At 39.7% G+C, this 70,945-nt stretch overlaps 3 protein-coding genes and 1 long non-coding RNA gene across 11 annotated transcripts; 1 reads left to right on the forward strand and 3 right to left on the reverse strand.

Annotated features, from left to right (window-relative positions):
• Positions 1-5,275: 5,275 nt before the first annotated feature.
• Positions 5,276-9,766, reverse strand: KRT10 (keratin 10). 3 transcript variants are annotated; one of them, XM_070479435.1, is made up of 9 exons: positions 9,440-9,764; positions 9,126-9,382; positions 8,245-8,327; positions 7,728-7,884; positions 7,481-7,642; positions 7,265-7,390; positions 6,738-6,955; positions 6,056-6,387; positions 5,276-5,646 (listed from the first exon to the last, which is right to left on the reverse strand). In XM_070479435.1, the coding sequence occupies exons 1-9, from the start codon at positions 9,699-9,701 to the stop codon at positions 5,540-5,542; spliced, it is 1,704 nt and encodes a 567-aa protein (XP_070335536.1). In that variant the 5' UTR covers positions 9,702-9,764; the 3' UTR covers positions 5,276-5,539. The 3 variants fall into 3 exon arrangements, with proteins under 3 accessions (XP_070335536.1, XP_070335535.1, XP_070335537.1); XM_070479434.1 differs by having other exon boundaries at positions 9,126-9,764; XM_070479436.1 differs by having other exon boundaries at positions 5,457-5,646; positions 6,076-6,387; positions 9,126-9,766.
• Positions 6,333-45,451, forward strand: LOC110141034 (uncharacterized). Of its 6 annotated transcripts, none has more exons than XR_011492324.1 (8): positions 6,333-6,433; positions 10,434-10,606; positions 12,677-12,875; positions 19,066-19,144; positions 19,640-19,824; positions 39,706-39,841; positions 41,249-41,483; positions 42,963-45,451. It is a non-coding gene; the product is annotated as an uncharacterized lncRNA (long non-coding RNA). The 6 variants fall into 6 exon arrangements; XR_011492323.1 differs by having other exon boundaries at positions 12,750-12,875; XR_011492326.1 differs by lacking the exon at positions 19,640-19,824 and having other exon boundaries at positions 12,750-12,875.
• Positions 45,452-48,963: 3,512 nt separating this feature from the next.
• Positions 48,964-54,969, reverse strand: KRT12 (keratin 12). Its single transcript, XM_020899755.2, has 8 exons — positions 54,351-54,969; positions 53,546-53,628; positions 52,462-52,618; positions 51,466-51,627; positions 51,248-51,373; positions 50,915-51,135; positions 49,993-50,063; positions 48,964-49,514 (listed from the first exon to the last, which is right to left on the reverse strand). The coding sequence occupies exons 1-8, from the start codon at positions 54,951-54,953 to the stop codon at positions 49,417-49,419; spliced, it is 1,521 nt and encodes a 506-aa protein (XP_020755414.1). The 5' UTR covers positions 54,954-54,969; the 3' UTR covers positions 48,964-49,416.
• A 5,635-nt stretch (positions 54,970-60,604) lies between these two features.
• KRT20 (keratin 20) lies at positions 60,605-69,442 on the reverse strand. The gene is made up of 8 exons (XM_020899756.2): positions 69,053-69,442; positions 66,827-66,909; positions 65,073-65,229; positions 64,574-64,735; positions 64,271-64,396; positions 62,162-62,382; positions 61,209-61,240; positions 60,605-60,702 (listed from the first exon to the last, which is right to left on the reverse strand). Exons 1-8 carry the CDS (start codon positions 69,440-69,442, stop codon positions 60,605-60,607), a joined length of 1,269 nt encoding a protein of 422 aa, XP_020755415.2.
• Positions 69,443-70,945: the final 1,503 nt, after the last annotated feature.

Here is a 70,945-nt window from a genome sequence, read left to right on the forward strand (position 1 = left end):
ACCATCCTACTGGTTTCTGCAGCAGCTAATCTATCTTAGATTTCCATTAACAGGGCACAAGTATTCCAATTTCTCCACATTCTTGCCAACACTTGGTTTTGTTTTGTTTTTTGATAGTAGGTATCCTAATGCATGTAAACTGGTGTCTCACCATAGTTTTGGTTTGTATTTCTCTAAATGATTAGTGATGTCAACATCTTTTCATGTGTGTATTGGCCATATCCCACTTCCTTTTATCTTTACAACAAGTTATTCAATCTATCAAAATGCATTTTAGTTCCATTCTTCTACTAATCTTTTTTTTAAATTTAAAAAACATATTTTTTGGCTGTGCCACACAGCATGTGGGATCTTAGTTTGTGGGATCGAAAACTTAGGTTGTGGGATCAAAACCCACAACTCCTGCATTGAAAGCATGGAGTCTTAACCACCAAGGAAGTCCTCTGCTTTTAGTTTTCCCTTAAAATTTCTTACTTCACAAAACCTTACAGAAGCTCTATAGATCAACACAAATAAATTTATTGAAACATAGGTGGTTTACAGTTCAGTTCAGTTCAGTCACTCAGTTGTGTTCAACTGTTTGTGATCCCATGGACGCCAGGCTTCTCTGTCCATCACCAACTCCCAGAGCTTACTCAAACTCATGTCCATTGAGTCAATGATGCCATCAAACCATCTCATCCTCTGTTGTCCCCTTCTCCTCCCGCCTTCAATCATTCCCCGCATTAGGGTCTTTTCAAATGAGTCCGTTCTTCACATCAGGTGGCCAAAGCTGGTTTACAATGTTGTACAATTTCTGCTGTATAGCAAAGTGACTTAGTTATATATATACCTCTATCTATCTATATATCTTTTTCATATTCTTTCCCATTGTGGTTTATCACAGGATATTGAGTATCCTGTGCTATGTAATATGACCTTGTTGCTTATCCATCCCATGTAAGTTAGTTTGTGTCTGCTAATCCCAAACTGCTCGTTCTCCACCTCCACTGCCTCACCCCCTTGGCAACCACAAATCTGTTCTCTCTATCTGTGAGTTTGTTTTTGTTTTGTAGGTATGTTCATTTTAGATATGTGTCATATTTTAGATTCCACATGTAAGTGTTATCATATAGTATTTGTCTTTCTCTTTCTGACCCTACTTAGTTTGATAATCTGTAGGTCCATCTTTGTTTTTGCAAATGGCATTATTTTATTATTTTTAATGATTGAGTATTATTCCATTGTATGGAATAGTGCCATAGTGCCACTGTGAACATAGGAGTGCATGTATCTTTTTGAATTATAGTTCTGTCTAGGTATATGCCCAGGAGTGGGGTTGCTGGATCATATGGCAACTCTATTTTTAGCTTTTTGAGGAACCTCCATACTGTTCTCCATAGTGGCCACACCAGTTTGCATTCTAACACATAGTAATAGATCAAAACTTTTAATGAGAATTCCTCTTCTAAAGGGGTCATTAGCTTGGTCATGGTTCAACTAACCTTCGAACCCAATTCTTTATACTTTTCTAGCATTTCTTCTTAGATAGCTTATTCTGTGTAGGAAAGATTATTGAAAGCTTAAATATGTGATTTTTTTCTTTGCTAAAACCTTGGACAACACTATTTTCAGAACACTACCCAAATTGTTCTCTGAGGTAATATCCAATGTTTATGCCAATTCACAATTCCTTCTTTTCCCAACTGATGTTAGGCTGGAAAGACCTTTTACTCAATGTTAGCATGTGGATGGTGTTTCTGGGTTTAAAAAAAAATAATTAGTTTTATTTTTGGCTGCACTGGGTGTTCATTGCTGTGCTCAGGCTTTCTCTAGTTGTGATGATTGGGGGCTACTCTTTGCTGTGGGCAAAGGATTCTTACTGCAGTGTCTTCTCTTCTTTCAGCACATGAACTCTAGGCACGGGGACTTCAGTAGTTGTGGCTCATAGGCTTTGTTGCTCTATGACATAAACAGAACAGGGAATGAACCCAGTCCTCTTCACTGGCAGGAGGATTCTTAACCACTGGGCCACCAGAGAAGTCTCAGTGTTTGTGTTTTTATCTAGAGACTAAGGAGCAAGATGACAACTCAAAGAGTCCTTCTTCGGGCATGTCTTTTTCTGTGGGACAACCTGGTTCAAAAAGTATCCTTCAAAAAAAAAAAAACTTCCATACCTAGTTTCAACAGGTTTTATTTCTGTTGTGATAATTTGTTTCCCTGTGTCATCCAAGGACACAGCTTGTATAGTGTACATCATGATCAGGCTGACCATAGCTGTAGCTTTCAGGGGTGGTCAACTATCTCAGGTGTTTGGGGTAATCATCTGGTCCTTCCCACTTACTTTCACAAACTTCTTGCTATATTTTATCAGACTCCAGATTCCCAGAACTGGATTAATCATAACCCTTTGTGACACTGGAATTTAGTTTTGCAGCCCTAGGACAGCAACCTGACCTGGTTCTCTACCTCTTGGTAGACGATGTTAGTGATCACCTACTCTAACAACTTATTGTGATGCTCTTGTTCATCTTTGGAGAAACTCAGTTATTTAGCCAACAAGAATATTTCTTTGAAGATGAACATAATACTGTTTCTTCAGTACAGTGGGCATTTTTAAGGGCTTTATTAACCAGGGAAGACTTCCCTGGTGACTCAGATGGTAAAGAATCAGCCTGCAATGCAGGAGACCTAGGTTCAATCCCCAGGTTGGGAAGATCCCCTAGAGGAGGACATGGCAACTCACTCCACTATTCTTGCCTGGAGAATCCCCATAGACAGAGGAGCCTGGTGGGTTACAGTCCATGGTGTCGCAAAGAGTCGGACATGACTGAGTGACTAAGCACACATTTTTATTAACTCATATTATCCCCAAATGAGGAAACAGTAATCTCATATGAGGTAATTATTATCCCTACTGTATAGATAAGAAAACTGAGACTTAGGATAGTAACTTGTCCAAAATTTACATGACTTGTAAATGTCAGTGCTGGAATATGAAGTCCAGGAATCACTGACTTTGAAATGCATGCCTATACCTACAAATGAGTTCTTTCCCTAATTGCCACTCTCAAGATGCAATCTAGATGGGAAATGCTGGATGAATCTTATTTAATTAAACTAGCTCAAGCTGCTTCCCTGTGCTGGCCATAACAAGGTTATTCTCCATGCCCACCCAAAATATCAAGTCATCATGCACATCAATGTTAGTGTGCAAAGTCCCAAGGCTTTTAGCAGCATAAAGCAGAATCTTCAGAGATGGAAGCTTTTGCTGTTTAGTGTGATTTCACATGAGGCTCAAAATTGGCTCTGATGGTCTCAGTGGACACTTCCCTGCTTAAATAGCAGGACTCTGTAACACTTTAGAATCTGTAAGAATGTGTACAGGATTTTCGATTAATAGCTACATGATAAATCTTTGTAGGAAAAATAGAAACCTGCACAGCTAACAATAACTTTTAACTTTAAAAACGAATGTCCTTGTTAAAATAAAATTGTTAGATACATTGTCTTTATGAAACTATAGTTTCAAAGTCAAGAAAGTTTTTTTTTTTTTAATTGGGATATCAAATACAGTACTGTATAAGTTTAAGATGTCCAGCATAATGATTTGACATATTAATACATGTGTCGAGAAATAATTACCACAATCAGATTAGTCAATACCCATCAAGAAAGTAGTTTTCCATCAGAGATAAGCTAGTTACCTTATAAAGAAAATTAAATATAAATGCTTTAAAGAGATATAAGAAGATGGAAAACGTAAGAAGATAGGACCACCATGATTCAGACCTTTAGGAATGAAGGTTTGGGTCACCACCCAGCCAGATAAATAACTGACCAGCTGAGATCCTGGCTTGGAGCACATAACTATTTCATAATAATATATTTGCGTTTGTCTCAAATACATGTTATTGAATATGAAAACCCTTATCCAGAATAATGAGAATGGCCAACTCAGATTAAGAACAATAATCTAGGTCCCAGGGACTTGGTTAATTATGTTAGATAATAATAAGAGAGTTTTTTTTTTTGGATAATAGTATATACACAGTTGTTGTTCAGTAGAAAAGTCATGTCCAACTCTCGACCCCATGGAAGCACACCAGGCTTCCCTGTCCTTCACTATGTCCTGGAGTTTGCTCAAATTCATGTCCATTGAGTCAATGATGCCATACAACTGTCTCATCCTCTGTTGCCCCCTTCTCCTCTCAAAGAATCCTTACCCAGCCCTGTTTCAGGGCATTGCAAGCCAGCATTTTGGAACTTCAACAGACTGGCTCCCAAGAAGGGCGGCCAGTACATATAGAAAGTCATGTGCACTAAAACAGTGTCTGGGGTAATGTTTGGTGCCAGGTAGGTCATGGTGTTTTCACTATAACAAAGTCCATTTACAATAAAATATAGTTTCAGTGATCAGTTTGGGATACAGAGTGTGGGGTTTACCCAGCAGAAGTCTCAATCACGTGGCTGGTTTCAGGTCCTTGGGAGATCTGGAGCTCAAATCAGTAAGGATACTAAGAAAGGCTGTTTGGTGGACAAGGATAACCTAGGAACCCACCAGGGAGCACAAGGTAGTCTTAAGGTCATGGAGTAAATCCAACCCTTACCTACCCCATATACTCACAGAGTAATAATGTCAGTTGGGTTCTTATTGACTGAAGGATGTAATTGGATTGATCTTACAAGAACCAGGTCTTTAGTACTGGTCACTGTACTAATTGGTGAAGGTAGAGACTTACAGGTGTCCTTTTGGTTAAATTGGTATCACCATGTCTTGACAGTGCTTCTCCTGTTTGTCTGATAGACACCAAATAATTTTGTCAGGGTGATATTTTACTGGGCTAGTAAGTGTTGGAAGCTATCTCTTTGGCTGTGTAGCAATTGGGCAGAAGTAATATAGTAATGAGAAGAAAATATTAATAAGAAGAGCTGAATGTGAGAAGGCAAGTGATCAGAAAATTTGAAAATTCAAATTAATTTAATCTTTGGGGTGTTGAGCCTTTTCATAATTTCCAAGACTTAATTCAAAGCCAGAGAACTGGGAGCTGTCAACATACTTTGTATCTTAAAGAAAGAATAACTGGGGACTCATGGACTTTTTCCTGAGATTACTAACATTGGTCCAACAAGATTACCAACATTGGTCTGTAAGATTAAAAAACAGATTCAGAGAAATCCTAATGATAACCTGTCTTCAGAATTTCTGGATAAATCAATCTTCAAATGATACTTTACTAATCTTTAATGTTAAAAGTTGTCTAACTCAAATAAAGATAATTCTGACCAAATTGGATAGTTTGCATCAGTAAGAAAGTTTATTGAAATTCATTAGTAAATGAGAACAGAAAGTTTTTCTTTTTTTCCATTAAAGAATACTTTCCGGTAAAGTGAAAAGGAGAAATACAGAAACCACAAAATACCGTTTAGACACCTTATGATCAAGGAGTGGACCTATTTCCATAGGCCATTAAGACTGAAGTGTTTCCTTGGAGATTTTTTTTCATGCATCTATGCATAATGGCCTGTGTGAGGGGAGCCTCTTTCCTCTTGATGTAGCTTAATAGTAGTGTTTCTTGGTTTCCGATTCAACCATAGATGAAAGGACGCTACCATCAGGTGCCAACTCCTCAATAATTGTCTTGATCACTCTGGTTTTGTTAGTATCTGTAAGTTAATTACAATAAAAAACAATAGAATTTAGACTACAATTTGTGGGGTCCTTACTAATTAACGAGCAAAATAGCTAAATCAAAGATATTTACTAAAAATACCTACATCAAAATATCTAAATGCAAAGAAAAATACACCAAAGTGAAAAAAAAAGAAATCTTCTTTACAGTTACTTTTAAAAACACCAAAGCTACAGCATTTTAGACAATACCGTTTTCCCTTCAAGACTGGTGTCAACAACTATAGTCGGTTAAAAAAAGCATATAAAGATTTTATAAGATTTTAATTTTTAAAATAGTTGTAAAAATAAAAAAAACCAAAAAACTGTTACAGAACTTAAAAAACAAAACCAAAAAACAACAACACAAAAACCCATCAAAAAGTTAAAACTAATTCTGATTACCCCAGCTAGTTTCTGCTGACCTTGGTCCCTTAGATGAGGACTCTCCAACGGACCCTGAAGAAGTGGACTTGTGGCCTCCGCTGGAGCTTCCGCCGCCGTAGCCGCCGCCGGAACTACCTCCGTGACCACCGCCGCTAGAGCTTCCGCCGCCGTAGCCGCCGCCGGAACTACCTCCGTGGCCGCCGGAACTACCTCCGTGGCCGCCGCCGCTGGAACTTCCGCCGCTGTAGCCGCCGCCGCCGCCGGAACTTCCGCCATAGCCGCCGGAGCTTCCGCCATAGCCGCCGGAACTTCCGCCGCCGCGCCCGCCGCCGTAGGAGCCGCCGCCGGAACTTGGAGAGTAAACGTTACTTTCCGTTAGCTCTAACGTGGGAAGCTGTGAGTCTATTTCCACGTTATTGTTACTTTATAACCTAGGCAAAAGGTGTTGTGAGGAAAATCACCCCCGCCGGTTATGAACCCGTTCTTTTAAAACAATTATATATGCACTCAAGCCTAAGAATCTTTCTTGTGTCAAATTCGTGGGACATTGAGGCTGGTTGCATACACCTTGTGTACTTTGCCTCCTCTTTTTCCACTTTCTCCCGTGCTCTGACACATCCTTGGGTTTTGGGGAAAGCCTTGCGGCTTGGAACACTGAATAAAAGCAACTGGGATGACTTAAACATTTTCTGTAATTTACCTTCCTTCTCCTTCTAGCAGACTGCGGTAGGTTTGAATTTCATTCTCCAGTCGGATCTTAATATCCAGGAGTTGTTGGTACTCGGCATTCTGGCACTCGGTCTCAGCTCGAATCTGTTGCAGTTGTTCTTCCAGAGAGGAGATCTGGGACTGAATCTGAGAGAGCTGCACACAATAGCGACCTTCTGTCTCTGCCAAGGAGGCTTCCAGGGATTGTTTCTGAAGAGGAGAGAATATATTGTAACTTAACTACTTCATTGTTCACTTAAGTACAGTGAGGCTTGTTTAATAATTTCATGAGAAGAATAAGGAAAGCGAACAGATTTGTGTTTTAGGTTTGATAAAATTTCAATTTCAGCATTTTTCGATCAGTGCCAATAATACTTTTATCCCATTAGCAAAAAGCTTCAATTTTATTTCTATTTTTTTTACCCTCGACTCTGCATTTTCTTTTATGTTGCCTATTCTCATCTGAGGATGAAACGCATGATAAACTGATGTTATTTCTCAAGAGAATTATTTACTTACCAGGGCTAGTTGGGACTGTAGCTCAATCTCCAGGCCTTGAATAGTGCGTCTCAACTCAGTAATCTCGGATTTATGGCTCGATACTTGTTCAAGGTTACTGTTGATTTCCGTAGTAAGTTCCTTGCTCTAGAATATTAAAAACAGGGGACCTGATGAAAAAAATCTGAACGAATAACCAAACCACCGTTGACTTTGCTGCAAAGGAAGATGAACTACCTTTTCATTGAACCAGGCTTCGGCGTCTCTGCGATTTTTCTCGGCAAGTTGTTCATATTGGCTTCTCATGTTATTCAGAAGTTCAGTCAGATCAACACCTGGGGCAGCATTCATTTCCACATTCACATCACCAGTGGATACATTTTGAAGGTCTCTCATTTCCTGTTTGAGAAACAGAAATATTTAATGACTGCTTCATGACCCTGAGTCCCTTTTTGGCTGGGGGAAGTAGAACTATTTATGTTACCTCTTCATGGTTCTTCTTCAGGTAGGCCAGCTCCTCGGTCAAGCTCTCAATCTGCATCTCTAGGTCGGTCTTGGTCAAGGTCAGCTCGTCCAGCACCCTGCGCAGGCCGTTGATGTCGGCCTCCACGCTCTGTCGCAGGGTTACCTCATTTTCATACCTGAAACAAGCATGATACAAATACTGGGTATAACTTATATCAGGGAGGAATTCCTGGGTAGGGACTATTTAGAAACCAAGTAAAGAGTTGACTTCGTATCTTGGCAACATTTATCATATTCTGATTCACATAGGGATATTAGTGGTTTAATGCAAAGAAACTTATCATGTACTTTAAAGAGCATCTTATTATAATATTGCCTAAAAGGTAATACTGAGGTTGAAAGTTTCTCTTGACAGCTCCAATACAGTTTAAATTTGAATGGATTGAGGAAAATGTAAATGCTCTTGTGGGCATACATTGTTAAAAACATCTCACGTATTTATTGTGACAGTATTGTGCCACATTTGCTTAGCTTACTTCAGCCTGAAGTCATCAGCTGCCAGCCTGGCATTATCAACCTGAATCAGGATATTGGCGTTGTCTGTTGTCAGGTTGAGGATCTGGAAGGAGAGACAAAGAAATCAGACACAGACACAGCTTTTATAGTGGCGTAGGTGAACTACATTTCTATGGTGTTCTATTACTAAGTCTTGGGGAATTTTTTATTTTAAATCTGACATTGCAGTCTTACCCATATACTTAAAATTGAATCATTTGTTCTCTTGAAATTTCCATACTTTTCTATTTCTATATCCTCCCTTTCTGAAAACTAACTGGATTATATAGCTGTGTTCCTGCATTCAGGTCCCGCTCTTATGCCTGTGTAATTTCCATGTATTTCAGCTAACTTTACTGACTCGTACCTGTATTTGGTTTAACTTGTTTTAAATATATATTCTAAATGAATATAAACAGCATAAAATGCAATTCAAAAATTCCCTCAAGGCAAGCAATACTCCATTTTCATACTGGAAAATTCATGTTTCTTGCAGTGTCAGTAATGAGTATTTGTTGTTTATCAATCTGAATAATATTTTCGGATTCATTGAATAATTCTTTCAGTCCCTGTGTTTGTACATTTTCTAATGTATTTTAACTGTGGACTCTTACACTCATTAACCCATAAAAAAATTCTCAGTAATCCCCCCATCCTACAAGATATACAACACACATGTTGGATGAAGATCGCAATGACTGTACCCTCACAGCTATTTACCTTTGAAGAGACTGGATTGCTCATGGAAGCAAGAAAGTAATGTAGTCCAACACAGTGAACATTGTAGTTGATTTAAAAATTATCTATCAGAATTACATGCACAAAAAGAGGCTTAAAGTTGCATTTTAAAAATGCCCCTTACCTGATTTTTAAGATCATCGATGATTTGGTAGTATTTGCTGTAATCACGAGGCTCTCGCTGGCTTGAATTGCCATACTTTTCATACCACTCCTTGATTTTGACTTCTAGCTCGTAGTTTGATTCTTCCAGAGCCCGAACTTTGTCCAAGTAGGAAGCCAGGCGATCATTCAGATTTTGCATGGTTATTTTTTCATTTCCAGAGATAAGGCCACCATCTCCTCCAAATCCACCACCCAAACCACCTCCGAAGCTGCCCCCTCCGAAACTGCCCCCTCCAAAGCCACCTCCTCCATAGCTCCCTCCAAAGCTGCCACCTCCATAGCTCCCACCAAAGTTACTTCCATAGCCCCCACCAAAGCCACCACCTAATCCTCCTCCATAGACACTTGATGAGCCCCCAAAGCAGCCTCCAGCAGAGCTCCCACGGCTAAAAGAGCCACCACTGAACCCCCCTGAGCTGAATCCTCCACCAAGAGAGCCTTTGCTGCTCGAAATTCTGAGGGATGATCCTCCTCCTCCTCCGCATCCACTGCGGGAGGAAGAGTATTGCTTGCTTGAGCTGTATCGAATAGACATGGTGATGCTGTTTAGCTCAGGGAGTGCATGGTACCAAGGACAGTGACAAGCCTTTATATACTGAGAGGGTGTGTCCCACATGTGTTAGAGTTTTGCTTACTTGCTTGGTTTTCTTTTTGCAAAATTTGCATCTTTGGCTTATGATTGCATAAATTATCTTAAGTAATCACCAGCCCCAATATGTTTGGTTTTGAATTAGCCTTAAGAACAAACAGGAGGTTTTCTATGTTGAAATTGAAAATGGGTGTTGGTCATATGAGCATTTGTTTCTTTAAACTTTTTCACCTTTTTAGGAACCTTGAGCAACTTGAAATCTAGTTTGTTTTTTTTTCTCAGCACAATTTAGTTTGTACAGAATGTTTGCAAAGTTTAGAAAAAATTTTAAGTCACAAAATCATAGTTAATACTTTTCAAATTCATGTTTTAAACAGTTTTAATTAATTATAACAGCATAAGTTCAGATAGAATCTTGCCATAATAGGGCTGTAAACTGCAAACAACCAAAATGAAAATAAAAAACATGTTAAACGATTTGTGTTCAAAAGTTACCACATATAAATAAAGACATAAAAACACAACTTAAGAAATGCATGTATGTGTATGTTTATAGAAAATCTTTTATTTGGAGAATGAAAGTACATTGATATTTTGTCTAGGAAATTGGAAGTGTGTAATGATTTGGGAATCTTCTAATTTAATGGTGCTTTTTTTTTTTTTTTTTTTTTTTTTTAGCATTTAAAGAAATCTAACATCAGGAAGTTATCCTGGATTAAAAAAAATTTTTTTAATTCATTGTAATGAAGGCTTATATGAAGACCACATTGCAGAAATTCTTAGCACAAGATATGAACTAATCTCCAGTATTTTGTTTACTCTAAGTTTGACCAATAGAAAAGGAAGTGATTGTGAGTAAAAATTTTCTTACAAGAATATACCAGATTAGAAAATGATACTTGCTTCAAAATTATGAACTGGTCTGTGAAGATGTGTTTGAAAGCTAGATTCTGTTTCTCAAAAAAATTTTTCCCTTGGATTTACTGTGTGTAGAATTTTATATAACTGTATTTAATAAAGTATTTAATTGGGACTTTTAAAACATGATAGCTCATGTGGGCTTCCCTGATAGCTCAGTTGGTAAAGAATCCGCCTGCAATGCAGGAGACCCCGGTTCGATTCCTGGGTCGGGAAGATCCCCTGGAGAAGGGATAGGTTACCCATCCCAGTATTCTTTGGCTTCCCTTGTGGCACAGCTAGTAAAGAATCCGCCTGCAATGCAGGAGGCCTGGGTTCAGTCTCTGGGTTGGGAAGATCCCCTGGAGAAGGGAATGGCTACCTACTCCAGTATTCTGGTCTGGAGAATTTCATGGACTGTATAGTCCATGGGGTCACTAAGAGTTGGACATGACTGAGCGACTTGCACTTTCACTTTAACACATGATATAAAATTATTTTTTAATCTGTCTATAGGATATGGCATTGCTATTCAAAAATATATTCACACATATGTATTTCTGTATATATTCACACACAGTTTACAGTTATACAGTGCTGTTTGTGATGCTGTCATTTTATAACTCAAGCAAGCTGCTGAGATAGGGAAGGTATTGTCTCTATTTTATAGAAGAGGAAGTTGAAGCTGAGAGAGGTTATGATTTTGCCTAAAGAGATAAAATAGGTGGATAAACAAGGTTAGAAAATTGGTCTGAAACCTGGCTTTTGGTGCTTCCTGCGTTACCAGTGTGTGTCTGTATTCTCTGTTCTGGTGGATTTGGTCAGAGAACTGAATGCCTCTTTTTCTTAACCATAAACTTCTCCACACGGGAAGCAACAAAACAAAGCAAAAAGTACTTGGAAACATGAATATGTTGAAAGGGTAGGATGTTTGGCACACACTTTCATTACTAATTGCTTTCTCAAATTAAACTTAAAGCTGCACATTCCAGTTTATGAAAACTATAGAATTAGCTTCTGCAGGGAAAGGGAATGTGGCTGGGAGTGTGAATGAGGTGTTGACTGTGAGAGTGGAGGTTACTACCCAACAATTGCAGCTTCTCCAACTTGTTACCACATGTAAGTGGGGCAGAGTTAAAAAATGAAACTCAGCCGTGGGAATTGATTCTTGCTGAAGATAACATGTAGTAAAGGAAGGTTATGATAAGTCAGACTGGAAAAAAACATTCCAACAAGTTCAGAGAGGATGTTGAAGACCTGATATTAATGAAAGTAACTTAGAAAGAATAGTTAAAGAGATTTTGCTAAATTTTACCTGTAATTATATTTTGGGAGTTGATCTTGCTAGTTTTGCTTTAGTATTAGCCTTTTTTTTTTAACCCTGGTGGAAAAATATAAGCATCTCAATCTAGTTTCAGTTAACAGGTAGAGCTCTGTTACTATCACATTAAATCACAGGATTTGTAGAAAGCTTCCTAAAAGTATATGGGAAAAAGTACAAATACAGAAACTTTTCTAATACTGACTGCAGCGTTTAAGCCAACTGTAATTTATCGAAGACTCCTTATTGACTTGTGCACTCTAGAAATTGGTTTATTGAAACCAGCTTTTGGCATGTGTAAAAATTACAGAGGTGCCATGTGATAATCCTGCAGCTAAATTGGATGGAAAATGTACTATGGTCAGCTCTAGTGTTGGCCCTATTTACACCTGATTGCCATAATCCACCATAATTGTAATTTCATTATTCTCAATTTTTGTTGTATCTCTATGTAAGGCACACTGAGAGGTGTTTAAACGATAGGAATGTAAATGAGATTCATCTCCTACCTTTATAGATCTTACCAATTGTTACAATCTAGTCATGGAGACAAAAATATGCACTGTAAGCCCTATGTAAACGGTAAATGAAGTGGGAGGGAGGAGTTAACATTTCCTAAACATTTACTGTGTTCTAGGTAGTTTACTCTTCTTTAATCCTCCCCCAAATTCTCCAGATGGGTATTATTTATCTCATTTTATAGCTGAAGAAATGAAGCTTTAGAAAGCTTCAGGGATCTGCCAAGAGTAACACATCTGGTTTCTGCTACAACCTAGTTTTGAGTCAGGCCTGCATGGCTTCAAAGATGATACTGGCTTCATGACACTGAACTATCTGCCACCTTAAGACCGATGAGCAAGGAGTCTGGTTGAATGGGGTCACCTGACAAAGTAGAATTTAAGGTGAGTCTCTGGAAGGATGGGTGGGAGTTTTCCTTATGTGCAGCAGCAGAGAGGACTGTTCTGGGCTGGGGAGTGGGGACTGTGAAATGCCAAGCAGGTGGAGACCAGTTTGGCTGAAACAGATTTGTCCATAGTTATTAATTTCTCTTACAGATTTTATTCAGCTTCTGCAGTATTATTCCTTGGGGATAAATAGGTGACTCAGACAGTTCCTGCCCCTTGATGAGTGTACTTGGAGAGGCAAACAAACATACCCATGAATCAGAATTAGGGTAATCGGGGCTACAGTTGAGGCATGGACAGGGTGTTGAGGGAGTTCAGAGAAGGGAGTTTGACGGTTTGGCGTGTGTGTGTGTGTGTGTGTGTGTGTGTGTGTGTTATGTGTGAGGACACAGTGAAAGAATAGTGAGATCAAGTTTTGAGGAGAAGACCAATTTAGATTAAAACTCGTGAATTTGAAATAATACTGTGAAAATGTCTTTCAACACTTAGAGTCATAGGACTACAATTCAGGAGAGAGGTTGGAGGAGCAGATTTCAGGATAGTGAGGACCCCTAAGGGAAGGAATTTAGAGAAATGAACAGAGGGTCCAAGTATGAACATTTTTGGAGACAACCACTTGAGGGACTGGTGAGAAGCTAGGGAATAGTACTGAGAAGAGTGACGCTTAGGATATGGGAAAGCAGGGAGAAGGATCATGGAAGTCAAGGGGGAAAGAACCCAGGTAAAGTGGGGCGGTCTCTAAAGGAAGATCAAGGAGAAAGGGGATTGAGGAAAGATCATTGGTCATTTAGAAGCCATTGACACCCTTCCAGAGGGCAGATTTAGTAGAGTAGTGGTAGGACAGTCCACCGTGTATATTGGAATTGATGGTTTTGCTTTTGGTATTTTATTTATCAGTTTCTTCTCAATTGCTTCTGAGTTTTGTGTCATGGTTCAGATGGATATAGCTCTTATTCTCATTGGGTTAATTTGGGTTAATTTGGCTCTTGAAATTGGGTTAATTGGCTCTTGAAATGTTTTGTTGATTTAGCTTTGTTATCAGCTTGATTCATCTCATTGTTGGGGTTTGGATCTCTTTTCTATTTCTTATTTTGCCTCCAGTAAAATTCCCTTTTGAAGAATTTTTCTAACTGAAAATTCTATTTGCACATTTCTTTCTCTGATTAATTTAGATGTAATAAATCATTTAGTGGCACAAAGACAGAACTGATAATGCAAGTTATGTCTCAAGATGGCAAGGTTGATAAGCTAAATGTTTTAGAATTTTTGATTTATCATGTAAAGTTTGAGAATAAGGCATTCTTTGCTTGAGTGTTCTGTGACTGTGCAAACTGCTGAAATGTGCCTTTGTGATTATGACCTATGGAGTCAACACCAAGTGGAAAGCTGTACACATGTTTGATGGATTTGGTGCCCTCCTCCTGGACAGCTGAATAATTAGGACAGTCAAGATATTGGTAAAGCCCATGTTTTCTCATTGGAAAACTAATACTCAGGGCTCTGAAATCTGGAGAGACTGATGTTACACAGTTTTTCTAAAACTGCCAAGGCTGCACTATGATGGACACTGTCAAAATATGGAAACAGCATGAAGGCTTTTCAGTGTAGCAGAGTGGTTAGGTGGGTGGGCTCTGGAGTCAGACTGCTTGGGTAACAATCCAGGGCCATCCACTTACTTTGTGACTTTATTTCCGTTTTCTCAGCTCTAATGTGGCATCATAATTTTATCCTATAGAGGTGTAAGTGGGATTTAAATGAATTAATATAAAGCATTTAGAACAGTGCCTGGCATTTCCTTCTGGAGAAGGAAATGGCAACCCACTCCAGTATTCTTGCGTGGAGACTCCTGTGGACAATGGGGCCCGGTAGGCTAGTCCATAGGATCCCAAACAGTCAGACAAGACTGAAGCAAATTATCATGCATGCATGCTGGCCTTTATAGAATAAGAGCTTTAAAAAGATTTTTCTGTTGCTGTTATTACTATTAACTGTGATCAGAACCTAACTCACAGTTGGTCAGTAAAACATGAGTGGATGAAAAGCTAGGATTCAAAGTTGAAATGCAGCTAGTGAGGAGGAGAAAATGGCTGGGGCTGGGGGATGGTCCAGCAGGGGAAAGGTGTTCTATTTGTTCTATTTGATAACTTTGTGACAGACCATGCTGTTTTTCCGTGAATGACACATGCTCTCATTTTTAACTTCATTCTTTTCTCTCCAACATCCACCACGTTACCAATTTTGTCACTTTTTTTTTGTCCCATCTTATATATTTGTTTCTTTTTGTCTAGTCCCACCACAGTTGTCCTAATCCAGAATTTCATCACTTCTGTCATCAATTACATCACCAGCTTCCTGAAGTGGTTTTCTTGGCTCGGTGCCATGTCACCTAAGATTTGTTCTATTCATGGCTGCAAGACGACTGTTCTTGAAAAATACTGTCGTCACTTCATCCACATGCATAAGTACCTAAGGATTTCTCTTATTAGTAGATTATGTCTTTTCGGTTCAGTTCAGTTCAGTCGCTCAGCTGTGTCCGACTCTTTGCGACCCCATGAATCGCAGCACGCCAGGCCTCCCTGTCCATCACCAACTCCCGGAGTTTACTCAGACTCATGTCCATCGAGTCAGTGATGCCATCCATCCATCTCATCCTCTGTTGTCCCCTTCTCCTCCTGCCCCCAATCCCTTCCAGCATCAGGGTCTTTTCCAATGAGCCAACTCTTTGCATGATGTGGCCAAAGTATTGGAGTTTCAGCTTCAGCATCAGTCCTTCCAGTGAACACCCAGGACTAATCTCCTTTAGGATATACTAGTTGGATCTCCTTGCAGCCTTGCCCTATTCTGTCTGTCCAACCTCATTCTTCCTGCAGTGAGTGAAGGTGGTAGAGTGGAAAGATTGTTGCATTCTCCTTGTAAAGTAATTAATAAATATGTGGCCTTGGGCCAGACTCTCAGCCTTTAAAAATAAGCCTGTGTGTCATTTTACTACCCTATAAAATATGGATAATAATAATAGTAAATACTAAAATATGTATATAGTACTACTACTAACAATAACCCATGATACAGTGGAAGAAGGGTGTTAGCATTCCTTAAAAACATCCTTCAATTATAAGCAATCCTTTTTCTCTTAAATCTTGGCCAAGACACAATGGTTTATCCTATTTTAAGGCCTTTGTTGGCCTTATTCAAATCAAGTCCAAACCACTCTCCTTCATGAGACTTCTCACCTTTAGTCTAGCCATGGCTGTCTCTTTCTTTTAATTTCCTGTGTGTACAGCCTAGTAGTTTATAGTATGATATAATTATTATTGTTCCCAATGAGATAAGACATGAAAGCTCGTTTAGAGAAGAGAGGGTACCTTTTTCTCTTGCTGCACCTAGTAGATACTTAATGTTTTCTGAATGTTTTCTTGTCATCTCAGAGCCTTTTCCCATTTTCTTTTCTTTGCCTTTATTTTGGTCTCAAAACTCTTCTTGCCTAAGTTTTGGCAATATACAAGTTTAAAATTTAAATAAAGGCTAGTTGAAGACAACTAATTTGATTTTTCTTTAAAGCTAGTTGTAATAATTTTCAGATATGAGAACATTGTATAGGAACAATAAGAAATCTAAGATTCTGCATAGGAATTTTTAGATATCTTAAAATATATGATGATATATACCTTAGATTATGTATGTGCCATGCTTAGTTGCTCAGTCGTGTCTGACTCTTTGAGGACTGTGGCCCACCAGGCTCCTCTGTCCATGGGAACTTTCAGACAAGAATACTGGAGTGGGTTGCCATTTCCTCCTCTGGGGCTTTGTAGAATAAATTAGTATTATTCATGTTTAAGTGGATACATGTAATGCGCCTAAATTGAAAAAAAAAATCTTCTGAAGTTAATCTCTTAATTTTATTGTTTAGAGATTGTTAAAATACTGAACTGAAAAAGAGTCAAGAAACTTGTCAGTTTCATAACAAATTAATAAAAGCTCTTGTCAGAATCAACTCATTTTTGTGCGTGCGGTGGGAATGGTAAACAATAGATTTAAATAATTATTTAACTGTAGCACAATAGCAGTAGAGAAAATTTACCATAACTGTTCAGTGAACTTCCTCCACAAGGCTGAAGATTGAAAACAACTGAAGAGTTAATAATGTCTTGGAGTAAATGCATTAATTAAATATACAGCATTTGCAGTCAATCCTCAGATAGAGCTTGTAGAGCTTATTAAAACTTTCCTATGTTCCAAGGGCCTGTGCTAAACACTTGACCTGAATGTTTCTGTCATTAAATCCTGAGCAAGTGAAAGGGGTAACTTTTATTTTAACTGAAAAATTAGTAGCTTGTCCAAAATTATTCATTAAAAGGATTTGAACACAGACCTATCTTCAGAGCTTTCGCTTTAATACAATGAGCAATGCCTACAGCTCTCCTCAAGTAATGTGGAATTGCATTTTCTAGTCTTGTAATTTAGAAATTAGCAAGAACATAAGGGATTTTACTTTCTTTCTCGGATTGGACAAGCTCTTCTTTTTTTTTTTTTAAATAATTTTTAAAATTTATGTATGTATTTTTGGCTGTGCTGGGTCTTCATTGCTGTGTGGACTTTTCTCTAGTTGCAGCAAGCTGGGGGTGCTCTTCCTTGCAGTGTGCTGGCTTCTCTTGTGGAGCACAGGCTCTAGGGTGCACAGGCTCCAGTAGCTGTGGCACATGGGCTCAATAGTTTTGATTCCTGGGCTCTCGAGCACAGGCTGAATAGTTGTGGTACATGGGCTTAGTTTCTCTGTGGCATGTAGAATCTTCTCAGGCCAAGGATTGAACCCAAGTCTCCTGCATTCACAGGTAGATTCTTTACCACTGAGCTACCAGAGAAGCCCAAACAAGCTGTTCTTATCTTTGTTACATTTGTGATGAAAAAATGGACTAATTTGAAAAGAAAGCTTTCGAAAAGAAAGTGATTTAATACAGCAAGAATTCTTGCTTTTGAAGAGGTCAGGCTTGTAGGTCTCATCTACTCAGGCTACACTCTTAACTGAAGTTGCCTCCTACTTGGTTTTCTAGGGGTTCCTAACTCTGTCTGGATTGTCCTAAGCTCCAGACCAGTCATTAAAATAACAAACCAGAGCAATTAGCCACCATGATTAATCCCCATGATTAATCACAGTGTTAATCCCTTCTTAAATGCTGGTTTTTCCACTCAGAGCTAACACCCATTACAGAGATTAACTGCATTTTAAAAATCAGGTTTTTACTCTTTACATGTAAACACAAGGTGCATATCTGAAGTAATTTTAATAGTTAACTGTGACAGAAAGAGGTTTTGTTGCTTTGGGACTTTCCAGCTCTTTGATGTCTCTTACAAATATTTTCCATATTGATCATTTTGGTTAAAATGTGGAGTTTCGATTAGAATTTTCTAACTCTAAAACTTGGGGTTGCTCTGGTAGCCCAGCTGGTAAAGAATCCGCCTGCAATGCAGGAGACCCCAGTTTGATTCCTGGGTTGGGAAGATCCCCTGGAGAAGGGAGTGGCTACCCACTCCAGTATTCTGGCCTGGAGAATTCCATGGACTGTTTAGTCCGTGGGGTCACAGAAAGTCAGACACAACCAAGTGACTTTCACTTTTCACTTTCAATCCTAAAGCTTAGAAATGATTGGATATTTATAGAATAGAACTGTAAGGTGTTATATGTTATTTTTTCCCCCCTTGACATCTTGGATATAATTGCTACTATTTAAATAGGATGTAGTAGGATTACTTTTTTTTCAACTATCCAAGGATGAGGACTCCACAACCCCTATCAGGATAATTATCATTAGCAATCTGTCACACTGATATCCAATAAGTTGCTCGAAGTGTAAGAATATTAAGAATAACAAGAACTGTCACCACTTTCAACACTAACATTTGTTTAACATTTACTCAGTGCCAGGCACTCTATGGTCTTTATGTACGTTTTCTCATCTAGCCCACTTAACTACCCTATGAGGCAGATACTACTTTAGATCTTTTTCCTCCCCCCCAGAGGAGGAAACTGAAGGGTTGAGATGGTTATATATTGTACACAGGGGTAATACAGCTAATAAATTCATAGTGGAACCAGAGTTGAAACCGAGTCTGCCTCCTCTAGATCCCATACTCTTAACCACGACCTTTTACTGCCGAATGTCTAATTAAACTTTGCTTTGTGATTTCAAAGACAGCCCCAGAAATGTGAATTACAGTGGTAAAAATGGAACCTGTTCCAGCCTATAAATGAACTAAATGAAATTTTTAAGGTGAGCAGATTTGAAGAACGTTCCTTTTTGTTTAGCTGATTTTAAAATGTTATTTTTAAAGATGTTCTGCCAACACTATGATGTGGATATGTTTTGAGGGTATGGATTTGACTGATTTAGGTGTAGATCAGTCACAATAGTAAATTATTTTATGCCACATGCTATTTAGCCTGGTAGTCTAGGTTTGATTAAGTATACCCAATAATTTAAGAACTGAGTATTTCATCAAAGGGCTAGGGTTTTAGTGGGTTAATTATTGTATCACTTACCCAGACTTTCCATTCATTAGCTTATTGTACTTTTCAATCTCATTTACCAGTCAAGTCTTCACACAGGAGTTGTTCTGTTCAACATTCCAGCTCTCTGCTTGAATACTGATTTGTTGAGCTTGACACCCCCGCCCCCCTCCGATTGCTGATTGCTTCTTGCGTTTGTGAATGTCGACAACAGTAGTTATTGATACTTCTTTTGGTTTTTTGGTTTCTGTCAAACTAGAATCCAAGTATTGCTTCTGAAGGAATGAAGTAAATGTAAAAAGATGATTCATTAAAAATTTCAGAGCAGAAAAACAGAGTTGAACATAATCTAAACTACTACAAGACAAAACTTATTTACCTATATTTCAGAAGTTATAAAAGAAAATACATTTAGCTGAAAAGTTCCATAACAGTCCCAGAAAGGTATGAATTTAAACTACACAGTTTAAATTGTAATTTTAAATCAGCTGTTCTAAATTTATTTATTCTTTGAATTGTGTCTTTCTCTCTTCTTCTAATCTACTGTTCTTCTCTCGTTTAGCCCCTAAACAGAGTTGCATTTAATTTTTATAGTGTAGACATTGTTCTTTTTTTTTCTCCATTTGTTTTTATTAGTTGGAGGCTAATTACTTTACAATATTGTAGTGGTTTTTGCCATACATTGACATGAATCAGCCATGGATTTACATGTGTTTCCCATCCCGATACCCCCTCCCACCTCCCTCTCCATCCCATCCCTCTGGATCTTCCCAGTGCACCAGCCCTGAGCACTTATCTCATGCATCCAACCTGGGCTGGTGATCTGTTTCACCCTTGACAGTATACTTGTTTCAATGCTGTTCTCTCAGAACATCCTATCCTCGCCTTCTCCCACAGAGTCTAAAAGTCTGTTCTCTACATCTGTGTCTCTTTTTCTGGTTTGCATATAGGGTTATTGTTATCATCTTTTTAAATTCCATATATATGCGTTAGTATACTGTATTGGTATTTATGTTTCTGGCTTACTTCACTCTGTATAATGGGCTCCAGTTTCATCCATCTCATTAGAACTGATTCTATGGAGACATGAAATTGTTTGAGAAATCTGTGACCTCTCAGTAACTGTCACATGTGAATAGTGGACTTCTTACCAGGTATCACTGGACCTGAAGCTCTGATTCCAGTGGCTACAGGGTTTGCCACAGCTTACCACCTTGCTCCTGTTGGTACTTGTCTTTTTAGCAGAAGTTGGTACTTGCCCATTCAGTTCTTTACCCTAAAATATTAGAGGAGAATAAAAATATAAACATTGTACCAGCTTTCGTGAGCTCTGTTTAATGTTGGGTCCTTTTTTTGGGTGATGATAGGTTTACTTTTTCGTTAAACCAGACATCAGTTTTTTTGTGATTTGTTCTGCTGAGACCTCAGATTGCCCCCTCCTGTGGTTCAGCAGGGCAGTCAGGTCCACTCCTCGGCCATCTTGATTTCTACATTGACTTCAACATGAGATAACATTGTCAACCCTCATTTCCTGATCCAAAATAAAATAGGGAATACATGTAAATCCATGGCTAATTCATTTCAATGTATGACAAAAACTACTGTAATGACGTAAAGTAATTAGCCTCCAACTAATAAAAATAAATGGAAAAAAAAATTCTTTATAAAATGGGAAAAAAAAATAATCGATACACCACAGGTTACTTTTTCTTTTGCATCTGCAATATGGTAATTTAAAAGGATTGAAAAGATGAAAATGGAAATGTAGATTTTAGAAATCATTTTTAAGGTTTTAAAAAATTTCTAGGAGATTATAAAATAGTGTTCCTAGATTTAGCAAATAAAAATACAGGATGCCTGCTCAATTGAATTTGAATTTCAGATAACCAATGAATACTTTTTTTTAGAATGTACCCCATATAGTATTTGGAAATGTTTGTACTAAAACACTTATTCATTGTTTATCTGAAATTCCAATTTAGCTGAGTTCCCTGTATTTTATCTGACAACTCTGTTTCAGAAATATTCAAGGAAATATTCACTGGTAGTCCAGTGGTTCAGACTTGACACTTTCACTGCTGCAGTCCCTTGTCAGGGAACTAAGAGTCCCACAAGCCACGTGGTGCAGCCAATATATATATATATATATATATATATATGTGTGTGTATATATATATATATATATATAGAGAGAGAGAGAGAGAGAGAGAATGTAATAAAAGATAATATTTTTATATTTTAAAAGGATTTTGGTGTGATTCATTTGTTCTTTACTGCCACTGTGAGGGGTAAGTTTTGCTGGGAGGAGTGAGAAGGGCTGTTATTATTCTTTAATTAGCATACAGTTGAGACCCAGAGAGTAACAGTTCAACAAAGCCATGGATGAACATGCATGAACCTGAATCCAAGTCTTCTGATTCTTAGTCCAGCACTGTTTTTAAAATTTTGAGACTTTTGCAAAATATGAAAAAGCACGATTAAGATTCAGAAGGACACAGATATTAATAAATAAGAAATCCCACATTCCCACCGCCCATCATTGCTGACCCCAGTTTTTCACATTCACGTCGGACTGAGTGACCTTTCCAGCATGGTGCATTACCATGCTGCTCTGAGAAAGCATCATATTTATCCATACCCTCTCATGACCCAGGTGCCTGTGGGTCATTACTGAGGTCAGAGGCCTAGGCAGGGGGAGGCAGATGGGAAAAACCTAGTAGACATGTTAACTTTGTAGTCTGTGTTATATTACCTGTGCTTTATGAAATGCGTGTCTCACAGTGACACTATCATTGTATCTTCATGTATGCTACTGTACTGAGACTTTTGGTTACATTTCATGTAATTCCTGACTCCAGGAAAGGTGCTAGATTCTCTAATTACTGAGTACAGTCCTGGGGATATTCTGCAACTTTGTAAAAATAAGTCTCTGATCTATGATTTGAGGGTCATATGCCATAGGTTACATTTCAAAGAACTGGAATTTTTCAGATAGCTACCCTACAGTTGCTATTTATTGTAATTTGAATGTTTTAAAACAGATTGTTATATGTTGGGATGTTTAATAATATGAAAGAGTGATATTGTAAATTTGGGAGTAATTGCTTGTTAAGTTAGAGTGAATATGGGGAAAATATTTTCTTGATAATCAATCCTTTACATGTTTTCTGACTTAACTTGAGCTGGAAGTCCACAGTGAGTCTGGAACCGTTGATCTGAGGCAGAGTGTTGACGTTTTCCAAAGTCATGTTTGTATTGACTTTGGAGAGAGAAAAAGGAACCATATCATTCAACAGAATTCATTGGGTGCTATTAGGTCCAGATTATATACTTCACTGATTTCAGTTATCATAACTATATGCCAATCATAAGTATATTTGTATAAACTAAATAAACATCTGTGTAGTTTAAATTCGTACCTTTCTGGGACTGTTATGGAACTTTTCAGCTAAATATTTTCTTTTATAACTTCTGAAATACAGAAAAATAAGGCAAATATTCCTCTCTATGAGTGTCAAGCCATTTCATGTTAATTTTTATGCACATTAGATATTTTTCTGTTTGCATTAATTTGTTTAATATGATGGATGTTGGCCAGCAAAAGAAGTGTTTTCTAGGTAAGACAACTTTCCTGAGTTTTAAGGTCCTCCATTAATGATGTAATGTTTGCTGTAGTGTTGAGATTGATCATTCATGCCTCAGTTTCCAAAATTCTCATACCATCTTTTTCTTTTGAATTCAGTGTCAGCACTGGTATTTTCTAGGTGATGCACCTTATGAAAGTAGGAGACTATCAATTTAAATTATGCATATTTTCCCTCTAATTACTTGCAGTAAGACACCATCATCATTTCCAATGCTCCCATTTGTTCCAGCACTCATGCTGTTCCACTCTGTGCCAGTGACCAACCCAGTCCCAGAACCATAAACTCCTCCACATGGTCCCCTACTTCTCCGAGCCCCCTACAATGCCACAGCTTCCCCTAAGGCCTTAATAGACAGACCCATAGCTACATCTAGCACTTCTCTGCTACCAAAACCCAGAGGAATAAGCCATTGAGTGCAAGAATAGCTGAGGTCAAGGTCAAAGTATAGCCTCAAAGTCAGTGCTCTATGGAGACTATTGTAGAGCTTTACATGTATGTACCACTGTAACACAACATTTTTAATGAGAAGTTTTTTAAGTATAGTGTTTTTTTTGAGTCAACTTAATTTTTCTACCCCTTAGTTTAGCAATTGATGAGCCACATATACTGAAGTGATGCCGCCTCAGGGTGTTGAGTATATGTAACAGAAAACTATGTGTGAGTGGGAAAAACAGAGAAGTCCATTCTTTCATGGTTTTGCCTTTTGACTATGGTGAATCATCATTTTTTTTTTTTTTGAAGCCCTGCCTTGCAGACGCTCTTTTAACAGAGAATCTTTGCTTCCTTCTGACCTTATATTCATCATTCTCATGCTCTTTAGCCTAGCTCAGGTTTCTCTCTCTTCCCCCATGTAGCTTTTCAAGCCAACTACTAGTCCCTTTCCAGGGGGTACATGTGGAGTAGTGCATACACTTTGGAGTTAAACAGAGCAGTGATTGAGTCCTGGCTTACTGTTTTCCTGCTTGGGTAAATGTTAGTTATCTTCTCTGAATCTCGGTTTTTTTATTTCTGAAACTTCCAAAAGATGTTAGGAAAATGAATGAAAAACAAGTAATAGTGCCTGGCACTTAGTTGGCACTCAGTAAATTCTCATTCTCTCACTTCTCCCTCTTACTTCCCCACTTTAGCTCACAGTGCTCTCTAACACTCACTTTTATCTAATTATATCACATCTTCATTTAAGAAATATTTATTGCATGCTTAGTGTGTGCCAGGGACTCTTTTTAGACAGTTACAGGCCCTTGAATTTTGGCAATTATCACGTATGCTTCTTGATCAAAGTTCCTTATAAGCTCAACATCTGAGCGTGCATTGATTCTAGATATTCATGCACATATTGAACCTTGAGGAGTTGCCTTTAGACAAAATTGTGGAGTTGTTCAAGTTTGTTGTTGGCATTTCTACTCTTTTCTTTCTTTGCTCTGTCTTTTTGACCATCTTTTTGAGGTCAGACTCTCTGCCTTTCATCTGAAGCCATGGGCTATCTTGTGTTTTAACTTTTTTTTTCTGTCTAAAGAAAAGATACAATGCTCTTCATTTCAGTTCAGTCACTCAGTCATGTCCGACTCTTTGCAACCCCATGGATTGCAGCATGCCAGGCTTCCCTGTCCATCACCAACTCCCAGAGCTCGCTCAAACTCATGTCCATCGAGTTGGTAATGCCATCTAACCATCTTATCCTCTGTCACTTCCTTCTCCTTTTGCCTTCAATCTTTCCCAGCATCAGGGTCTTTTTCAGTGAGTCAGTTCTTTGCATCAGATGGCCAAAGTATTGAAATTCAGCTTCAGCATCAGTCCTTCCAATGAATATTCAGGACTGATTTCCTTTAGGATTGACTGGTTTTATCTCCTTGCAGTCCAAGGAATTCTCAAAAGTCTTCTCCAGCACCACAGTTCAAAAAACATCAGTTCTTCGGCATTCAACTTTCTTTATAGTCCTACTGTGACACCCATACATGACTACTGGAAAAACCATAACTTTGACTGGACGGACCTCTGTTGGTAAAGTAATATCTCTGCTTTTTAATATGCTGTCTAGGTTTGTCAAAGCTGTTCATTTACCATAATAGAAATATAGCTGTATTCACCATGTGTTGTTCCAGGCACTGTAAGCATTTAGCATTTTGAACTTTTTCTTCAGTTGTAAAATAAGAGATTGCTCCTTGTAATAGGGATTTCAGTTCTTGGTGAGAAGAAGAGAGATTATTTTGCGCAGAAGTCTGTTGAAAAATCACAGTTGACCACTTAAAAGGGCAATTGTTAAGAGTAAGCATTCTTTTAGAATGCATGTAGACCAAAAAGAAGGCACAAAATATTTTATTCCTTATTCTGTGCATAGATCTCTTCTTGCTCCCATGCCAGTTTCTCAGACTTCTGTCCCTGGAGCGTGCTCTGAATTTCAGGAAGTGGCCTCTTCTTCAAACTCTCTCTCTGTCTCTCTCTGACACTTCTTTTTCCTTTCTTATCTCCCAGTCTACCTAAAGTTCCCAGATGCCCATATGTGGAAGCTCAATGCTATCCTGTTCCCTTGTGCCAGGATCTCCACTTCAGTCCACTGCATCCCATCCCCACAGCATGGGGATTGTTCAGCCTTTTCTATGTCAGCTTCCAGTGGCCCTGAGAGCTCATAATTTTGTTACATTTAGGTGTACAGGATGGAGAGGGTGAAAATGCATGGAAAGACAGAAGAGACTCAGCTTTCACCAGGGTTTCAAGAGTAGACACTGATTATTGGGAATTTAGATTATGGACAGTTGTCTTTAAGCATAATATTTATTTCTGTAGCAGAGAGGAGGAACATGTGTTAGAAAACTGTCAATGAAAACACTAATATAGCAGTTTGATAACCAATAAAATGGGAAAAGAGAAACTAGACATTGTCTGGAGGCAAGTAGTAATAGTAATCTATTGCCTTCCAGATCCACTTTCCTCCTTTCTCCAGCCTGCTCTCTCCTCTAGGAGATCAGCTGCCCTCTGGCCTTCATTAGGTTTTCCCAGTGGGGACCAATCAGGAAATTGCAGGAAGGTAAGAGAATGAATTTAGGGTGTTTATTCCCCTGGCATCTCCTCCGTGTTGACTGTGACTGTCCATGAAATGCACAGCTCCTCTCCAGGTGGCCCTCTTTATGACTTTCACTTTCTGACTCACTTGCCTTCATCCTTTGGACGTGGGGATCATAAGCCACACTTTAGCAGATAGTCCTTTTACTAAACTCTTCTAGATTTCCCCCTAATTCTAGTGCCTAAGTTGTTTCTGCTCAGACTCTGCTGTATAGTAGGACTTGTATAAAGTTTTTGTCCTGCAGGAGGTTAATAGGTAAATGAACAATTACAATGCCATGGTTAATAAATACTTATCAAAGTGTACACTCTTTGAGGTAGAAACCAAATATTATGCCTGTTTCTTTCTTGACACTTGGCATCGTGCTAGGTGTAAGCAGGAGCTTGCCAGTGTGGAGGTGGAAGCAGGTGTAATGGGTGGGAGAGTGGGGATGGGGTTGAGCAACTGTCCTAGGAGGCTCCAGGTAGGTGTCCCAGCATAGCTACTCATCACAGTCAGAAACAGACTGGTTGCATTAAACAAAGGAATTTACTAGAAGCATATCAATGGCTTCTAGAGTCAAAGGAAGGCAGGAGAACAGGTTTGGAAGAACTGGGTGCTCTGTAGGGCAAATTTGCTGAAACCGCAACAAAAGTCACACATTAAATACAGGTGGGGCATCCTCATGGACAGCCCTTGGCTTTGGTTTCTTTAAGGTGAATTGACACAGGTCTCAGAGGAAAGAAAGCATTTTTGGATACATGTTATATTCACTTTGGAAACTTTCTGGGCTTCTTCCTCCCAAGCTTCCTCATAGAAGGCCTGCTCACTGCTGCAGGTAAAGGTAGGAAGAAAGAAATAGGTTGAGATCTAATCCTCTGTGGCAACCTATGTCTTAGAACTAGAGAAAACAGCTCACTTCTCTCTCCCTGGCCTCCTCACTACCCAAAAGGCAGGGTGATGGGGGCAATAGGTGGGAACAATAGTTATGTTACGACAGTCAGCAAGAATTAAGTAACAATGGAAGATGAGTTCTTCCCCTGAAGAGCTAAGTGTATGTGCAGAGGTGGGGCCACTTTTGCTGAGTGTGAGAGAGGGTGTGTCCCCACCTTTAGGGAGGAGTGGAAGCAGCAGAACCTACCAAAGTTTCCATCATTGAATGTGGACCTTTGTTTTGCTGCTTTCTTCCTCTCCCACGTCCTCCAGTAACCCTCTGCTGTGCAGTTGCTCCCCAGTACCCTAGAGCCGCAGCCCACTTGAATTTGTCCTCCTCTGATGGGATCCATTTCCCTTACTTTTCCTTCTTCCTGAAGCTTTTCAGCCTGTGTGGGAACAGGTGTTAAGAGGATAACCCTCTGGTTAGTTTAATTCAGTCTAAGGCGTTACTTACCAACAAAGGTGGGTATGGTTGGAGAGACAGTCACCAAAACAGTCATGAAAAAATGTACCCTGGTGGCTCAGCCATAAAGAATCTGCCTGCAATGCAGGAGATGCAGGAAATGCAGGTTTTATCCCTGGGTAGGGATGATCCACTGGAGGAGGAAATGGCAACCCACTCCAGTATTCTTGCCTGGAGAGCCCCATGGACAGAGTGGACTGGTGGGCTATGGTTCATGGGGTTGCAAAGAGTCAGGTTAGAGAGAAGCAACTAGAGAGAAACCTGGGTGCAGCAACTAAGACCCAGCACAGCCAAGCAAATTAAAAAAATTAAATATTAAAAAAGTAAGTGGGGAACTTCCCTGGTGGTCCAGTGGTTAAGAATCCACCAGCCAATGCAGAGGACACAAGTCTGATCCCTGATCCAGGAAGATCCCACGTGCCACAGGGCAACTAAGCACATGAGCCACAGCTACTGGAACTTGCATGCCTAGAGTCCCTGCTCCACAAGAGAAGCCACTGCAGTGAGAAGCCCACAGACCACAACTAGAGAAAAGCTCATGTGCAGCAATGAAGATCCAGTGGAGCCAAAAATAAGTAAATAAAAATTTTAAAAAATGAGTGGGGAAAATTTATTCTAGGCAGAGAGACCAGCATACATAAAGAAGGTGTAAACCTACACGACATATTTGAAGAACTGAAAAGTTTGATTTGGCTGGGGCATGAAGTTTGTGTGAATGAATGCCAAGATATAAGACTGGAAAAATAGATCGGGGCCAGGTGGGGAAGAACCTTTTTTTTTGGGCAAAGGGAGGACAGACCTTTAATAGCATTCTAAGGAAATTGGACTTGGTCCCATAGTCAGAGGGTGGATCACTGAAGTTTGCTAAGCAGGGGGTGAACATAATCTTAAATTTTAGAAAGATAACATTGTTGGCAGTGTACTATATGAACTGGAGTTGAAGCTGGAGGCAAGGAGATGAGAAAGGAGAATTTGCAGGGATCTGTGGAAGAGGGTGACAGACAACGACAACTTCCAAGAAAGTTGCAGTGGGTTGGTAGAAAGGGGAAGATAGAAGATAGAAATGGTGGCATTTGACTGTTGACTAGTTTCAGGTTGATGAAAGAGAGGGAGGAGGTCTTCAATGACAAGCAGTCTCCAGTTTTGGACTTTGGTGGTGGTTTAGTCACTAAGTCGCGTCCGGCTCTTGCGACCCCGTGGACTGTAGCCCACCAGGCTCCTCTGTCCATGGGATTTTCCAGGCAAGGATACTGGAGTGGATTGCCATTTACTTCTCCAGGGGATATTCCCAACCCAGGGATCAAACCCAGGTCTCCTGCATTGCAGGCAGATTCTTTACTGACTGAGCTACGAGGGAAGCTCTGGGGAGTGCCATTAACTAATATGGAAATGTGAAGGAGAAGCAGATTTTGTAGGAAAGATAATGAATCCAGGATAACAAAGATTAGGGATGGAGCTTTGACCAAGAAATTTGATGGAGGACCCAGAATAAAAGGAACCTCAAGGAACTAACATTTAAGGAAAAACAAGAGAGGTTGAAAGATAAAGTGAAAAAGAGAAAACCAAGAGACAGAAGTTTCAAGAGGAAAGGAGAATTTCAAGAAAAAGCGATGGTCAACAAAGTCAAAGAATTTGACAGTTCAGAGCTTCCAAGTAGGACAAGGACTTTCAATATGGCTGCTTTGGGTTCTGGAAAGACCATATAAATACTGGGGAGTGAGTTCTCATAAGGCTGCTAACTAAGATACATACAGATCCTCATTCTTTATAGTTTGTGAATTATATTACATGACCATTTGCTCAGACTAAAGGAAATCTTTAATTTCCTTTAAAAACAAATTGATAGAAAAATTTAGGAGAGAGTTTAAGGGATCATCCATACTGAGGTGATAGTCAAAGCCTTGAGAACAACTGCATTTTTAAGGTAGAGAAGAGCAGAAGGTTAAGACTGGAAGTTGAGGAAATCCTCAAAATTAGGCTTAGCACAGAGGAAAAGTGAGTACCTGGTAAAGGGAGTGAATAGGAGCGATCTGAAAGGTTGGAAAAGCCTTAGGGAATCACAGCATGGACTGAAGCTTGGGTGATTCACCTGGTGGAGTTTACAGAGCCTTCTGGAAGTTCTGCAGAGAGATCAAGGGTAATGAGGTCTAGAAAAATGTCCATTATATTGGCCACAAGATACTTGAAGATCTGAAAGCAAGAATTTTCGGGACAGTTCAGGCCCAGAAGCCAAAGCTCTTGTCACTAGGCAAGGGAAGGATGGTGATGGAATGAAGCCACCTGTGTCTTGTGTTGCTATTGCATGAAGAGTGGGCATAAAAGACCAAAGGATGGTGAGGAGGGAACCAGGGGTGGAGTGAAGACAAGACTGTTGGGTGTAGAATGCACTTGAAAACAGAAGCAAGGAGAATTTTGGAGCTACTTGAGCTTCTGGGAAACAAAACAAGCAAAACAACAACAACAACAACAACAACAACAAACCTCCAAAACAGAAAAGCAGAACACTGAGGGAGCCAAGAAGTAAGATAACTCTTAAGATACCTGGAAAAAAAGAGGAATCAAATAATAGTGATCCAAGAACAAGTGAAGCCTCAGTGATGTAGGAAACCACCTTTTGAATGGTTAATTTAAACTTCATCACAGGAAACTTTTCATAAAGAGATGTGTGGTACCATTAAAAGAATGATTGAAAAAATTCTGTATTTTAGAAGAGTCATTGTGATGAATGGGCATTGAACCTGGAAGGTGCGTAGTATTCTCCTTTGTATTTTTAAAATAAGAGACTTTATTCTTATATGCCATGAACCTAGAGGCTGCCCTCCGATACTTGAAAGAGGTGGCTACAGCTATAAATATGGATGTGACAGTGAAGTATGCCCATGAACTTGGGAGTAAAGGGAAATATAGTTGCCTTGGTAACTGAACTATTAAAACCAAAATATAATCTATCTCTTGAGAGTCAACACCTGGGTAAGGAGTGTGGTCATTAGGGAATATCAAAAGGAGAATTCAGAGAAAGTGCTTTGGCTTCATCTTGGGCAGAGAGATGCTGAATTTGGGCACATGGACAATCCAGTCACTAGAGAGGAGTTGCCGAGTGTGGGGCAAAGATGTTTCACCTGGACTGAGTAGGAGCTGAAGGAAGTGGTCCTCAAACCTCTCCTTGAATCTGTGCTTGTGCAGCAACTTTTTGATTCCTAATTCATTCTACAGAGTATGCCATGAACATCTGAAAGAAATGTCCCTTATTGTTAAACTAGAATTCTACCTGCACATTAGTGTTGTATAAATGTAGTCATTGTCAATCTGTCTTCAAGTGCCAGGTCACCTTGGGTACACTAGTAAAGTCAAGTTTCTGGGCATGAAAGGCTGAGAAGAACAGATTCTAGGCTGTAGAAAGTTTTTCAAAGTCACTCTTATTTATATCACTTAAAAACCTTCTTGATAATTAGTCTCATGGACAGCCTTCTGTCTACCTTGTGTATTTCCATATCCTCCACCACTAGTTTTAGGAATACTGTCAGTAGTCATCACTTTCAACAGTTAGTTGGTAAAGAACATGGAGCTTGTATTCACTCAAGAACTGAATGAAAACATGTAGACTAGAGATGAAAAATACAAAGCATTCTTGTTACCACTCTTCTGTCCTGTATTTGTGCAAACATACTAATTGATAATGACAGTCTTTCCTCATGAACCTAGACTGACCATAGAACTCTTCATAATGACATTAATCCAGAAAATCACAACCAGCAGCCTAGATTGGATCCATGTGAGGTAAAACTCCGCCCTTTCTGGTTTAGATGGGATGTCAGGGATTCTGGCCATCAGAATTACAGAATTCATCAGGAAAAGATGGAAAGGATGGTTAATCCTTTGAGTTTGATGTCATGGAGAAAGCAGATATGCTCTTTGACCAAAAGTCCCTGAATATTTTGACAGACTAGATAAATTGACAGAAAGTATCAGAATGAAATTATTTAGACAGTGAATGCATTCACTGCCATGGGGGTGTCAGCCAGAAAAGAATTTGCAAGAGACCTTACAGGTCATCAGTTGTTGTTCAGTTGCTCAGGTGTGTCCCAGTCTTTGTAGCTCCATGGACTGTAGCATGCCACTCCTCTGTCCTTCACTAATACCCAAAGTTTGCTCAAACTCATCCATTGAGTCGGTGATACTATCTAACCATCTCATCCTCTGCTGCTCCCTTCTCCTTTTGCCTTCATTCTTTCCCAGTTTTAGGGTCTTTTCCAATGAGTTGGCTCTTTGAATCAAGTGGCCAAAGTATTGGAGTTTCAGCTTCAGCATCAGTCCTTCCAGTGAATATTCAGGACTAATTTCCTTTAGGACTGACTGATTTGATTTCCTTGAAGTCCAAGGGACTCTTTAGAGTCTTCACCAACACCACAGTTCAAAAGCATCAATTCTTCAGGGCTCAGCCTTCTTTATGGTCCAGCTCTCACATCCATACATAACTACTGGAAATGCCATAGCTTTGATTATACAGATGGACGTTTGTTGACAAAGTGATGTCTCTGCTTTTCAATATGCTCTCTAGGTTTGTCATCACTTTCCTTCCAAGGAGCAAGCATCTTTTAATTTCGTGGCTGCAGTCACCATCCATAGTGATTTTGGAACCCAAGAAAATGAAATCTGTCACTGCTTCCACTTTTCCACCTTCTATTTGCCATGAAGTGATGGGACCAGATGCCATGATTTTAAGTTTGTTTAATGTTGAGTTTCAAGTCTGCTTTTTCAGTCTCTTCTTTCACCCTCATCAAGAGGCTACTTAGTTCCTCTTCACTTTCTGCCTTTAGAGTGGTATCATCTGCATATCTGAGGTTGTTGATATCTGTCCTCGCAGTCTTGATTTCAGCTTGTGATCATCCAGCCTGGCATTTTGCATGATGTACTCTGCATATAGTGTTTCCCAGTTAGTGTTGGTGGTAAAGAACCCTCCAACCAATGCAGAAGACTTAAGAGACACTGGTTCGATCCTTGGGTCAGAAAGATCCCCTCGAGGAGGGCATGGCAACCCACTCCAGTATTCTTGCCTGGAGTATCCCTTGGACAGAGAAGTGTGACAGGCTATAATCCATAAGGTTGCAAAGAGTCAGACATGATTGAAATGACTTGGCACGCATGTACTTTGCATATAAGTTAAATAAACAGGGTGACAACATACAGCCTTTTACTCCTTTCCCAGTTTGAATCAGACACAGTGATTCTGTGTCGTGTTCTAACTGTTGCTTCTTGACCTGAACACAGGTTTCTCAGGAAACAGATAAGGTGGTCTGGTACTCCCATCTTTTTAAGAGTTTTTCAGTTTGTTGTGATCCACACAGTCAAAGGCTTTAACATAGTCAACAAAGCAGAAGTAGATTTTTGTCTGGAACTCCCTTGCTTTCTCCAGGATCCAACTAATGTTGGCAATTTGACCTCTGGTTCCTCTGCCTCTTTGAAGTCATCCCCAGGTTTTAAATCCTAGCTCTTTGTCTTACTGGGAATGTAGCAAGTTAAGCCCTAGTATCTTCATATGAGAAGTCATTTCCATTTCCTAAGTTTGAGACTACCAATTCAGATAGCACATAAAAAGTGTTTGTAAATGAGATCCTCACAAATGTTAGCTCCCTTCTTGCTTCTCTTGTTTAAAATATTCAACAATGAGCTACCTTATCAGAACTACCTTATCAGATCTCTCCAGTCTCTACTTGAATATTTCTAGTGAAGTGAAGCTCATTGTTTCACAAGATATTCAATTTTGATCTGCTCTAATTACTTAGGCTCAGAGGTTAAAGCGTCTGCCTGCAATGCAGGAGACCTGGGTTAGATCCCTGAGTCGGGAAGATCCCCTGGAGAAGGAAATGGCAATCCACTCCAGTATTCTTGCCTGGAGAATCCCAGGGAGGGAGAAGCCTGGTAGGCTACAGTCCATGGGGTCGCAAAGAGTCGGACACGACTGAGCGACTTGGGCTTCCCTGATGGCTCAGAGGTTAAAGCATCTGCCCGAAATGCGGGAGACTTGGGTTTGATTCCTAGGTCGGGAATATCCCCTGGAGAAGGAAATGGCAACCCACTCCAGTATTCTTGCCTGGAGAATCCCATGGACGGAGGAGCCTGGTGGGCTACAGTCCACGGGGTCGCAAAGAGTAGGACACGACTAAGTGACTTCACTTCACTTCAATTACTTAGAAGTCTGTCTTTATATTGAACAGAAATCTGCCACACAATATAACTTGCTTTGCCACATAGAACTTAGCTTTGGAGTCTTTTTGATATTTGAAGAGGAATATTCAACTCTTTTAAAATATTTTCCTTTCTAAGCTATAGGGTCACTAGTCCATTCAGTTCTTCCTAAATGACACTTCCATTATCTCTAGGTTGCCATAACTTGGATCACTTCCAAATTTACAGGATTTATCTGGCCTTTTTGTTTTTTTCTATCTCTAGCATTAGTTCCAGGAATATATATAAAAATACAGTGCAGAATTTCTTATTTTAAATCTATAAATTTAGATTTCTATTGAATCTATAGAAATTATTTAAACTTAATAACTAATAACTAATCAGTAGTAACAAAATTCTCCTCCTCGTGGTTTCAAGGCTTTCAGAATGGCTGAAGTGCCTTGAACACATTTATGGAAGCTCGTTTTACTCACTTTTTGGGTTCACCCCCTTTTCTTGGGTGTGGGACCAAGGCTTGTCCCTTAGATATTTCTGATTGTGGTGTTGACTAACTAGTTGGTTCCTAAACTGTAATTATCTTCCTCCTTCAATTAAAATTACATTTCTATATTACAAAATGGGCTATTGCAAAATCTAACAATGCACATTGGATTTTTATTTCCCTCTAAGCAACTTTTCCTGACAATACGTATTTTTTCTCTGGGTTGTTCAACTGTTAAGTGCTGAGGAGGACATTCTTCTTAACAAAGATCAGTCAGTGGGCACTTTGCAGTATTTTTTTTTTTTGTTTTCCTGTGTCCTCACTTGCTGTTGTGTAGTAATTCAAATACACAATTATTTCCAGCTTAGAGAATTTTGAGAGACTCATGAACTAGAGCCATACTGATGTGACAGCATAATTGGTGCCAATGAGACATTCAGTCATCATATGCTTTTATTTTAAAATGTGCCAAGTGATGGACTTGATTAATAGTTTATGCAAGATATTAATTCCCCAACCAGGGATCAAACCCTATGTCCTCTGCAGTAGAAGCACAGAGTCCTAACCACTGGACCACCAGGGAATTCTCCCTTGATGAATAGTTTTAGTTGAAATTTATCCAATACTTTCCCCCAAATTTTTTAATATTTTGACATTGTGTAAACTGAGTATGATGTTTCTAAGCATCACTTCAACCAACATGTATTTGGCATACCTACATTTTGCCAGACCCTGCCTCAGTGCTGGGTATTTATTTCTAGATGACCAACAATACATGGTCCTGCCTTTGAAGAGGAATCAGACACACACAGTCAGTCAGTCAGTTCAGTCGCTCAGTCTTGTCTGACTCTTTGCCACCCCGTGAACTGCAGCACGCCGGGCCTCCGTGTCCATCACCAACTCCTGGAGTTTACTCAAACTCATGTCCATTGAGTCAGTGATACCATCCAACCATCTCATCCTCTGTCATCCCCTTCTCTTCCTGCCTTCAATCTTTCCCAGCATCAGGGTCTTTTCAAATGAGTCAGTTCTTTGCATCAGGTGGCCAAAGTATTGGAGTTTGAGCTTCAACATCAGTCCTTCCAATGAATATTCAGGACTGATTTACTTTAGGATGGACTGGTTGGATCTCCTTGCAATCCAAGGGACTCTCAACAGTCTCTCCCATCAGGAAGCTTCTGTAAGCCTCTTATCCTCCTCCATCAGAGGGCAGACAGACTGAAAACCACAATATGAAAATTGGTTAGAAAACTAACCAATCTGATCACATGGACCACAGCCTTGTCTAACTCAATGAAACTATGAGCCATGCCGTGTAGGGCCACCCAAGACGAAGAACCAGTCATGGTGGAGAGTTCTGAAAAAATGTGGTCCACTGGAGAAGGGAATGGCAAACCATTTCAGTATTCTTGCCTTGAGACACACACAACTCTTTTAAAAATAAAGTTCAGATCACCATGGTCAAAGAATATGGGTTCTCAGAAGATCACTTAGTCTTGTGAGAAAGCACAGCAACCTGTCCTGCCAACCCAGTTCCAGTTAACACCACACACTGAGATTTTATATACTCATCTAGGCTCTGCTCAAATGCTTCTTTCACCAAAAGAGTGGCCCTAGTCCTTGTGCCCCAGCCCTGTGTATTCTCTCCCTCTTCCAAACTTCTCTGGTTCCTCATCTGCACTTTCTCTCATAACCAAGTCTCTTTATACCTCAAGGTAAGGTTATTTGCATGTATGTCTGTGTTTCCTCACAAGACTGGGAGCTGACTGTTGATCAGATCATGAACTCCTTGTTGCCAAATTCAGACTGAAATTGCAGAAAGTGGGGAAAACCACTAGACCATTCAGGTATGACCTAAATCAAATCCCTTATGACTATACAGTGGAAGTGAGAAATAGATTTAAGGGACTAGATCTGATAGGCAGAGTGCCTGATGAACTATGGATGGAGGTTCGTGACATTGTACAGAAGACAGGGATCAAGACCATCCCCATGGAAAAGAAATGCAAAATGGCAAAATGGTTGTCTGAGGAGGCCTTACAAATAGCTGTGAAAAGAAGAGAAGCGAAAAGCAAAGGAGAACAGGAAAGATATTCCCATTTGAATGCAGAGTTCTAAAGAATAGCAAGGAGAGATAAGAAAGCCTTCCTCAGTGATCAATGCAAAGAAATTGAGGAAAATAACAGAATGGGAAAGACTAGAAATCTCTTCAAGATAATTAGAGATACCAAGGGAACATTTCATGCAAAGATGGGTTTGATAAAGGACAGAAATGGTATGGACCTAACAGAAGCAGAAGACATTAAGAAGAGGTGACAAGAATACACAGAAGAACTGTACAAAAAAGATCTTCACGACCCAGATAATCACGATGGTGTGATCACTCACCTAGAGCCAGACATCCTGGAATGTGAAGTCAGGTGGGCCTTAGAAAGCATCACTACGAACAAAGCTAGTGGAGGTGATGGAATTCCAGTTGAGCTATTTCAAATCCTGAAAGATGATGCTGTGAAAGTGCTGCACTCAATATGCCAGCAAATTTGGAAAACTCAGCAGTGGCCAGAGGACTGGGAAAGGTCAATTTTAATTCCAATCCCAAAGAAAGGCAATGCCAAAGAATGCTCAAACTACCACACAATTGCACTCATCTCACACGCTAGTAAAGTAATGCTCAAAATTCTCCAAGACAGGCTTCAGCAATACGTGAACCATCCACATGTTCAAATTGGTTTTAGAAAAGGCAGAGGAACCAGAGATCATATTGCCAACATCCGCTGGATCATTGAAAAAGCAAGAGAGTTCCAGAAGAACATATATTTCTGTTTTATTGACTATGCCAAAGCCTTTGACTGTGTGGATCACAATAAACTGGAAAATTCTGAAAGAGATGGGAATACCAGACCACCTGACCTGCCTCTTGAGAAACCTATATGCAGGTCAAGAAGCAACAGTTAGAACTGGACGTGGACCAACAGACTGGTTCCAAATAGGAAAAGGAGTACGTCAAGGCTGTATATTGTCACCCTGCTTATTTAACTTATATGCAGAGTACATCATGAGAAATGCTGGGCTGGAAGAAGCACAAGCTGGAATCAAGATTGCCGGGAGAAATATTAATAACCTCAGATATGCAGATGACACCACCCTTATGGCAGAAAGTGAAGAGGAACTTAAAATCCTCTTAATGAAAGTGAAAGAGGAGAGTGAAAAAGTTGGCTTAAAGCTCAACATTCAGAAAACTAAGATCATGGCATCTAGTCCCATCACTTCATGGGAAATAGATGGGGAAACAGTGGAAGCAGTGGCTGACTTTATTTTTTGGGGCTCCAAAATCACTGCAGATGGTGATTGCAGCCATGAAATTAAAAGACGCTTACTCCTTGGAAGGAAAGTTATGACCAACCTAGATAGAATATTAAAAAGCAGACATTACTTTGCCAACAAAGGTCCATCTGGTCAAGGCTATGGTTTTTCCAGTGGTCATGTATGGATGTGAGAGTTGGACTGTGAAGAAAGCTGAGCACTGAAAAATTGATGCTTTTGAACTATGGTGTTGGAGAAGACTCTTGAGAATCCCTTGGACTGCAAGGAGATCCAACCAGTCCATCCCAAAGGAGATAAGTCCTGGGTATTCATTGGAAGGACTGATGCTGAAGCTGAAACTCCAGTACTTTGGCCACCTCATGCGAAGAGTTGACTCATTGGAAAAGACCCTGATGCTGGGAGGGGTTGGGGGCAGGAGGAGAAGGGGATGACAGAGGATGAGATGGCTGGATGGCATCACCGACCTGATAGACATGAGTTTGAGTAAACTCAGGAGTTGGTGACGGACAGGGAGGCCTGGTGTGCTGCAATTCATGGGGTCGCAAAGAGTCGGACACGACTGAGTGACTGAACTGACTGACTGACTTCCATAATGTCCAATAAATGTTAGTTTGATTGAGAGAAAAGTCTATTTTAGGTAGAACACCTTGCTTAACTAAGGGAGAACAAGTTCTGTTTTGGTTTTGATTGCCAGGAGTTTTAAAATTTTAGACTTTTATTTTTTTCATGGAAAACTAGTCTTCTATAAGTTTCTTCAAGAGAATTCAGTTTTAGTTTGTATCCATAGTTTGTGGATTTCCTATGTACAGATCACAGTCTCATGATTACTAAGGTGTTTCTGAGGTTGCTTCTACATATGAATGTTAATGGATACATATTTTTTTTTCTTTTAAAGACTTCATAGAAATCAAGTAACTCTATTTTGTGAACACAACTCCTAGTGCTCTTTAGACAGATGGGAAAAAGTCCTCAGATTAGTTTGCTTAAAAAGTCATGAATTAAAAGACTGCTCATTGAAACTGAAGGCAACTTTCTACTGAGTCATCAGAAGCAATGTATTGAGCAATATGATCTGTATCAATATGTCTTATGAAATTGCCAAGTTAGGAGTTGTATATTTTAGATAAAAAGTTTATGTCTCCACTGAGTGTCAAGTATCTTTAAAGTTTTCTGAAAATATTAATAGAATCCAATCAATTTCTCAGTAAAAGGCAAATGACATTAAAAAAATTTTTAATGTGACTTTTTATTCTGAGACTTTACTTGGGTTCCCAGAGACTATGAGAAGAGCTTTCCTTGTTCTGATAATTATCACTTTAGCTCTGGAGTTTATGGCGGGTGGATTATGATTCCCTTTAGGGGACTGATGCAAGCAATTTCTTAATGGTGTTTTGGCCCCTGACAACATGATTCCTTTAAGGAGAGTTCAATAAGTGGGATTTATATCCATGTGACTCATGCATTTAAAAAAATAAAGTAACCAAAATCGATAGATTCAAATTAAATATATTCAGAGCATCCTCTTAATGCCACCTATGTAATGGCAACAACTTATTCTCTGTGCATTGATGATCCTATGTTTGCATTTTGTAAGTGTTGTATATTTATTCTGTATTTTGCAATCTGTTGTATGTGTGCAAAGCATTGCCTTTACACAGGATTTTTCTAAAAGTTATTCTATGCTTGTCAGAAAAACAACAACAACAAAACAAACAGACGACTAAGATTATGAATGATAATCCCCAGGAGCCCTGAGTTTTCCTCAGCCTGTATTTATGCTCTGTATTTACTTGTTGAATGAATGAATGAATAAAGTGATGGATTCAGGAGACATGGAACTTGACCCAGTGGAAAAGCTGCAGTTGAAGGATTTTTAGACCAATGGTGATGGTGGGATAACTTTACTTGAATTATTTAGCTAAAGTTCCATTTGAGATGCAAAAGTTTGTTAAAATAGTGCTTTCCTATTTGGTGATTTTTCTTACCAAAACAAACATAAATTAAGTGACCCCAAACATCCTAAATGGAGATAAATTATAATGATGCTATAAGATGTCAGGATATATGTGTATCTAGCAAATGTCTTGTGATGCATATTACCCGTTTTGGGGATGGAATTTTGCATGATTTAAATTTTCAGTGTCCCATTGGTTGGAAAGTGCAGCTAATCAAGAAATCATTGTGGAACCTGTTGCTCGAGCTGTGTATCATGGGAGTTACAATATTGTATTTTCCTTTAACTCCTCAGATCATCTTCTATTTGCTGTGTATCCTGGAGGTGACAGATAATGCTGATAATGATGACTAAATGTTCACTGGCTTCTCCCTACTGAGACCTACCTTCCCCTAGAGCTGTTCTCATCTTCCCACTGGTTAACATTCAGGTATCCTTGCTCATTCCAACTCTACAAGCTGTAAAAACACCTGGCAGAGTCACGTAGGAGAGGGAGAGATTCCATTGCAGGCTTCAGTGGGGAACTGAGTCAAATTCTCCCACCTTCATGTCACCCCTTGGAGGACTTTTCCTTCCCTTCAGCCTCTGACTCATGGAACAGGAAAACCAAACTTTATTGTTCTGCTTTATCTCTAACACCACTGTCCAATGAACTCTGTATTAGTATGGATCTAAATCTGTGCTTTTTGTTTCAGGATTATCTCTTGATTAGATGCTGATTGTATATGTTTGTTTTTTAAATAATGATGAAAATTTATCTTAAGCCTACTCAGTCATTTATTAGGTAAGATAGAGAAGTTAGACATCAAAATTGCTGTATTCAGAACCAGCACATAAGACTGTTTAAAATGAGTGTTGGATAAAAATAACTTAAAGTACCTTGGAGTTACTTTTACATAATGAAACATGTAATATAAAATGTAATTAGATATTTAAGAGTATTTGGGTACATGAGACAAGAGTATCATAGTTTTAAAATATGCCCTCAAAATATCTGTTTAACTTTTCAAACCCATAAAATGAATGAGGAGGTGTCATATCTTCTAGGAAGAGTTAACTAAGTCTCTCACACTTTAAAAAAATAATCAGCATGTACCACATGTGGAGCAATGTCGCTTCTGCCAATTAAAAATGGTGATGACTCACTTTATTCCATTTATGCCTATGCAGCAAAGAAAAATAATGTGTGAAACCTTATCATGCATTTACCTTTAGCTCATAAAAACTGAGATTATTGTCACTAGATTATGTAAAGACTTACCTATAATTGGTGCTAAATAAATATTTATTGAATGAATACACAAATGAATACAGGATGCCTCATTTAAACATTTAGTTTAAATGTTATTAAACTGAACATTTTAAAAAATAAATATTATACTTCAACTGGTTGTGTGTGTGTGTGTTCAGTCGCTCAGTCGTGTCTGACCCTTTGCAGCCTCATGGACTGTAGTCAGGCTCTTCCATCCATGGAATTCTCCAGCCAAGAATACTGGAGCAGGTTACCTTTCCCTATTGCAAGAGATCTTCCTGACCCAGGGATCCAACCCGCGTCTCTTGTGTCTCCTGCGTTAGCAAGCAGGTTAAGCAACCTTAAGCAATTTTTAAAAATTGCATGATATTTTCAAGTAAATGAAATATTTCAAAATGGATATACTTTCCTCAGCAGAAACTTCATGTATATGTAATTTTAGGAAGTGGTTTACAAGAGGATAACTAAAATGAATATATTCTGACCAGTCAAGTTCATAATACCCTGTGTTTACAGTGTTTTTCCTGAGAATTCCAAATGCTAGGCTAATGTGATTATACGTGCTATTCTTTTTGTCTTTTCTAGAAGGTGAATCATCTCAAGTTGAGTAACTTGTTCTGAGTAAAATAATGACTCACTGAATGAAGCCTGAAATACCATCCAGCTTCTGGTAGATCCCCATACCTCTCTGTGGACTATTTTATTTACAAGTCTCCTTCTAAAGTCTGTTTCCATGATTTTGAAAAAATTGCATTTCTTTAAGAATATATGCATTGTGAAACATAAGCAATAGCATCTTTCAGCAACTGAAAATTCACAGGTAATTGAATTTGAAGGAAGATCAGAGTGTAGAAATGGAAGATCAGAGTGTAAAAAGGCTGGTGGCCCTATGTTTGTATTCTATAGAGTTTAAATATTTACTCTGAAATTTGCATCTATGGTATATGTGTAAAGCATTGCATTTACTCAGGGTTTTCTAAAAGTTATACCATGCATGTTAAAGGAAAAAAAAAACCTGAAAATTGTGACAATCCCCTGGAGTCCTAAGGTTTTCTTCAGCCTCTCTTCTATGTCCTCTACATGTAGAACCCTTCCGTTCAATCTGAGCAGTGGTGTTAAAATCAGTGTCTTACGATTCTGACATGATTTGCGGCTTACAATGCTCTTTCACAGAAATTGGTCTTTTTGATGCTCACAACAGCTTGTGATGTAGGGAGGATAAATATTATTACACCAATATGTCCTGTTAGAAAATTTGACCTTTTAGCAATCAGCTAAGGAGAAATACTTCAGGTGAAAAAGAAAATTGCACATTTCTTTTTTGAGATTGAAATTGGGAGTTAGCATGAAGAGAAGGAAAAGAATGAATAAGTCTCGTGGTCTGAAAGAAAATCTGTAAATTAATTTCTTTAGTTACAGAGTGACTTTGTTTCTTCTTTCTGTGATCACAACAGTTACCATTTAGTCAATGCTTATTCTGTGAAATGAGAATTAACTCACTGAATCCTCGTAACAGTCATGGTACTTAATAGTGCCTTGATTTTTACAGACCAAAGAACTGAAGATCAGGAGGGTGAACAAGACCACTGAAAAGTAGCAGAGCTGGAGCACAAACCCAGGCGTCAGCTTCTGCGTCTGTGTTCTTAATGACTGTACTCAGTGGTGAGCAGGTTTAAGCCAGCTCTCCAGCAGAACACATAAGTAGAGCCCAAGGCCCGTAGTGTAGATATTCCCATTATGACCAATTTCAGGTTGTTGCTGTTTAGTCGCTAAGTCATGTCTGACTCTTTTTCAAACCCATGGACTCTAGCCTGTGAGGCTCCTCTGTTCATGGGATTTCCCAGGCAAGAATACTGGAATGGGTTGCCATTTCCTTCTGAAGGAAGGGGATCTTCCTGACCCAGGAATTGAATCCAATGGTTTAATAACCAGCTTGTGAAATTGCTGAATATTTATTGATCAGCACTTAAGAGCAGGTACAAGCCTGCCCTAGTACATCATCGATTATCCTACATGGTGCTTTCAACACAGCATTGTCATGAAGACAGACTAATTACTACTGTTTAAACATCAGCTTTGAAATATGATTTACATACAATAAAATGTACCCATTTTATGTGTACTGTTCGAAGATTTTTGACAAATAGATATACCATCTTCATAATCAAGATACAGAACATTTCCATTAGTCTTAAATGTTCTCTTGTGACCCTTCCTAGTTAACCAGTTAATCTTCACTCTACCACCCATTTCAGCCCTGGCAACCACTGATCTGTTTTTTTTTTTTTTTGCCACACAGTATGAAGGATCTTACTTCCCTGACTGACCAGGGATGGAAACCGTGCCCCCTGCAGTGGAAACATGGAGACTTAACCAGTAAACCACCACCACGGATCTGTTCTATGTCACTGTAGATTAGTTATTTTTCCCCCTAGAATTTCATATAAATGGAATCATATGGTATGTATTGTGTCTAGCTTCTTTTGTTCAGTATGGCAGTCTTAAAATTCAGCTATAGTGTTTTTGTGTCTGTTTGTATCTATGGGTAAGTTGTATTCTATTGTATGTATGTACCATAATTTATGCATTCACCAGATGATTATTTTTCAACTGAATTCTGATCATAAAAAGTCCTTTTATAAATATGTTGCTGAATGTTGCAGCCATAGCTTTTATTAAAAATAGTGATGGAGAGAATATATTTAATAATGGTTTTTAGTTTGATGTTGAATTTATGATACTAATATTAAGCAATGGTATTTTAATCTTAGATCCAGTACCAAGATTTAAGAAACATTTACTACCTCATTAAAAAGTCTTTTACTTAAGTATATGAATATAGGTTTTAATTTGATGTTTGGATATATTTTTAAAAGACTGAGTAGTTCAGACTGGCTCTTTGGTTCTCTACCCTGTAAATAATGACTAGCTTTCCTTTTTTACTCTATGCCTTATAGAATTTGCCTCCTTACTGGTAGACTTTTTGAAAACTAATACCACTTATTTAAATAAGAAAGCTTTAATTTATTGTTGATAATTTTAAACAGACTTAATTTTTTCCTTCTCTTCTCTCTCTCTTTCTTAAGCAAATAAATTCCAAACCCATTTTGTAGTATTCAACATATCTCAGTCAGTCAGTTCAGTCACTCAGTTGTGTCCAACTCTTTGAGACCTCATGGACTGCAGCACAGTAGGCTTCCCTGTCCATCACCAACTCCTGGAGCTTGCTCAAACTCATGTTTATTGAGTCGGTGGTGCCATCCAACCATCTCATCCTCTGTCCCCTTTTCCTCCTGCCTTCAGTCTTTCCCAGCATCAGGGTCGTTTCCAGTGAGTCAGTTTTTCGCATCAGGTGGCCAAAGTATTGGAGTTTCAGCTTCAGCATCAGTCCCTCCAATGAATATTCAGGACTGACTTCCTTTAGGATTGACTGATTTGATCTCCTTGCAGTCCAAATGACTCTCAAGAGTCTTTTCCAATACCACAGTTCAAAAGCATCAATTCTTCAGCACTCAGCTTTCTTTATGGTCCAACTCTCACATCCATACGTGACTACTGGAAAAACCATAGCTTTGACTAGATGGACCTTTGTCAGCAAACTAATGTCTCTACTTTTTAATATGCTGTCTAGGTTGGTAATAGCTTTTCTTCCAAGGAGTGAGTGTCTTTTAATTTCAAGACTGCAGTCACCATCAGCAGTAATTTTGGAGCCCCCAAAAATAAAGTCTGTCACTGTTTCCCCATCTATTTGCCATGAAGTGATGGGACTGGATGCCATGATCTTAGCTTTTTGAATGTTGTTTTAAGCTAACTTTTTCACTCTCCTCTTTCATCCTCATCAGGAGGTTCTTCAGTTCCTCTTGCTTTCTGCCACAAGGGTGGTGTCATCTGCATATCTGAGGTTATTGATATTTCTCCTGGAAATCTTGATTCCAGCTTGTGCTTCACCCAGCCTGGCATTTCTCATGGTGTACTCTGCATATAAGTTAAATAAGCAGGGTGACAATATACAGCCTTGATGTATTTCTTTCCCAATTTGGAACTGGTCCATTGTTCCATGTCTGGTTCTAACTGTTGCTTCTTGACCTGCATACAGATTTCTCAGGAGGCGAGTAAGGTGGTCTGGTATTCCCATCTCTTTAAGAATTTTCCCCAGTTTGTTGTGATCCACACAGTCAAAGGCTTTGGTGTAGTCAATAAAGTAGAAGTAGATGTTTTTCTGGAACTCTCTTGCTTTTTCAATGATCCAACGGATGTTGGCAATTTGATCTCTGGTTCCGCTGTCTTTCCTAAATCCAGACTGAACATCTGGAAGTTCTCGGTTCACATACTGTTGAAAACTTGTTTGGAGAATTTTGAGCATTACTTTGCTAGTGTGTGACATATCACATATCTCAAGTGGCTTAAAAAGCAAGATCAATTTTTTAAAATCTCATATCCTGAGATTCCAGTAGGTGGCACTCTTATAAAGCCTAAAGACTTCTGTTTTGGCAATCCATGGTTGTTTTCTAGATGTTCTCTTTCTACTCTCACCTACTTGCAAACCCATTTGTTCTGGATAACTTAAATTCATTTCCCTCTAATTATCAGGGTTATGCATACTGTTAAGCATTTAAAAATGTTCAAAAGAAGAAATATTCTTCAAACCCCTTGATTAATTTCCAAGAGATAACTACTCCAAAAATTTAGTATGTACAATATTTTCCAGACTCTTCTCTAGCCCCCACACACAATAAGTGTATATAAAAGTTAAAATTTATATTAGTAAAAGTTTAGATTTTAAAATAATCATAATGATATGCTTGCCTTTGTTTTCTGATCCTATACCTGGGGTTTTTTCTTATGAGTAGTTTCCCTTTAAGAAAGACCTCTCAAATGCAAATCAAAACCACAATGAGGTACCATTATACGCCAGTCAGGATGGCTGCTATCCAAAAGTCTACAAGCAATAAATGCTGGAGAGGGTGTGGAGAAAAGGGAACCCTCTTACACTGTTGGTGGGAATGCAAATTAGTACAGCCACTATGGAAAACAGTGTGGAGATTTCTTAAAAAGCTGGAAATAGAACTGCCGTATGACCCAGCAATCCCACTTCTGGGCATACACACCAAGGAAACCAGATCTGAAAGAGACACATGCACCCCAATGTTCATCGCAGCACTGTTTATAACAGCCAGGACATGGAAGCAACCCAGATGCCCATCAGCAGACGAATGGATGAGGAAGCTGTGGTACATATACACCATGGAATATTACTCAGCCATTAAAAAGAATTCATTTGAATCAGTTCTAATGAGATGGATGAAACTGGAGCCCATTATACAGAGCGAAGTAAGCCAGAAAGATAAAGACCATTACAGTATACTAACACATATATATGGACTTTAGAAAGATGGTAACGATAACCCTATATGCAAAACAGAAAAAGAGACTCAGATGTATGGAACAGACTTGTGGACTCTGGGAGAAGGCGAGGGTGGGATGTTTCAGGAGAACAGCATTGAAACATGTTATTATCTAGGGTGAAACAGATCACCAGCCTAGGTTGGGTGCATGAGACAAGTGCTCGGGCCTGGTGCACTGGGAAGACCCAGAGGGATCAGGTGGAGAGGGAGGTGGGAGGGGGGACTGGGATGGGGAGTACATGTAAATCCATGGCTAATTCATATCAATGTATAACAAAAACTACTGTAATGATGTAAAGTAATTAGCCTCCAACTAATAAAAATTAAAAAAAAAAAAAAAAAAAAAGAAAGACCTCTCATTCCTGCAATTGCTGAGTCCCGAAGGACCATTCCTGTTGGTGTTGAACTAGGGCATGTGGTGCAGTGAATGATGCCTGGACTTTCATGATAAGGATTCTGTGCTAATTGCATTTCTTGGCAGTGAGAGTAGAGTAAGGAGAATTTAAATAATAAGAAACCTAAAGCTTCCTTTGCCAGTTGAAGACTATAGAATATTCTAAGATTTTATCTGAGTAGGATTGTGATTTTTGAACTTGCTGGCTGTTCCAGGAGATGTTCACTGTTGGTGTGTTAGTGGGAAACTTTGTGAAATCACTGATTTTTTTTTTTAAAGGTAGATTCCGTGCCCCCCCCCCCCCCCCACCATAGTTTATAATCTTAAGGGCAGCTAATTTCCCCCAGAATGAGCAATCCAAGAGACCAAGTCAGATAAAATTGCTTTTGTGACCTAACCTTAAGAGTTATACACTGTCGCTTCTTCAGTAGGTCTGCTGTAATCATTGTGGGAGGGGACAATGCTCAGGGGCCTGTTTACTAGGAGGTGAGGCTCCCTGGGGCCATCTTGGAGGAACCACTAGGAACAGCATAGGTGGTTACCTTATCTGTTTACTTCACTGAGGTATAATTGATATCTAACATTATATTAACAGTTTTAGGTATACAATGTAATGATTTAATACTTGTATGTATATTGGGAAATAGCGACTGTGATGAGTCTAGTTAACATCCATCCACAGGTGGTTACTTTAAAGCCATGAGATTAGATGAGGTCACCTAGGGAGTAAGAGTAGAGAGAGAAGATAGCAGGATTAAGTCAACATTCGGAGGTCACAAAGAAGAGTCAGAGAAAAAGCCTCCAGGGAGTCGATGCCTTTGGGAGCCCAGTGGAGAAAGTGTTTCCAAAAGAAGAGAAGGCTGAGAAACTAAGATAATAGCTAAGAAATGATCACCAGATTTATACCTGTGCAAAACCCGTTTCTCCTTGGAGTCTCACACAATTCAGATGTAGTTGTAAGGAAAACAGGTGTTGTTTAAAACGGTAACTACTTGCAGCCACTTTTGAGTACCAGAAAGTAGCCTCATGTATTACTTGTGGGTGATAGAGCTTGTGCAGTAAAGACCTTGATAATCTCTTTGGGTCTGAATAGAACCTCCTAGAGTTAGTTCTGGAAGGTGAGGGCTGGAGAGTTGAGTTGCCATCCATAATAAAGGAAGAAGAATGGAGTATCCAAGACCACTAGCGAATTTGAAAGAAAGTGTGACTCCAGAAAGCTGCATACGAAGTGTGTCAGCTGAGAATGACAAAGTAACTCACCTTCTGTGGGCTTTTGCACCCACACTGGAATTCCTTCAGGCTCGTATGACCCTCTTCTCTCCATTCTGCTCCTCTGACACTCCTTGCTCATCAGTTACCCTGGTTTCTCCATAGGATTTTGGTTACACACAAAAAGCAATCATAGGCCAAAAATACCAAGTACTTGCTAGGTTCCAGGGACTGTTCCTACTGTTTTATGTACTCTACCTCATTTAATTTTCACAAAGCCACTCCACTGTAGGAATAGGAAACTGAGGCATACAAGAGGTTAAATTACGTGCTATCAAGTATTAAGGTCAGAATTTGAACTCAGTCTGGCTTCAGAGATTTGGCTCTTAATCAGTAAATCTTGCTCGTGTTTTCCTTTTAGGGTTTTGGATTTGGCAACTCAGACTGAACCAGTCTGAATCACCATCTACTCAGGCTTAGACTTTGGCCACCTTCTGCCCTAGCCAAGAACATGACATCTGTTATTGACTTGTGGGTCTGACCCACCCCAGTAGAAACCCCACCCTCGGCCTTGCTGGTGCCAGATAGGAGAAAGGCCATCAAAGCAATGTGTGTTCATGCCCCTGTGTCCTTTCATACATGCTTCCTCTGTTCCCATTCTCCCTTCTCTGCCTGGTTGGTTTCTGTATGAAGTATTTGCTTGAGTCGTCACAAATTTTTCTTTCTCCTTCAAGTTGTTCTTTGATCTTCTATCCACCCTGTCTTAGCCTATCACCATTCCTGGTAGATGTCTATCTCTGCCCTCAATCTCAATTGTGAACTTCTCCAGGCAAGGACTATACCTCTGAGTCTCCAGTCTGGCACACTATGAGGGTTCAATAAGAGTTTCTTGACTGAATGAAAGAAGGTGCTAGAAAATGAACAGGACAAATGTTATACCCTGCAGTGAAAAATACATTTTTTTTTTTTTTGTAAACTTGATGGGCTGATGTAAAAAGGAAAGAACTATAAGAATCTTTTTTGTTGTTGTTAATTATTCTAATTAAGTGCTCCTTTTATTTTTTTGATGTGGACCATTTTTAAAGTCTATTGAATTTGTTACATTATTGCTTTTGTTGTTTATGTTCTGGATTTTTGGCTATGAGACATGAGGGATCTTAGCTCCTGACCGGGGATCAAACCTGCACCCCCTGCCTTGGAAGGTAAAGTCCCAACCACTGGACTCCCAGGGAAGTCCCAAGAATCTTCTTAACTTAATCTCCAGCCTCACCGTCTTTATCTCAGTGTTTATCGACTTCAGTAGTATTTCACAAACCTCTCTCTACACCCTTGACTCTATTGTTGGCATCAAGAAGGTACACATTTCACATTATTACCATTCACCTTTTATTAAAATTAACTTTATTAAAACAATACTACTCGATTAAGGTCCTGTGATTAAACATATGTTCTAGGTCACTAGAAGAAAGTTTATTAAAGGACTACCTCAGGTCCACAAAGATGTAAGGCAATTTTGATTTGTTATCAAGACCCACATTTCCACAATGATTTGTAATTAAATTTTGTTTTGAAGGCCAAAGAAACAAAAAAAAAAAAAAACAGACTCAAAGTGAATAGGGAATCCAAAGAAAATGAAACAAACAGAAGCAGAGATTGAACTAATACATCATCTTACTCTAAAAGGAATAATTTCTATAAATTTCTTGTTCCTAAGGAACTAATCATGGGGCAGATCTTGTGAAATTTTACATCAGTTCTTCAATTTCCTGAACTTGGGATGAGACCACCTCACCATTCACCACTTCCTGCACAATTGTCTTGATTTTCCGGGCTTTGTTAGGGTCTAAAGATAAAAACGGAACAAAGGGAGCAAAAGTTAGTGCTTCAAATATTCATCTAACATTTGCTGTTTAACTTAGGCTTCTAAATTAGGTATTGACTGATACAGTCCATGAAATTTAAACTTTCAGGTGTGACCTTTGCATTTCTAAACAAAATGCATTTTATTTAATAAAATGTATTCAGTGTTGTCTTGTGCACAAATGAAAATGGTTTTCTTTTTAAACACTTAAAAAGTGTTTATGATTCTCATAATACCCCTTTGTAGAGTAGATTTTCTTATCCTTCCTGAACTTGCTGAAAGTTTTAACCCTGTGCAGACTACTCAATTTATCTGCAGGAATGCATAAATATTTTTTCTTGGCTCCAAATACAAATATACTTTAAATATACACTGCTATATTTAATGAGATCTTACAGTTTTGGTCATTAATAGATGTTATTCTGACTTGTTCTACATGATTCCTAGGGAATCTGCATACCTTTAGAGGAATCAGTTGATGGTGCTTGAGATGTGGAGGCTGTCACATATGAACTTTCCACCAAACAGTCACTGTAAAGAAAACAAGGGAGTTGATATCACATGATGCTTTCTGGAATGAGAAGGAAGAAGGAGTTTTCTGTTTGAGCTTTTAAAATGGCCAATGAGAGAAGGTATTCTAAATTTCTTGATTAAGAATGAGGGAGTGATGCATCCTGAGAGTAATCAGTTGTGCAGCTACCTTTGTTTTCAAACACTGCCTAAAAAGGGCTCTTGAAGTGAAGCCAACTGACAATTAGTGGAAAATGTGGTTTTCCAACTTACGATCCTGAATTCTTCCCACCAGTCCAGGCTGCTGTTACTTTTGGAAAGTTCCCTAGGGTAGTTTCAAGGTGGTTGCATGGCTGATATTTGATGTGTCATTCTTAGCATTAAAATCAGAACTCTACTGGCTGATTGTTCTAATACACGTCTGCAGTATGCCTCTGTCTGTGTGGTGCCATTTTTCATCCCAGCATTTTATGAACTTTTATCAAGGAAGATAATGGTGACAACACTTTGCAAAGTGTAGAGCCTTTAATAAAGCTAAGGCATATTAGACATGTCCGACTCTTTCGCGCCGGTTCTTTGCGACCCCATGGACTGTAGCACACCAGGCTCCTCTGTCCATGGGATTTCCCAAGCAAGAATACTGGAGTAGATTGCCATTTCCTCCTCCAGGGGATCTTCCCCACCCAGGAACAGAACCTGCATTGAAGGCGATTCTTTACCGCGGAGCCACCTAGGAACTCCTATGTCTTTACCAGAAGATGTGTTCTTTTCTGTCAACTAAACCCTTCCCGATTCTGTTGCCCTTAAACTGCATCTGGTGTCCACGGTCGGTCAGCCATTGAGGTTATTTTCAGCCCCAGTTATCTATTTACCCTTGGGCCTCGCCGTCCAGTAGGCGGCGGTAGGTCTCGATTTCCAGCTCCAGGCGGGCCTTGACGTTCAGCAGCCGCTGGTAGTCGGCGCTCTGGCGCTCGGCGTCGGCGCGCACCTGCAGCAGCTGCTCCTCCAGGCTGCCGATGAGCTGCTGCACCTGGGACAGCTGGCCGCAGTAGTCGCCCTCGGTTTCAGCCAGCGAGTCCTCCAGGGATTTCTTCTGCACGTGGGAGAGAAACGGCACAGACGTAACAATGGAGGGGACCTAAATGCGGAAGGCTGCCAATGGTCCATCTTACTCATTTGAAGGCATCTCTTGGCACGCGCCCTACCATGGCGAGCTGGGACTGGAGCTCGATTTCCAGGTTTTGAAGCGCGCGCCGCAGGTCGGTGACCTCGCTCTTGCTGGACTGAAGCTGTTCCGTGTTGCTGCTGATCTCCTTCCTGAGCTCCCCGCTCTGCCGCAACAAAGAGGGGTGAGGGGACGTGAGTCAGCCCTGCTCTCCTTTAATACAAGCGTATCCACGCCTTTTGTTTTTGTTAGCAGTACCTTTTCAATGAACCAGGCCTCCGCATCCTTCCGGTTCTGCTCAGCGATGGTTTCATACTGTGCCCGCATGTCGTTGAGGAGCCTGGTGAGGTCCACTCCGGGGGCAGCGTCCATTTCTACGCTGACCTGGCCTGGGCCGCCGGCCCGGCAGCTTTGGAGCTCCTGGGGACAGCGGGTGAGAGGGGCGAAGGGGCCCACTGTGACTTTTGTGGGCCTCTTCATCCACCAAAAATAGGAAACATTACCTTTTACGACTGCGTTGGTTTAAACACAAACCAGTTAATACAAACTATTCAAACATCTTTTATCTAAACATTAGTAGTTTTCTTCTGATTTTTGAAAGAGCTTGAGATGGGTTCCTAAACTCACTGCGGGTCCTTGGCACTGTGCCTGCCATGCCTGATGGATGAGCTGGCCCTGCTTCTTGGGGCTCCATGGCCTTCACAAGATGGGAAGGCCTGGTGGAATTGATGTCCCAGGGGCTTTCAACCGAGGGCTGCAGACAGTCCCTGGGTTTGCTCACCGGTTGTACCAGTCATTGGTTTCCAGTAGAAAGCTCTTTAGGAGTCTTGTGCCAGGGTTATGCTTAATTACTGATATACATTGTGGTATACCAGAGTTCCGTGTGTGTACTACACTGTGTATAACCAGTTTCTCTAGCATATTTAACAGTATGTATTATTGGTAGAATATTTTTTTTTTGAACTTTAAAAATACTGTATTTTTGGAACTTTCTGGGTGGTCCCGGGCTTCCAGGGGCACAGGTTTGATCAAGGAACTGAAATCCCACATGCCACTTGGTGTGACCAAAAACCAACCAACCAAACAAAAACACCCAAACTGTATTTTGAAAATCATGAAATCAGAACAGTTAAAATTCTGATTGTCCAATGTATCATGCATATCTCTTCTAACTCCATATTTATACATCTGAAATGATAATTTTGAACCTGGGAGAAAAAAGCTGCTTAGAGAGCTGCCCTTTCTGGCTCTCACCTCCTCGTGGTTCTTCTTCAGGTAGGCCAGCTCCTCATTCAGGGTCTCAATCTGCGTCTCCAGGTCAGCTCTGGCCAGGGTCAGCTCATCCAGCACCCTGCGCAGGCCATTGATGTCGGCCTCCACATTCTGACACAGGGCCAGCTCGTTTTCATATCTGAAAATCAAGTGCAAAACAGTCTAGGGAATCCACACACCCATTTGAATAAGGCCCCTGCCATCTTCAGGGCTACTTTGCAAATAAATCTGGCAGCAGTGTAATGAATGATGTGGTTTTTGCTTTTCTAACTTTTTATTTTCCTTTTTTTTTTTAAAATGGTAATTTACTGCTTAGTTGGAGAGAAGTGAAAAAATTATACTTTTCTATCAGCAGTGAACCCCAGCAGCACTGCATCCCAGGCTTACAGCTTCGCTTCTGGCTGGCTGCCCTGGCTATGAAGAGTAGCAACCCCTCTCTAGGTGGAGTTTCTGATGGAAGCCTAGAAGTGGCTGAAAATAAAATAATCATTTAGTCATCTTGCTTAACTTTTACTCAAGATTTAATTTAAAACATCGATATTCCTTTAGTAACTTGTACTAGGTTTCAGGCAACATCTTGTGTGGAAATTCTGTGGAGCAAACAGGACCTTAGGATTTTCCTTCTTATATCTGAGGGGAGGGGGTGGTGTAGAAAGGAGGAAGGGATATAAAAATAAGTTCATGGTTAATATTTTAGTTGTATGTGTCATCAGGAAAAAGATCATTTTATTTAACTCTCAGGCACAAACATTATTAATTCATTTTGATGCATGGAAGACTGAGGTTTAGGACACTAGTGGAATTATCTTGGCATATCATGAGTCAATAGCAAATGTGAGATATGGTAATCCACAGCCCTGGGTTTAAGCAACTTATAATTAAGGACGTGTAATGTGAACCTATTGAATCTAGATACTTTCTAGAATGCCCAGTGTAAATTTACCAAAACGTGTGTGGAACCTGTGAACTGAAGAAGGTTGAAATATTTGCCATCAACGAAGGAAAATAGAAAGTAAGAAGAAATACTGGGACATGTCAGGTATCATTAGTCGTTTATCCTACTCACTTCATTCTGAAGTCATCGGCAGCCAGTCTTGCATTGTCGATCTGCAAGATAAGCTGGGCATTTGCGATGTTGGCAGAAATGATCTGGCAAAACAGGGTAAGACACACAAAGTGAGGTCATCAAATACTAGTGTTTTGCAAATATATCTTTGGCAGGAAAATTTCAGGTGATGTTAAAGTGCTATTTTATGAAGAGTATAAAGTAGCTTTTTAAAAGAGAATATATGTGGAGAATCTTACTTAAAAATTAAGAAACAAACATACCTATCCCACAGAAAAAGTAGTGGGAATACAGTCATTTTATGGTGAATGATAAAATGAAACTATGGGCTTCCCTGGAAGTTCAGTTGATAAAGAATCCACGTGCAATGCTGGAGACCCCAGTTCGATTCCTGGGTCGGGAAGATCCCCTGGAGAAGGGGTAGACCACCCACTCCAGTATTCATGAGCTTCCCTGGTGGCTCAGATGGTAAAGAATCACCTGTAGTGCAGGAGACCCGGGTTCGATCCCTGGGTTTGGAAGATCCCCTGGAGGAAGGCATGGCAACCCACTCCAGTATTCTGGCCTGGAGAATGCCCATGGACAGAGGAGCCTGGAGGGCTACAGTCCATGGGGTTGCAAAGAGCTGGACACGACTGAGTGACTAAGCACAGCCCAAGTATCTTGAGATGAGAATTTACTCCAAATACAGTTGAATGGAAACATATCTAAGTTTTGGGTGATTTGTCTCTGTAAAATCTTGAAATAGGAAAAAGGAAAGTACAAAATAATTCCCAAAGCCCCTCGAAAGAAACCATTTTGTTACCTTATTCCTGAGGTCTTCAATCAACGGATAATATTTACTGTAGTCATTCTGTGACCCGGGGTCTCCAGTCCCAGAGCCTCGCGTTTCATACCATTCTCGAATTTTGGTTTCTAGATCAGTGTTAGCCTCCTCTAGAGCCCGAACCTTATCCAGATAGGAAGCCAATCTGTCGTTAAGATTTTTCATGGTTTCCTTTTCTGATCCAGAAATAAGACCTCCATCGATGCCAGAGAGAATCCCTAGAGAGCCCCCTCCCGAGCCTCCTCCGAATCCAATCCCCAGGCCTCCAAAGCCCCCTCCGCCAGCTCCTCCATAACCAGCGCCCAGTCCTCCTGCAAAGGAGCTTCCGCAGAGGCCCCCGACGCCAGCACTGGAACCAAAGCCAGCACTGGAACCAAAGCCAGAGCTAGAACCGAAGCCAGCACTGGAACCGAACATGGACGTGGCAGAGAGGCCTCCCCCAGAGCTGCCTCCGAAGCCAAAGGCACTGCCCCCGTAGCTGCTGCCGATGCTCGAGGCAGACATGCCCCTGGCTCTGCCCGGGGCCCCACTCTGGGAGGACAGCCACTGAGGCAGCCCAGAGGTGCGCACAGAGAGGGCCATGGCGCTGCTGGAAGGACCTACAGCTCAGGAGGGCGCGGTGTCAGCGAGGCAGGAAGGCCAGCCTTTTATAGGTCTCGGAATGGGTGTTGCCTTGGAAAGTTCACTCTCTCCATCCAAAATATAGTGGCCCCCCTTTTTTGGCCAGCTTAGCAAGAAAATGATGTATGCATTTTGACAATTCACTGGTATAGAAATAATTGAATAATTTTTCCATTACATATTTGTGATAGAAGAAATCTGGGTGGAGTGCAGATAGGTTGTCATAAAGAATTTTTCTTCTCCAAATTATTCTGTTGCTCGCATTCTCTGCACTGCGCAGTGTCTTATGCATGGGGTAAAGCACTGAGTGATTGCTGAGTGGGTAAATTATTGAATACTTCTTCCTAAACCTTAGGCTTCTTAAAGTTCTTCCCTCTTATCTCCTATTTGTTTCCTTTTGAAAACTCAGTATGAGCCATCTGATCATGATCTAGTCTATCTTCTAATAGAATATAGTTTCATAAACAGTTGTAAAATTCACTGGGAGAAATGGGGAACAAATGCATTTTCCAGATTGATACTGAAATTTGAGTTTCCAAGGATTTAAAAATCTTGTCATTAGGTTGTTGCATTTTTTTTTCTGATTCAATAAGAAGACCTCTTAAACATTGAAAATACTCTTTATTTTTATTATTTATTTATTTATTTAAAAATCCTTTTACTGCACACCATTGGATCTTAGTTCCTCTTAGTTCCTTGACACTGGAAGCATGAAGTCTTAACCACTGGACCACTAGGGAATTCCCTGAAAAATGCTATTTTTGAGTAGAATATGATACTAGTAATATTTCCAGCAGATCTTCCTTTACATAAAATTTGACCTTAGCAAACTCTGTGAAATCAGGAGCCTTGTCTGACAGTTCACTACTGCCAACTTTGTTAGCATATATATATATATATAACCAGTTGCTCTTTTTTTAATTGAAATTGTATCAATGTTAATACATTCAACCCCTGGACCCCCAAATTATCTGGCTCTGACTCCAACCTCTCTGAAGCTAAGGTTCTTCAGTTCTGTGAATACTCCTGTGAACAGCTGGATCTACCTGTGCACACTAGTTGATTTGGGGGCAAATCAGAGGGGTTCCACTTGGAGTCCATGTCAGACCTCTAGAGGGAACACCCAATGTCAGTTCTCACAAATGGAAGGATCTTGTGACCCTCTTTATAATTTCCTAGGGACAGGGATTGATGAACTCCTACTGTATTGTGGTGAAATCCTACTACAACTTCCTTTTACCTTTTTATAGGAGAGACATATGCTAAAGGACATATTTTCTCCCAACCCAGACACATCACAAAGAGCAAGCTAGTGGGATGCCTAAATAAAGGATTTTTTAAGCAAGAAATTTGCAGAAATCGCATGTTCTCCTTCATAACAGATATAGAAAGGATGCAGCAATCCAAAGAAGACTCAGCTTGAAGAGGGGGCCATCATCCAGCCATTTGTTTCATTTCTTGAGAGAATGGAAACGTGTTAAGTTGAAATGTCAGGGGTCCCAGTTTCATACGGAGATTTTTACCAAGAATTCCATTCATATGTTACTAGCACTTTGTTCGAGCTTGTCTTTTTTGAATCATTAGTAGTTATTGTGTACTTATGATGTTCTAGACAGTGGGCAGGTGAACTACAGACATTATTTTTAACCTTCGTGGCAACCACTTAAGATGGTAAATTTTACCCCATTTTGTAGATGAGCAGTCTGAGGGTGAGGATGTTAAGTGGCTTATTTAAGGCTACACAGCCAGGAGATGACCAAGACAGGATCTGGGGCTGCAGATAGACAACACAACCCTGCCTCTAACAGTGAAAACAAAAAGGACAGAGGGTCACTCTGACCCCCAAACTGTGAAACTAGGGTTCTGCCCTGCCCACCAACCAGGAGTTTTAGTTCTTTTCCTTTTCAAAATTGAACTTCATTTCTCAGTGTTTAGCATGAGACCCAGTGGTTTACTCTTTAAGGTTTGCAAGAAATGGCATCACAGATGAAATCCTGCAAACCTATAGGCAGATGTGTTTTTACTTGCACTTTTTGAAATGTAACCACATCTCCAGAGATCTTATGAAGTACTAGTTAAGTGAAAGCCCCCCAAGACAGAGTGATTCCATTTTTTGGCCCTGGAAATGAAAGCAAATATTACTTGCTTACAGAGTCAGAAGAAATGTGCCAAATTCTGAGCTATATAACTTAGTGATATCACATAAAATGGAAATATGATTTACTTGAATTTTTGAACTTGGAAACAATTTTGTGCTTAAATGTATACTTTCTAAATCTCATGCCTATATGTAAAATGTAAATAATTTGGTTCAATGTATAACATTGTTTACCCATATACCTTTGTGTTTTTATACATATTATATATTATCCTAGACTGAAATCTTCTCAGGTGAATTTTATATCTAATTCATTTTTTATCCTGAATCTTAGCCTACTGTTTGCTAAACTTCATTCTTGCATACTTGGAGTTATTGCACTTGAAAGAACTTAATCCTTAATATATTTGAATCTGTCATTTAAAATTTATTTCACTTGAAAAAGACTTTGCTCTAATTTACTGGTATGCTTTGACCAAGATTTATTCTGAATCCAATTGTGAATGGCGAGCAACTTCAGAAGTGGAAAAGAAAAAAAAAAAAAGAAGTGGAAAAGAGAAATATTTCTTCTTCAGTGGATTTTTTTTTGTAGGGGGAGGGAGGGATAAGTTAAATAATTAGGCCTCTATTTTAGAGAATTTTTTTTCTTGGCTACACAACATAGCATGTGGGGTCAGGGTTTCCTGACCAGGGATCAAACCCACACCCCCTCCATTGGCAATGCAGAGTCTCAACCACTCCCTCAATTCCCATCAGGGAATTTCATATTTTAGAGTTTTTAGAAGTGAAAGTAGCTTTTCTGACAGCTGTAAAAATATAGGAAGGTGGAAATGTATAAAATGGGGCTGTTGGCAAAAATGAGGCACAGGGGAAAATGACTACAACCAAGGTGAACTGTTCAAAAGAATTATGTCTCCATTTTTTGGTAGAGTTTAGGGAATATTAAAAATAAGAACTATTATTGACATGACATTTGTAAATCTTTAGATTTTATTCAGTAGAATGTGTGCTCATCTTATGTCCTGAGTTCTTTCTCTTAAAGACAGACCTTTCACTTTGTGCAATTCACTGATCACTTGGTCTGTAACAGCTTTTCTTTTTTGGTCCATAACACCTTTTCTTTTTGCTTTGAATAACATTTTATCCTATCAGTGAGTGAAAGAATATTGAATTACTGATATAGAATGCTGTGCTTTTGAGATGAGGATGATCAAGAATCCTAGTGGTCATGATTGAGGTTGATTTCTGGATTTTAGAGCTCAGTGGTTCTCAAAAGCAGGGGAGGATTGTACATGGTAAAAAAGAGAAGTAGGAAGATAAAATAATACCCTGGTAAGGTGAGTTTTGGAAGTGAGTCTAGGAGAGAAAAGGGAAATTAAAAAATAGAAATCACTGAAAGTGAAAGTTTCTCAGTCATGTCCAACTCTTTGTGACCCCATGGACTATACTGTCCATGGAATTCTCTTGGCCGGAAAACTGGAGTGGGTAGCAGTTCCCTTCTCCAGGGGATCTTCCCAACCCAGGGATCGAACCCAGGTCTCCCATGTTGCACGCGGATTCTTTACTGTCTGAGCCAGGAGGGAAGCCCATCCCTTCTCCAGGGGATCCTCCCGATCCAGGAATCAATCCGGGGTCTCTCCTGCATTGCAGGCAGATTCTTTACCAGGGGAGCTACCAGGGAGCCCAATGCCTTAAGTTGGAATTGTTATTTGAGGGTGTAATCAGGTACCTGAGAACACTCCCAAGTGACTGAGAGTGAGAGCAGAGGGTATCTTCAGGTAAAGTTTTGATTTTATATCATTTCATTTTCTTCTTCTTCTTATATGTTGTAAAGACTCTGTGTGGAAATAATTCCGAAAGCCCAGGAAAAAAAAAAAAAAAAAGTTCTCTCCACCCTAACTTCACCTCTAGGGATTCTCTCTGTGTTGGATAGCTTCATGTCTGCACTGACGATTTTGTATAAAGTCACAAAACACATTGATGATAATTCTAATGTGTGATAAAGAGGCCTGTATTTACCGACTACGAACCTGCTCTGGATCTGTATACCTGTCAGAAATAGGATTGTCCTGTTCTGGTTCTTAGCTCCTGTAAGAAGTGTATAGGTAGATACAGAGATTAGTGCTTAGCTTTTGCACAGTTGCTATGGGTAGAACTGGAGGTAGAACCATCTGGTTCCACAAGTATGTATGGTCTCATCTACTTTCTTTGAAAGATTACTTGGGAGAAACTAGAGTTAGACCAAAAGGCAAAGATTGATCTTCATTTTTTATGATAGGAAATTGAGTCAAAAATAATAGTCCCACCTCTTTTTAAACAAAGCATCATTATTGTCATATGACAATGTCCGTGCCTAGTGAATTTCAAAAGCATGTCCTGTAAGTTTTTTTATTAATCAGACTCACAATGTCAGATACTTGTATGTTAGAGCTTCAGACTCTTCTGGAATGTGTCTCAGGACGTGAAAAAGAATTCACTTCTAAATATTCTTAACATCTTTAAAAGTAATTTACTAACTAAAGTGACTTGGAAGGAAATTAAGAAATGAGAAAGAAACGTCTTTACTACTTTGAAAAGTAGTGGATTAGTGGTTTTCAGAGGTTGAGGGGAAGAGGATTGGAGTGATTGCCAAAGGAGCTTCTTTTTGGAGTGATGAAAATGCTCTAAGATTAGATAGTGGTGATGGCTGCATGACTCTGTGAACATACTAGGACAGCTGAGTTGCATATTTTAAAATAAGTAATTTTATGGTGTGAATTATACTTCATTAAAACTATTATTAAAAAATAGTGAGAAACATTTCATAACATACAATTACCACATAAAGAAAGAGAGCATCCGATGATGATTTATGCAGTTTATTATAAGGAGAAGCATTCTGCCTTGAGAAAGGTTTTGCTAATTTTGCTTTTAATCTACTCCCATTTCAAGCATAATGTGCTTCATTCTTACTCTGCTCAGCATTTATGATTGGAATTTGACTCTCAAATTATTCAGAGCCGAGTTGAGTTTTAAAGACAGCCAAGACTATGAGAGGGGAAGCAAATATAATTTAAAGCTAGCAGAATTATACTGATATTAAAAATTCAGTGAAATTAATCAAGAAATTGACTCAAGAATCCAGGAAACCCTGAAAGGAGATTTTTGCAGTTCAGAAATGGGAGGTGTTAGAGAGGTTCATTTGTAGTTTGCATAGCCTCTTCTGCTTTGTAAGCTTTAGTAATGAGATTAGGTGGTCTATAGCTTGTGATTATTGCATTTTGTGTTAAAGGTGGCAGTAACAATATTTTAAATATCCCAGTGATCACTGGATTTCATTTTTGCAGGCAATTTGAAGCTTCTCTGAGTAAAACATTTATCTTCAATTACAGAGACTGGTAAATGGACTCCCCTCTCCCCCCTCTAATCACCAAGAAGCATTAATAGTGGTTTCTGATGCCACTTTCTTGAAGGGAGCAAAAGTTGTAGCTACATTTCTTTCAAAACCTCAGCAGCATCACCTTCTGCCAGCCCTTCATATACTTTCTTCCACTTCTTTGACTTCAGATGACACAACCTTGCCATCCACTACTTCTTGCACGACTGTCTTAATCTTCCTGGTTTTCTTTATCTCTGAATTGAGATTTAAATATAAAACGTTAATTCGGACCCAAGACTCTGCTATTTTAGAATACTCAGCTTTAAATTATTATTTTATATCTATTTCCTTCTTTTAGAAAGGAGTTGAACCCATTCTCTTTCTGAAATGATCTTAAGTCCATTTTCTAGATAAATGCGAAAAATTTACTACTCTCCCCACTCCCCACAAAAGAAATATGTCATATTGAATTAAGTAAAATGAACATTTTCATCTTGTTTTTCTCTTTTAGGATCTTAGGATGTCTCAGGACAGTAATAATAGCCTGGGCCAAGAAAATCACCCCATCAATGGGAATGTGAGAAATTTCCCATGTGGAGGGTTTCTTTATATGATGTGCCCTGTTTTCAGAATCCCTAAGGTGATATCTGTTTACTTAAGAGCTGACTTTCCTTTACTTTTCACCAGTGGCAGGTAAGTGGTAAACTACTGAGTGAGAATTCAGTCTTATAGGAAGTGTGTAAGAATTTAGAATACTTACCTGTCTCATCCAGAGCGCTTAACTGATATTCTCTAATTTTAAGAAAAGGAAAAAAAAAAGAAAAACAGAAAAATGTATTATTGCCATTTTGCAAATGAAATGCTCTCCTGCCTGTTCTGCTTTAAAATAAAGTCTGAGTGATGTGTGTTTTACTACTGTTTCTATTTTTCCCCGCTTTGCAACGCTTGCTCCTTCAAGCTGGAGTGTCTTACTTTTTAACTTGAAAAATCCATAGCTTCAGAAATGACTGGTTTAATATACACTAGGGGTCTTTAATTACTAGAGGTTTCTGTAATTAAAATAACAAAATTGCGAAGGCAGTTTACATCTTGTTGCCTTTCGTGGGGGTGGTATTTGAAGATGGTTGCTGCTACCGCACTGATGATTCCTCAGACTGGTTCCCACAGACCTCTGTGGCCTGTTTTTCAATTCATGATCTTGCAATGAGAACTCTGAAAAGTTATAGTGCTTTCACATGGAACTCTGCTCAATGCTATGTGGCAGCCTGGATGGGAGGGCAGTTTGGGGGAGAATGGATACATGTATACATATGGCTGAGTCCCTTCCTTGTTCACCTGAAGCTATGACAACATTGTTAATTGGCTATACTCCAATAAAAAATAAAAAGTTTTAAAAAAAAGTTATAGTGCTTTCAATTATGTATTAATCATAAAAATTAACACAAGTATATCTGTATCAGATATGCTTAACCATCTTCTATCTCAGTCCTACAACATGACCTTAAGTACAAAGGATCAGTATTTTTTTGGGGGGTGTACATGCTGGTGGGTACATTTTTGTTTTGTTGGTGTTGTTGATGGCGGGGTGTGTAGTTGTTTTTCTGCTAGGGATTACATTGGTGCTGGGGAAGAGTGACAGAGTTTAAGGTATGGACATTAAAATAGAATAGCAGATAGACATCGACGCATATCCTCTGATTCTAAGAGCCTTACTTGACATCTTCTCCTTCCAGAAGACGGCGGTAGGTAGCAATTTCCTGCTCAAGCCGGATCTTTATGTCAAGGAGGATATTATATTCATGGATCTGGCGTTCTGTGTCTGTCCGAACCTGCACCAGTTGGCCCTCGAGGGAGTTTAGCTGTGCCTGGATTACAGCCAAGTGGCTACTATAACGAGCATTGGTCTCCTCTAGTGTACGCTCCAAAGCTTCTTTCTATGAGCACAAGAAAAAGTGGATGTTTCTTATTTGAGGACCTGATTTAAGAGGTGTCTCAATGTTAATTTCTCTTGAGAAGAATTCTTTTATCTAGTCATTGTGGAAATCATGCATATTTCTAGCTTTATCTCTCACTTTTTCCAACTAGGCTGTCTCAGCCAGTCATCAGGGATCACTGGCTCTTCAGGTTTTTGTTTATTTGAGTTTGCACTCACTGTTCTCTTACTATGGTATATGTATTTTTGTTCTCTGTATTTGCTTCTTCTCACTGTGATTTGTAGTGCCTTTCCATTAGGAGGATTGGACTTGCTAAACCTGTTGATGGTAGGCTTGGTTATGTGAGTTTCTTTGGTTAATGAAATGCAAGTGAAGCTGACCAATGCATTTTATGAGGAGACAGCTTTAAGAGCTATCACATGGCCTAGCTATTGCCCCTTTCCTTCTGGCACAACACTGGCATGTCCACTTACCCTGGACTGGAAATGTCATGCAGCAGAGCTGAAGCCAGCCCATGATGGATGTAGTGTTGTTACAGGGAAGAACAAAATCTGACTACATGTTGGATCTGTTTCTTTTACTTTAACTTTTGCTTCCTGTTGTTTTTGTTCACTGTCTTATACATAATGGCCTGCCTCTGGGAACTATGCCTCTCTGCCTGAATGTTAAATCAAAGTACCTTTGCTTAAGGAAACATCCTTATCCTGTCCACCTGTGGTGGTTTAGACACTAAGTAGTGTCTGACTCTTGCAACTCCATGGGTTGCAAGCCTGCCAGGCTCCTCTGTCCATGGGATTCTCCAGGCAAGGATACTGGAGTGGGCTGCCGTTTCTCTCCCCAGAGGATCTTCCTGACCCAGGGATCAAGCCCAGGTCTCCTGCGTTGCAGGAAGATTCTTTACTGACTTCCCTGGTGGCTCAGATGGTAAAGAGTCTGCCTGCAATGTGGGCAAGACTACAAGACTGCTTAGCTACAAGGGAAGCCCTGTCCACCTGTAAATGACTACAAGAAAGAAGAAATTAACAGCCTCCCTGAGGCTAAACATTCCAGGAGATATTTGTGAGACTTATGACCCTTTTAATTTTGTTTCCTCACCTCCTCCCCATCTCTGATCTATGAAAGAAATTGGCATCCAGATCCCAGATGAGATGGTTATTTTGAGACATTAGTCTGCCATCTTCTCAGTCTGCCAGCTTTCCAAATAAAGTCTTTATTCCTTGTCTCAACACCTGGACTCTGATTTATTGACTTGTTGTGTGGTGAGTAGGGTGAGCTTGGACTGAGTAACACCGTCATTGTAAGCCATTGTGATTTGAACGTTGTTACCACAACATAGGACTTCCCCCGTGGCTCAGATGGTAGAGTGTCTGCCTACAATGCGGGAGACCTGGGTTCAACCCCTGGGTTAGGAAGATCTCCTGTAGAAGGAAATGGCAACCCACTCCAGTATTCTTGCCTGGAAAATCCCTTGGATGGAGGAGCCTGGTAGGCTACAGTTGATGGGGTCGCAAAGACTCGGACACTACTGAGCAACTTCACTTTCACCACAACATAATTCATCATGAGCTGACTGATATGCTTAGCGTGGAATGTCTTGACCCCTCTTCTCCAATTAAAAATTGCACCTTACTCTTTCTAGTCTGCTTTAAATGCCACTTTTCCTGTGACATCCTCCAACTCTACTTTGGCCTCTGTATTCTTGCAGTGTCTTGTCCTTTACTTTGACTTCTTTCTGTCTTTTCATTATCATCAGTTATTTGATGTGTTTCCCTTACTGCTCTGCAAAGGGAGGGATTATTTCTTATAGGTATTTGCATTTCTAGAGTTCCTGATACAGGTGCTTAGTAAACACACGCCCCATGAGAGTTGACAGTTAGATGTGCTTTACCATGCTGAGCAGGGACTGGAGCTCTATTTCCAGGACCTGGTAGGTGTGTCTCTGCTCTTTTATTTGATCCTGGGTTCCTTTTAACTCTTCAGTGCTCACTGTGACTTGCTTTTGCAGATCGTTAATCTAAAGTTCCAAAATGGAAAAAAAAAATAAGGAATGAAAGAAAGAAAATAAGGAATAAAGGGAGGAATGAATGGAGGGAGGGGTGGAGGGAGAGAGGAAGGAAGGAAGGAAATGAGTTATCTGTTTTTGGAAGACAGCTTCCTCATGTTTGCTTATCCATTAGAATTATGCTATTACCTGTATCTCAAACTGTTCTTTGGCTTTCTGAAGGTTCTCCTCGGCCATGGCATCATATTTCTGCCTCATTTCATTCATGATGGCACTGAGGTTCAGGCTTGGAGCCGCATCCACCTCTACACTTACATTATTGCCCAGATGAGCACGTAGGCCCCTCACTTCCTATGGGGGTGAAAATACCAATTGATTATAGTCTGAAGTACATTCCCAGATGAGGCTATGCAGAAAAGACATAGTAAGTCTTAAGGCTTCTTTCCTTGGGGACGAGTAATAGAGAAAGAAAACGACTTAGTTGAGGCTTATTATGGTCCAGTGACTGCTCCAAGTCATTTAAACCTGGCAGCAGCCTCATTGAAAAGATGTTAAGGCTCATATCTATCTCGTTGTCATCTTTTTCACCACCACCACAATCACCACATCTTCCTCTTTTTCCTCCTCCTCCTCATTATTATTAGAGCCATTCTATCATTTCCAACACTGCTTCTGAATATTTTCTCACCTCCTCATGTTCTTTTTGGAGAACAAGCAAGTCTTTAGTCAGCTCTTCAATTTGAATCTCCAAGTCTGCCTTTGTTAGAATTAAGTCATCAAAGACCCTTTTCAGGCCATTAAGATCAGCCACCACTGTTTGGCAAATCCCCTGCTCAGCTTCATACCTGTGAATTAAGTAGTAAGGAGAGATAATTGGGTTCTTTTTAAGCCATTATAGAAGAGATGATCTTAAAATGATAATAAGATCCAACTTTATGTGGTATAAGAGATCAGTTTCAATACATCATTGTGTCTCTGTACATTTGAAAATGCTCTGGAGAACTTTGAACTCAGATCATTTGCTTCATAAGTGTAGTCTCTGTGATTTGGAGTGATTGGTAAAATAACCACTCTGAAATTACTTTTAAAATTTCCTAAATTCTGGAATATATTGTTTTAAAAGTTAAAAAATTGCTCTAACTACTGTGTTAGCAAAGGATTCACATTATCGATATTAAATAATGGTTAGTAGAAACAGACTCACAGACTTAGAGAATGAATTTATGGTTGCCAGGGGTGAAGATAGGGGGAAGGAATAGTTAGGGAGTTTGGAATTGACATGTACCTTGCTGTATTTAAAATGGATAGCCAACAAGTTCCTACTTGTTGGTTAGCACAGAGAACTCTGCTGAATGTTATGTGGTAGCCTGGATGGGAGGGGAGTTTGGGGGGAGAATGGATATATGTATATGTATGGCTGAATCCCTTTCCTGTCCACCTGAAACCATCATAACATTGTTAATTGGCTACACTCCAATATAAAATAAAAAGTTAAAAAAAGTTAACTAAAAAATGGTTAGTTAGATTTACTTAATGAATGCACATGTCCAGTTTATTTTTATTACTTTGTAAAAAGATGCATCCAAAATGAATTATCTTCTATGATCTTATATATTCCCAATTTTATTAAAATAGTAAACTTTAAGAAATGATAATGCAATGAGACTCCCAGATGCTAACTGGAATTAATGAACTTTTACTGCTTTAATTTCCAGATCTGCTTTCTAATTTCTTTCTTTTTGATCCCTTATTGCATTATAATGCTGCACTTTTAAAACCACAAAAGGCTCTTCAGTGCCAATGTGTTGTACAAATTCAGGACGAGGAAGCCCTAGGGTGGAAGCAGTTATGAGGAACAGCTCTGATCGCATGTAATGTGATGTGACTACAACAAAGTGAACACAACTTGAACTGCTTTAATCAACCTGGTTCTTTGGCTGGTCAGACCTTACTGTAAAACACTATCAAACTGGAAGGATTAAGAGTCACCCCTGGAACTTTGTCATTTACTTGAAGGAACATGGATGACTCAGAGAATCACTAAGGGTAGATAAATGACCCTCTTTAGATAACAGAAGGGTACAGCCAGAAGGGAAGTTGTAAACTGCCTTCCTATTACTCCAAAGGGCAGAATTAGTTTCAGTAGGTGAAAAGGTAGAACTAAAAAGAACGTTCTAGCAATCAGAGCTGACCAAGGAGAGCAGTAGTAATTACTGGAGGTGTTCATTTACACTCTGGGTGACCATATCTTAGGACTATGGGAGGAGAAGTCCAGTCCTGATGATAGATCAGAAAGCTTCTAACACCCTTTTAACTCCAAGGCTCTGATATTATTCAGTGGGAGCTCCTTTGCCAATAGTGCTGTGGGGAGTCAAGTGTCATGAAGGACCACTGAAAGGCCCTCCTTTTCAGGAAGTGTCAGCATGGTATCAGAGAACCTACTTCAGCCTGAAGTCCTCGATAGCCAGTTTAGCATTATCAATTTGCAGGACACGTCGAGCATTCTGCAGTTGAGCATCTTTAATCTGGAAAATACACCAGAAAGAGTGATATTTTCGACTGGACAGAAGTCTAAAATGATTGAATTGATCCTCAGATACAGCCTTTCTTGTACTGAAGACGATGTTCATCTCAAGGATTGCTACATGAAAATAGAAAGGAGAAATATTGGGTTGGAACTTTAACACAATAGATTCATAAAATGCAGCTTGAGTCCTGAGGGTTTGGTCAGTTTCCTTATGACTCTACAAATGAAGAGCTTAATTCAACTTGAGCCATCAGACCTTACTGAGAGCCTTGTCCTTAACGTTCCTGCTTAGAACCTTCCTCTTAGCCCCTTTCTCTTGGTGAATTCCTCCCTCCTCTCAGTGTCGACATCATTGCTTCAAGGAAGACTTCACTGGTTTTCTCACAACAGAGTTGGATGAAGTGCCTGTGCTTTCACAGCCCCACATAGCCCTCCCTTTATCCTTCCACATGGGACAATGTTGCCTTTGTCCAGATTTGTTTCCCCCTAAAGCACATTAGGGCTTCCCTGGTGGCTCAGATGGTAAAGAATCTGCCTGCAATGTGAGAGACCTGGGTTTGATCCCTGGGTTGGGAAGATCCGCTGGAGGAGGGCATGGCAACCGACTTCAGTGTTCTTGGCTGGAGAATCACCATGGACAGAGGAGCCTGGAGGGCTATAGTTCATGGGGTCTCAAAGAGTTGGACATGATTGAGCGACTAAGCACAGCACGCAAGTCACGTTATGTTCACCATCATATTCCCCAGAGCCAGCACTTAGTGTCTGCTAAATACTGGCTGAATGAATGCACACTTGCTATGTGGTGTTAACTTTTAGGCACTGGGGCTATTGCGATGGCAAAGTCCCTGATCTTAAGAAGTGGTTACCTAATGGGTGAATCCCCTAAGATGCATACAGATCAGAAGTCTGCTTGTTAAAGATGCTACAAAGGCATGTCTCTTTCAGTAGATCTAGCCCTGGAGAGAGCGGTCTTCTTTCATATACTGGGCCTACTCAGGTAAACGGAACATTTGGCTGTGCCTATGTGTTTAGGATGGCCTGAAATAGCTTCACAAACATGAATCATATGATGGCTGGGGGAGAATGGTTGGCTGATTTTGAATATTTTAGTGGCAGTCTGAGAAAAATGAGCTGTTGGCAGAGGGGCAATTTAAACACCTTTGCCTTCACATCCCCACAGTTCCAGAAATCCCAAAATAACTTCCTGTAGAATCAGAATCAAATTGCACTGATGTTTAATATAATGCAAGAAAAGAGAGACTTGCTGGCAAGTAAGTGGCCTTTGCTCTAAAGAAAAAGGAATGTTAAAATAGAAATGAAAATGAAAGGAACAATTTTCTTGATTAGATAAGAATTTTAAAATGGAGTAAGTGTTCTGTGTCACATTTAACAACTTCAGTTAGGAGCAAAGTCTTCCTTTATTCACATTATTGATAAAATGGAGCGCTCCACCTTTCTGGTATGACATGGGAGCAGGTATGATTGCAATAAATTTGAATTGGGGCAATAAAACATTTTATGACTGTTGAAATGGTTTCTGAACTGCTTGGTGATGATGATCAGATTATTAAATGTTTTAAAAGCATTTTAAAACCCAGATATCATTTAGACCTATGCCCCATCCCCATTACCACCTTGAATCATTTCATCATTGAAATTTATGATCCAGTATTCTGACACTTGTGGAGCTTCCCTGGGGGCTCAGACGGTAAAGATTCTGCCTGTAATGCAGGATACTCAGGTTCAATCCCTGGGTTGGGAAGATCCCCTGGAGGAGGGCATATTCATTTGGAGGGCAACCTGCTCCAGTATTCTTGCCTTGAAAATCCTATGGACAGAGGAGCCTTGCAGGCTACAGTTCATGGGGTCGCAAAGACTCGGGACACAACTGAGCAACTAAACACACACACACACACACACACACACACACAAAGTCATCCTATTATGTAGTCAGGTTCTCCAGCAATAAGGGTGGATGGCATATAAAATATTGCATATAAAAATATGCCACTTTTATAGATCTGGCATTTAAACCTAATTTTCTTTGCAGTGCCCATTTGGACCACCCAGCATATATGCCCTTCTTGATGTATGATACACCTGGACAATGGAGAAGAAAGCAGAGGTATATCCTGTCTCACCTGATCCCGCAGCTCTTTGATTTGTTCCAGATAGGCACTGTGGTCCCGACTGGTGCTAGGTGTGTTGGTTTCATACCAGTGCTTGATCTGCAGTTCAAGGTGGGAGTTGGACTGCTCCAGTGACCGCACTCTTTCTAGGTAGCTTGCTAGGCGGTCATTTAGGTTCTGCATGGTCATCTTCTCATTGCCAGCAAACAGGTTTCCTCCAGCAGGGTCACTCCCATAGTTTACCATGTGTCTAGATGTTGAGATGCGGGTGCCGTGGCCTCCAGCACCCCCATACACGCTGGGTGTGACCCCCCTCCTATATATGGAGCTGCTCATGCTGAGCGCAGGGCCCTGGGAGGAGGAACTCAGGCTTCGGTGGGAGTTTCTCTGATTGAAATCCATTGGGGGCTCTAGGAGGAAGCAGCTGTTGTAGCTTCAGGATGGATGGAGCAGAGTCCGTCTCTTGGTCGCGGATGAGCTGACCTTTTATAGAACTCACAGGAGAAACGCCTCCTCCGCTGACATGTCACTTTACGATTGACACCACGATCCACCTTGCCTTGCCTCTTTTTCCCCTCTGTATAGCGATCTGTTTAATGCCATTCCAGAAATTGCCACTAGAGGCTTTGCTTAGAGGCTTTTTTCAGGAGTGATTTCTTTTTTCAACAAAGGAAACAAAGGGAAACTGGAAAGTGTTGTTTTAGCACTTGCACCTGCCTTGGCACATTTTCTTTCATCCTAACGTACACATAAAGCATATTTGCAATCTCCATGAATAATTTATCTGAAAAGAAAAATGTATGTATATAACAGTAAGTCATACTAGTGATAAAAAACAATGTTTAAAAATGAAAAAAATAATCTTCTTTTTGGTGAGAACATTTAAGTTCTACTTTTAAAAAATAAATGTCAATTATACAGTATAGCATTATCAACTACAGTCACCATGTTTTAAATTAGGTCTTCAGAACTTACTCATCTTACAACTGAAAGTTTGCATCCATTTACCAACCTCTTCTATTTACCTCATCCTTCCACCCTCCAGCCCCTGGTAACTACTTTTCCACTCTCTTTTCTATGAGTTTGACTTTTTTTTCTTTAAGGTTCCACATGTAAGTGATACCATGCAGCATTTGTCTTTTTTGGCTATTTCACTTAGCACATTGCCCTCAAGGTCTATCCATGATGTTACGTGTTCTTATTTTCTTCATTATCTGTTCATCCATTGATGGACACTTAGGTTTTTCCACATCTTGGCTATTGTGAATAATGCTTCAATGAACATGAGAGGGCAGATATCCCTGAGACAGTGATTTCATTTCTTTTGAATATATACCCAGAAGTGAAATTGCTGGATCAGAGAGTAGTTTTATGTTTAATTTTTTTGAGGAACCTCCATATTGTTTTGCACAGATGCTGTACCAACGTACATTCCCATCAATAGTGCACCAGTGTTCTCATTTCTCCACATCCTCACCAGCACTTGTTATCCTGTCTTTTTGATGATAACTATTCTAATAAGTATGAGATGATATCTCATTGTGGTTTTGATTTGCATGAGAACAATGATATGGATAAGTCACTCTTCAGAATCTCTGTTCTATGCTTTTTGGGGGACTAAGTTTATCCTGTTAAAGGGTCATATTTTATAAGGCAATTAAAATACTTCATACAACCACAAAATCTCAAATATTTAAAGCAGGAATAAGACACTTATACTTTTGGAGATACAATTTAGGGAAATGAATTAAATGAATGTAGGTGGATAGATGATTTTGAAGCCCCCCTCCCCTAATTGTAATGTCCTAAGACTAAACAAAGCGTTTAACTTTCTCTGTCATTGCCTGGCTTTAGGTCTTCTTCTCTAGAAACTTAGAATAGATACTATAGAGTTTGCGTCTGACC

This window comes from Odocoileus virginianus, chromosome 17 (assembly GCF_023699985.2).
Source record: "Odocoileus virginianus isolate 20LAN1187 ecotype Illinois chromosome 17, Ovbor_1.2, whole genome shotgun sequence".
Taxonomy (NCBI): Eukaryota; Metazoa; Chordata; class Mammalia; order Artiodactyla; family Cervidae; genus Odocoileus; species Odocoileus virginianus.

Excerpts from the sequence above, each read along its gene's own strand:
- KRT12 (XM_020899755.2), bottom strand. The coding sequence starts at position 54,953 with ATGGCCCTCTCTGTGCGCACCTCTGGGCTGCCTCAGTGGCTGTCCTCC. Across the intron at positions 53,629-54,350 it reads TTGAAGACCTCAGGAATAAG|ATCATTTCTGCCAACATCGC; the intron begins GTAACAAAATGG and ends CTGTTTTGCCAG. Across the intron at positions 50,064-50,914 it reads CTGGACGGCGAGGCCCAAGG|TGACTGTTTGGTGGAAAGTT; the intron begins GTAAATAGATAA and ends TTTTCTTTACAG.
- KRT20 (XM_020899756.2), bottom strand. The coding sequence starts at position 69,442 with ATGGATTTCAATCAGAGAAACTCCCACCGAAGCCTGAGTTCCTCCTCC. Across the intron at positions 64,397-64,573 it reads AAGAACAGTTTGAGATACAG|ATTAACGATCTGCAAAAGCA; the intron begins GTAATAGCATAA and ends TTGGAACTTTAG. Across the intron at positions 61,241-62,161 it reads CTGGAAGGAGAAGATGTCAA|AGAATATCAGTTAAGCGCTC; the intron begins GTAAGGCTCTTA and ends TCTTAAAATTAG.
- KRT10 (XM_070479434.1), bottom strand. The coding sequence starts at position 9,701 with ATGTCTATTCGATACAGCTCAAGCAAGCAATACTCTTCCTCCCGCAGT. Across the intron at positions 7,885-8,244 it reads GCTGATGACTTCAGGCTGAA|GTATGAAAATGAGGTAACCC; the intron begins GTAAGCTAAGCA and ends TGCTTGTTTCAG. Across the intron at positions 5,647-6,055 it reads GTCAGCAGAAACTAGCTGGG|ATACTAACAAAACCAGAGTG; the intron begins GTAATCAGAATT and ends ATTAACTTACAG.